This window comes from Rana temporaria, chromosome 6, assembly GCF_905171775.1.
Source record: "Rana temporaria chromosome 6, aRanTem1.1, whole genome shotgun sequence".
NCBI lineage: Eukaryota > Metazoa > Chordata > Amphibia > Anura > Ranidae > Rana > Rana temporaria.
The window spans coordinates 147,209,893-147,281,981 of NC_053494.1; the positions used below are offsets into that span (position 1 = coordinate 147,209,893).

Genomic DNA, 72,089 nt, shown 5'->3' on the forward strand with positions numbered 1-72,089 from the left:
TTTGAATTCTGTGAAGAAGACGGGGTAGCATCCGTATTGGAGGGAAGGCATAGATTAGCGCAAACTGATGCCAAGGGCACACCAAGGCATCCGTCCCGCAGGCCAATGGATCCCTCGTTCGAGAGAGAAACTTTGCTACTTTGGCATTGAATCTGGACGCCATAACGTCCACCTCCGGAGTACCCCACTTCCGGCAGATGTCCTGGAACACTTCGGGATGGAGGGACCACTCCCCTGGGGACATCTGTTGGCGGCTGAGGAAGTCCGCCTGCCAATTGTCCACCCCGGGGATAAAGATAGCTGAGATGCAGGGGACATGGGCTTCTGCCCATGAAAAGACCCGATCTACCTCCCTCTGGGCTGCCTGACTCCTGGTGCCGCCCTGGTGGTTTATATAAGCCACAGCAGTGGCATTGTCGGATTGTACCCTTACTGGGGAGCCCTGCAGAATCTCCGTCCAGCCCAAAAGAGCCAACCGAGCTGCTCGGATCTCTAAGACATTTATGGATAGGGCTGATTCTGCCCTTGACCATTTCCCCTGTAGGGTTAAATCGTCTAGGACTGCACCCCAGCCCGATAGGCTGGCATCCGTGGTTACTATCCTCCATGAGGGGGGACTGAACGATCTTCCTTTCAGAAGATTTTTTGGGACTAGCCACCAGCACAGACTCTGTCTTACCGCATAGGGAAGAGAAAAGGGAAGATCCAAGGCCTGGAGTCTTTTGTCCCAGACCGTGAGAATTGCTCTCTGTAGCCTCCGAGAATGGATCTGGGCATAGGGCACTGCCTCGAAGGTGGCCACTAGCTTTCCCAACAGGCGCATGCAGAGGCGTATAGATGGCCTTGTGCTGCTTAGGATTATCTGGATTAACTCCCTTATCGAGTCTACTCTGGACTGGGGCAGGAAGATCCGTTGTCGTCTTGTATCTAAAATCAAACCTAGATACGCCAACCTTCTTGTGGGCTGTAAGGCCGATTTGTCCCGGTTTAGAACCCAACCCAGGGACTCTAGGCAGTTTACTACTAGCAACACTGCCCGATTTAAGCCGGCCGCTGAGTGGTCGACTACCAGAAGGTCGTCTAAGTAGGCCATGACCAGAATGCCCTGTTCCCTTAGGATGGCTAACACAGGGGCCAGGATAATCGTAAAAACCCGAGGGGCCGTGACTAGTCCGAACGGAAGGGCCACGAACTGAAAATGCCGATAGTTTAGGGCAAAACGCAGGAACCTGTAATGGCCTGGGAAAATCGGAACGTGCAGGTACGCGTCCTTTATATCGATGGAGGACATGAACTCCCTTCCTTGAAGGGCGGCCACCACCGAGCGAATGGACTCCATTCGAAAGGACCGGACTCTTAAAAAGCGGTTTAATGACTTCAGGTCCAGTATAGGCCTGACGTCGCCGTTTGGCTTTGGGACAATGAAGAGGTTTGAGTAAAACCCTTGTCCCTGCTCCCTTGCTGGTACTTCCATAATCACTCCTTGAGATAGGAGTCGCTCTAGGGCGGACAGAAGCGATGCCTGCTTTTGAGGGTCGCCTGGAAGTCTTGACGCTTGAAAGTGAGGAGGGGGGAACTCCCGAAACTCCAGCTTGTATCCCTGAGTCACTGAGGACAGAACCCATTGGTCGGTAACTTTGGCCCCCCACAACTCCGAGAAGAACCGGAGTCTTCCCCCCACCCGAGAGAGTGGGGGCGCCCCTTCACAAGGCTGCCTTAGGGGCAGCTTTAACCGGCTTACGGTTCCATGGTCTCTTGTTCCCTGCAGCTTGCCCCTGTGGCCTGTTTGCAGCTGCGCGTCCAGGAGGCCGTCGATACTGCCTAGAGAATGAGGGCCCTGGGACTGGAGAGGTTGGACGCTTAAAAGAGGGACCCCGGAACCTTTTCTTAACCGGCAAGAGGGTGCTCTTACCACTAGAGATCTTTTGTATATATTTGTCAAGATCTTCTCCAAACAATCTCTCTCCCTGAAAGGAGAATCCTGTAAGGAGCTTCTTGCAGGGGGTTTCTGCAGACCAGTTTTTTAACCAAAGTAATCTTCTCATGTGAACCAGAAACAGGGATAGGCGGGACGCCTGTTGGATTGAATCCTTGATAGCGCCTACCGCGAAACATAAAGCTCTAGGTAGGTCAGCCAAGTCCTGAGCCTGTTGAGCCGGGAGGTCCTTTAGGGCCTGCTTCGCCTGGTCCTTTAAAGCCTGGCAGACGCCAATGGCAGCTACGGCTGGCTGGACCACTGCCCCGCTGTGGCAAAGGATGCCTTCAGTAAGGTCTCAAGTCTTTTATCCACAGGATCTTTGAACATGTGAATATTGTCCACTGGACACGTTAAAGCTTTATTGACACATGATATGGCTGCGTCAACAGTGGGGACAGCCCATTTTTTCGAAAACTCCTCCTCTAAGGGGTACATAACTGCGAACTTTTTAGGAGGCAAAAAAATCCTGTCTGGCTTAACCCAGTCCTGAAATATCAGGTCCTTTAACAAAGGATGAACCGGGAACACCAAGTTGGCTTGGGGCGCCTTTAGGGAGCCCAATGAGGACACCGCGGAAGCCAGAGGCTGAGGCAAAGGCATCTTAAAAGCTGCCCGCACCATATCCGTTAAGGACTGAACCCACAGTTTTTCTGCGCGAGAAGCTGAAAAAGGTTCTTCTATAGTAGAATCCTCAGAACCTAAATGGTCCACGTGATCCTCGGCCTGGTCTCCTGTATCTTCCAATTCCTCAGTGGAAAGGACATCTTCCTCAGGAGATTCAAACCTGGGAGACGGGGACCTAGCCCGCTTCTTCCCGGATAAAGAGGCCGTAATAAAAGCGGCCATCCTTTTTTCAAATCCATCCAAGGTGGAGGCTAACATCTCTTCCGTGACATAGGAAGGAGTTGGTTGAATAGGGCCAGCCGTAGCACCTAGCAACCCCGATGGCTCACCCAGGGCAGCAACCTCCGGATCCTCCGGGGAGGTAGGGGCAGCTGGATTTTGGGGAATATCCTCAGAGCCCGATGGGGAACCCTTTGGCTTTTTAACACCTTTAGCATTTTTAGCGTTCCCTGCACCCTTAGGAGCCATAATAAACAAATCTGAGATACTCCGCTAATATACAACCAACTGTAATAGCTGGAGAAAAACACACATTTAAATAAATGAGGAAAAAATTAGGCTAGGGTAATGTTAGACAAAAACTAAACTTCCCAAAACCTAACAAGAGATAACAATATTGTGCCCCAAGGGCTTAATCACATCCTAATATTGCTTCCCTTAATGCTGGGCTAGGAGAGCACCTAATAATAAAAGTACTCTGACTGCTACTTAGTACACCGGCTTTCTAGAGAAAATATGAGCTTAAACAGCTCTTTAGTAAGGTGTGTACAAAAAAACGGCCACTAGGTGTCACTGTGTCAGCATAATCATAGGCAAACCTATCCTGCTCAGCTCAGCATCGCTGCTCCGTGTCCCTTCACAGCCTACAGCAGACTGACAGGCTAAATAGTTTTCCCCTCTGATGTACAAAGGTGGAGGGGACTCCCCGGGTGTCCCGCGCCCCCTCCACGCAGCGTCGGCGCGCCCCGCCGTCTATAACAGTGCGCACGCGCTCCCGACGCCGCTCTGAGGAAGCAGGAAGCCATGTGAGGAGAGGAGCCCAGGAGCTGCTGGAAGCACACACAGACAACCAGGAAGTCTTATAATCCTGCCCCTTTACAATCTCATGGAGCAAAACCACCTTGTAGCAGCAGCAGCAGTCTACTAGCCCAGCCAGAGGAACAGTATACCTGGGTGTCTGAGCCATCCAGTCATGCAGACTTTGTGGTTTCTCTTTTAGCCCATGCACAGAGGCATAAAAAAAAAGGCTTACCCCAGAGTCCCCTGTGGGGGGGCCTACTGACAAACCAAGTTCCGTAGGCCCCCCGCTTACCTTTTCCACGCCGCAGGGTATTGCTCAAGCAAGAGGCCCAATCTTCCCCCTTCACCGTGGGTATGGTCATAGACCTTCAGGGACCGGGGTCCAAGTCAGGAACACCACACACCTGGACCTATACAGCACTACTGGCAGCAGGTATCCATAGGTTAAAAACCCAGTCCTGGAACCCAGAGTCCAGCCCTCCAAGGAGAGGCATTATAGGCAAAACCCCATCCACGAATTGGGGCCCGGGTACCGTCCACTTTGGCTATGAAGCACCTTGGACGGATCCGGTCGGCTGGCCCTGGTCCCAAGGACAAACTGCAGGCACAACCTTCAACGTGCACCAACACCTAAGACACTGGCGAAAAAACTGAGGTACTCCCACTATGGGTGGGGGTTATATAGGGAGGGAACTTCCTATCGGAGAGTGCCAGTGTCCATCACCTGAAGGTACACTATATAACCCATATGTAATGGCTATGCTGCTCTGTGTCCCGTGATGTACGATAAAGAAAACAAAAATCCACAGTATTTACACTATAATTTTTTTTTTTGATGTGGCTATTTTACTTGGGTGATAGTGTTCTGCTTGTGCCAGGATGTACCGTATTTTTCGCCTTATAAGACGCACTTTTTCTTCCCCAAAACTTGGGGGGAAAAGTTGGTGCGTCTTATAAGGCGAATACACGGTTTCGCCTGACCGCCGTGGCCTTAGGAAAGACCGCAGCTTTGGCCTAGCTCCGGAGCGGTCGGCCATCTTAGTACACCCGGCGCGCTGACGTCATCACTGCTCTGCTCGTGGATCTGTTTATCCCTAGCAGAGCGCGCCGCGATCTTGCCATGCATCTGCAACAGTGAGTTGTGGGGGCAATGTTGCTGGCTATTACTATGTGGGGGCAATGTTACTGGCTGCTATTACTAATGTGGGGGCAATGTTACTGGCTGTTATTACTATGTGGGGGCAATGTTACTGGCTGTTATTACTATGTGGGGGCAATGTTACTGGCTGTTATTACTATGTGGAGGCAATGTTACTGGCTGTTATTACTATGTGGGGGCAATGTTACTGGCTGCTATTACTAATGTGGGGGCAATGTTACTGGCTGTTATTACTATATGGGGGCAATGTTACTGGCTGTTATTACTATGTGGGGGCAATGTTACTGGCTGTTATTACTATGTGGGGGCAATGTTACTGGCTGCTATTACTAATGTGGGGGCAATGTTACTGGCTGCTATTACTAATGTGGGGGCAATGTTACTGGCTATTATTACTAATGTGGGGGCAATGTTACTGGCTATTACTAATGTGGGGGTGGTGTGATGGTGATGACGAGTGGGGGGCAAATATTTTACTACAGTATTTGGTTCAGAATCTTTTTTTTCTATATTTTGCTCCTTTAAAATTGGGTGCGTCTTATATGCCGGAGCATCTTATATGGCGAAAAATACGGTAGTTGTTTTTTTGGGTGGAACTCCACTTTAAGCGTTCGCAAAAAACCTGGAAGGCTGATTAGTTTCTATGCAGAGCGTCACCAGATTTTGCACTCTGCAGTTTTAGTAAATCAATCCCAGTGTGTCCCCCCACAGCTGAAATCATTGCCAACTAATGTGCGCTCTAGATGCAGATTTAGGCTGGGTTCACATTGTTACGACAAACGCTACGACATTGGGAGCTCATGTCGCATGGCGTGTGAAAATCAAATTTCCCTATGAGAGCCGTCTGAACTGGTCCGACTTTGAAAATGCTCCCTGTACTACTTTGGTCCGACTTTGATCCTACTTCAGCCCATTGAATATCATTGAAGTTGGAACGCCGTCTTGCCTGATCCAACTTTGGCATGCGACTTGTGCTCCGATGATCTTGAGGGGGAACTCCACACCAAATAAAAAGAAAAACATCATACCAGGCCCTTCGGTCAGGTATGGATTATAAGGGGAACCCCTACCGTGTGGTGGTCTCCCCAAAATGCATACCATCATGAAAGGGGTGGGGCCTCTGGATGACATCAGCCAGTGACCCCGCCCCATGCCAATATAATTAGTGGCACTCCGCGCACCGGTCATTCGAACGGGAGAGAGCGTTGTGTCAACATCGGGAGAAGAGGGTAGATGACCAGGGAGAAAACCAGGCAAGAACGAGCAAAAGAGCAGAAGATAGCGGAGGAGACCCATGAGAAGAACCAGAGAAGAGATCGGAAGAGACCCCCGGAGCTGCCTGATAAATGACTTTAAAAACCTGTGTAGTGTGTTTTAATTTTTGACACTTTTTTTCAGGTGAATGGGTACCATGTACCCCATACTCACATAGGGTGGGGGGCTGAGATCTGGGGGCCCCCTTATTAAAGGGGGCTCCCGGGTTCTGATAAGCCCCCCACTCGCAGATCCTGACAAACAGCCAAGGTTGTCTGGAAGAGGCCCTTGTCCTCAACAACATGGGGACAAGGTGCTTTGGGGTGGGGAACAGGGCATGGGGAAAATACAGGTGTACATTAAAGCTGAAATCCAGGCAAAAATACAAGGCAAATTAATGTGGTTTTGTATTTCTATGTATTTTCTTAAACCAAGGTGTAACCCCCTAAGAAAGGCACTTGGTTTCATTCTTTTGGAATAACCTGCACAGGGGGACTTAAATTGAGTAAGGATTCAACGGAACTGGGAGCCAATTATGTGTTCTGAGTGCAAATGTGCTGCAGAGTAACATGATTATAGGAGAGAGGCGTAAGCAGAGATGAGTTCATCAGTCTGCTGTTCTTTTCCTGTCCAGTCAGTAAAAAGGGTGAGCCGAAATGACACATTATTCCACATATTTCAAACAGACACATATATGTGTGAGAAGCATTACAGTGTGCAGCTAAACCAGAGTAAGCAATTTTAGTACAGGAGAGGAGCCTGTACAATTATACAATACAAAAAGGCTGGCGTTCAGCTTTAGGACTGAGCATTGCAGGGCTGGATGGACAAAAAGGCAAATACAAATCTCCTTAGGCAGGGGAAACCACATTTCATCTGTAAATTGAACCAAGTCCACGCTAGGATGAAGGTCTCTTCTTGGCAGTTGTGGTCTTCAAAAGGGACCAGAATGAAAGAAAGCTTCCACCATGAACTACAAGATAGGACCACCTGAAGTAATCCATGTCTGATCACCAATGGATGCAGGATGGCTTTGCTGCCTTCGAGTGCAGGGACACCAAACAGAAAATAGAAAGAAGGCGCACTGACCTAATGCATTACCATGATTTTTTTTTTACTGAAGAACGTAAAAATAATTCACTATACTCACAAGGCGAGAATATTCACAAGCATAGAATACAATTCACACCTGACCTGACGGACATGCGTCCAGTGTGGATTGTATTGTATGCTTGTGAATGTGAATATTCTTGCCTTGCAAGTAGAATGGATTATTTTTATGTTATTCATTAAAGCGGATGTGCCACTAAAAAAACATATTAAAAGCCAGCAGCTACAAATACTGCAGCTGCTGACTTTTAATATTAGGACACTTACCTGTCCTGGAGTCCAGCGGTGATCGCAGCAGATGACGAGCCGATCGCTCGTCACCCTGCTGCTCCCCCCTCCATCCACGCTGAGGGAACCAGGAAGTGAAGCGCTCCGGCTTCACTGCCCGGTTCCCTACGGCGCATGCGCGAGTCGCGCTGCGCCCGCCGATTGGCTCCCGCTGTGTGCTGGGAGCCGAGTGTTCCCAGCATACAACGGGGGACGGACGGGAAACGAGGAAAAAACCCGTCTTTTGCCCGTATCGTAGGGCCGGAAGTGGGTGCAGATACCTGTCTGTAGACAGGTATCTGCACCCCCCTCCCCCCTGAAAGGTGTCAAATGTGACACCGGAGGGGGGGAGGGTGCCGATCAGCGGGACTCCACTTTAGAGTGGAGATCCGCTTTAAAAAAAATTATGGTAATGCACTAGCTCAGTAAGCCTTCTTTCTAACTTTCTATATTCTATCTGTGTATTTAGCGGTTAGCCTGGAGCTCAGCTTTAATAAGTATGGTTAATAATATTACAGTAAAATAAAAATTACATGTATATTTGGATTCAAAATGTGGGTGGTCAAGCTTGAAAACACAAAAGGCGTTTAAAAAAATAAATCTGCACAACATTATGCATCTGGATTGCTGTACTGTATCCAGAGCCAGCACAAATCCCTCTCATACCACAAATCACAGGGGGGCTTTAAAGTCTACCACCATTTAGTATATACCTCCCTATAGCAATTCTATAAGATTGGCAGAGACAGAAGAGTGTGGAACATGATTTCAGACATGTTTCAAATTCTGCTTTGAATAAAAAAAAAAAGAAATCAAACATCTACAGTATGTGTAATAAACATATTTTAATGGGTCATTCTTGGAAGATCTTCAAGATCAAAATACAAGTTCACAAAATTAACACCGCTTCGCCTTCCATGCAGTGTCTGGAGGGACCATAAACCTGAAGTGCCATATGCGCCATTTTCTTTGCCGATATTCTTTCAGCTATTAAGACAAATGTACTTGCCATGTTGGGATTAGGATTAATACAGCATTTTTCCTGATGGTAATTCCATGCATCACTAAAAGAGCAGTCTACCCATAACATTTATTTCAGTTTTTGGTTGGACTGGAGAGACTTTTTCCAGAACTAAGAGGACCTGTAAGAATCTAGAGCAAGGGATGGCAGTAAGTTACCCTATCAAAGAATATCTCACCACTAATGTCCTCAAAACAGAGCCAGCAGGTAGATAAACTCACCAGCGCCTATACTTTGCCATGTGTTATGGGTGGAGTGGCCCTTTAAAACCGATGTATAACCAAATACTGCTTGAAAACAGGGAGTGGGTGGTCTTGGCAGGACAGACTGTTGAATAAGCTGAAGGTTCCAGCACCACATCCCGAGCTTTACTTTCCCTGCTGTGACACAAGCAGCAGTCACCGTTTTCCTCTGTATACGATGACAACGTTTTTGCAAAAGATTCCATATACTGACTGACCAGTATATAACCAAACAGAAGAGTTGAGAAATGGCGACGCCTGATTGTCCAAGAACCTTGTGACACATGCGGTGTCACTATGAAAACAGCCAACAGAAAGTTCCACATGTCTGCAATTACTAGGAGGAAATGAGTTGCTAATATATTCCACTACTAGTAAGAAGCCTGGAAAATCTCACTTCGGTAAAACAGCTAGAATAGGACATTTCAATAACAGACTACCCTAAGTCATATTAGACTGAAAAGCAAGTATCTATTGCTAAACTTCTGTAAAATAACTAAAACCGCTTTTCTGCCAGAGAGACTTTTGACAAATTACTGTGTAGATGATTGCAAATTCTTCCTGGCAGCAAAGCGGTTAATGAGCCGAGCCAAGGTTTCGAGTTGGCCCGTTGGTGCCTTCTCCCTCCCACATTAACCCTTTCAGTCCTGAAGCAGCTGAGGTGTTTGCCCAGCCTGTAACGAGTATATCAAATGTGGGGATTTGGAGGTACGGGCAACAAAGTGCAGAGAATCCCCGGCTTGCCGCTCCCTCAGCTTCCTGCATTCTTGATGTCAGGCCTGGAAGGGGATACTAGTTCTCTAGGAAGGCCACGTAGTCAGTGAGTCTCGCCAGCTGCTGTTCGTTGGGGATCAGAGACAGGGGAGCAGAATCTGTGTGGAAAACAGAACAAAACCGTCACTCCGACCTCCCATCCCATCCCAAAATGTACACAGCGTTACCATGCTACACCCCACCACCCCCCTCCACTAAGACCTGTAGCGCTTTAGGAAATTATGAACAGAACATTTAATGCTTTTCTCCCTCCAGCTCAGACAGTGTGTGTGTGAGAGAGAAAACTTGTGGGTTATTTTTAGAAGTGGTTTAAATGAAGGAAAAAGGCGGATGTGACCTCATTCCTCATGATTCTGAGAAGCTGCCTTTCTTTAGAATAAAGAGCAACATTTGCCAAGTTTTTTATTAGCTGCACAAAGCAGACAGTCAAAAGAAAAGCATGCAAAACTAATGATGCCAATTAAGAAAATCCATAACTAAAGTCATCTGTAAAGATGCAGAAAGATAGCAAATCTTGGGAAAGTGAAAGATAAAAAGGATAGAATATTGAGCCCGCAAATGACACACGTTGCGCCTAAATCTCCACCTACCTGGTTTCTTCGGCATTACCATACGTGTGGCAGAATCAGCCTGCCAACCTTGTTCTAGAACTCCTGAGAAAAAAATAGGATAGGCGTTATTGCATGTCACAAATGTTTGACTATGTAAAATATAAAGCCGATTCCTGTGGGTGACCCTATCAATCCCCTCCGAACTGGTGCCCCTTCATTGAAAAACAAGGAGCTAGGCAGAAAATTGTCAGACGAACTGCGGCTGTATTAAATCAGATGCAGTTGCTGTTTGGTATTTTAATAGCCGATGGGGCGGGCTGTCAAAACGCAGCCGCAGATTCATCTATCTGCATAGTATAGCTGTAATAGACTGGGCAGAAAAAATATATATAAATATATATGGCCGGCTTTAGTCAGACTCTGAAATCATCTATTCAGAGACATAGTGAAAAGCCAAGGGAAGGTGCTGTCATGAATACCTTCAATTATACAAGTATCCATGGCAACAGCCTTAAAACACTGGAATCCCGATTGTGGTGTGGTAATGCAGGATAACGCATCTTACACATCGCAGTGCCATTTATTTTGAATGGCACCCCCAATGCAGTTGCACTGTAGCACAACAGTTTAGTGAACTGTAGGAGAAGAAGTGCAGGTATAACTTGAAGCTTATAGAAAGCCTGCTAAAGTCTGCTTAATCTAGTTTAAACTTACAGTCAGTCCATTAAAGCAGATGTGCCATTAAAAAAAAAAATATTAAAAGCCAGCAGCTACAAATACTGCAGCTGCTGAATTTTAATATTAGGACACTTACCTGTCCTGGAGTCCAGCGCCGTCCGCAGCAGAGGACGAGCGATCGCTCATCTCTCTGCTGCCCCCCCCGCCATCCTCAGTGAGGGAACCAGGAAGTGAAGCGCTCAGGCTTCACTACCCGGTTCCCTACGGCTCATGCGCGAGTCGCGCTGCGCCCGCCGATTGGCTCACACGCTGTGTGCTGGGAGCCAAGTGTTCCCAGCACACAACGGGGGACAGACGGGAAGTCGGGAAAAACCCGTCTTTTGCCCGAGACGTGTGGCCGGAAGTGGGTGCAAATACCTGTCTTTAGACCGGTATCTGCTCCCCCCTCCCCCTGAAAGGTGTCAAATGTGACACCAGGGGGTGGGGGGGCAGGTTCCGATCAGCGCGAGTTCCACTTTAGGGTGGAGCTCCGCTTTAAGATCCGTTTTACCATTTACAAACTAGAGCTAAAATGTACATTAAGAGTGTTTTTTCACTCACAGCGCACAGGCGTAGGCAGGGTTTTTTTTAGTGGTGCTTTACCATAGTTTTTGCAGTGCTTTTCGGCCGCTAGCGGGGTTTTTAATCCCCAATATTGGCCGAAAAAGGGTTAAAATCATACGCAGAGCGCCGCTGCCAATCAATTTCATGGGCAGGGGCGCTTTAGGATCGGTCCTAATGCGCTGCAAAGAAGTTGCTGGGAGGACTTTTTCTGATGCCCTGCCTGCCAGTGCACATCTCCTATGTGAAAGCCCTCAGTCTTTCACACTGAAGTGAATGGCGCAGCTTGTTCAGGGCGCTTTGCAGGCACTATATTGGCGCTATAGTGCCTCAGTGTGAAAGGGGTCTTAGGCTCCATTCACACTTGTATGACTCCATGCAACTTTGGAGTGCAACTTTGAATGAGTGAAACTTAAATGTGACTTAATGTGTCCCTCTGCAAAGTCAGACCTGCTGTTGCATGTAAAATATTCAAGTACAACTTTCATGCAACTTTATAGTGCGAACATTGAAGTCCATGGCCCTCAAGTTCCAAAAAAGTCAGACCAAAATAGTGCATGAACTACTTTGAAGTTGCTGCGACTTTAAGTCACACATATATGAATGGTTATAATCAGAAAAGATGGGGTACGACTTGTCATGTGACTTTGATGTCCATGGCATGACAAGTCGCATAGGTGTGAATGTGGTGTAAAGGCTTTGAGAAAGCCGCTTGTGTGAACAAGATTTTGAGAAGCTTTAAAGACTCTAAAGAAGTATAATAATATATATATATATATTAAAAAAAGACACACACACGTGAAACATTTACTTGCGAACTTCGTGCACAGGGCCCATCGAAGGGAATGTTTACACAAATCAAATGCCAGATCTCCAAAATCAGTATTACAATTCAGTTTCTGTGATCCCTGGTTGCTTTTCCTTTGACATTCTTTTGCACGCAAGGAGCACCACTAGCCTTTCATTTTAGGCTTTGTGAAGCACAGATCTCCCTACTGTTGCGTAAAAAAACATAAATAGGAGAATATCTCCTGTTTCCAGCATCATGCAAATGCAAAAACAAAGAAAATCTCATGGGAAAAACGTATGCAGAAACAAGCTTTTAACTTAAACATAACCCGATAAATGTTTATGGGAAATGTTAGCCCTGTCTCTCCATGTAATAAGCAAAGGATCAAGCTAAAAAGAGCATTTGGCATTTAGATTAATGTAATCAGCACAATGTATTTTTTGTACCAAAACATAACTATTAAACAATATGTAAACCCAACATTTTTACATGTATATCTGCTGTCTTCACATTTATATACCGTTTAGAAAATTCAGATCGTGTTAGGAAATTTTCTCTTCCCGTTTAACACAGAGTGTGATGTCTGGGCATACAGCCAAGATAGGTAAAATTGCCGATTGAAAGAAAGGCACACACCCCCTCATCATAAGCAAAGACTCTTGGAGGTGTTTTGTAAGAGGACCAGCTGCCTGCTAATCTATCCCGGACAGAAATTTCAGGCTGCTTTTATCTGATGTGTCCGAGAATTTGTAAGGAGTTATCAGGCTGATAACAGAGGAATGGGTTGGGACTTAGCTATTTGAAGACAGATAACAAAATACTGCAGATATATGTGCCCAGCTCAAATTTAATGAATTGGGCTTTAATGTAAAAGACCGTATGTAATATATGTTTAAAATCCCTTTTTTGTACATACATTTCATAATTTTACAATAATATACACATACACACACACACACACACACACTTGTTATTGACAACCCACCTTTTACAGCTTCCTCAACAGGAAGTCCAACAAATGCTGCCAAATCATCTGCACAAATTGACGTGTATGCTTGTGATACGAGTACAAAGGCTCGCCTTCGTGTTGCATCTGAAGAAGAAAACGAAAAAATGTGTACTGTGGCTAGTTCATTCATTTCTATGCAACAATGCAGCTCTGCTTACAAGACATATTAGAAAACAAACACACCAAGATAAAATATAGAATGTGCGTGATCTCAATGCCTCCATTGCTGCACATGTGAAAGTTAGAGCAAACCTTGGACCAGTGGAGTTATAAATGAGCAGCAGGATCAGACAGCTGACAGCCAATTACTGCTACTTAAACTTACTTCTTGCAGGGCACCCAGAGAACTCCTACAGTTCATCCACTTCCTGGCAATGAAGAGCATTATGTGTTATTTCTCCTACTGCAAAAGTCCAATATGCCCGAGTGACCAGGCTGTGCACGGGCACTGGGAAAGGGTGCATTTCCTTATGAAAATAGCAGCCATCAGAAAGTCACTATTTAATTATTTCAGGGGTGCGCCAGGGACAAATGTGAAAGCAAGTGGTATGCGTCGATGGCTTATGTCATTAGTGGTCTGATCTGGCTCATCTTCCCTGAGGATTGAAAAATTGCTCAGGAATTCAAAACCGAAACAGATAAAGATCTGAATATTGGTTACTAAATGTGACATTAAAGTCTCTTTTTTACACAAACAGGTTATACTTGCCTGCTTTCTGCGATCCTCCTCTTTTGGGGTCCCCTGTCGGCGCTTGTTGCTACTCCTGCCTTCAAGTACCCCCTAGCAAACTTGGGGGGAGAGGATACTCATGCATGCAGTCTGGCTTGGCCCAGCCCCTGTCACTGGATTTGATGGCTCCCACTGAGGGGAGAAAGAGCAGCGCTGAACTGAGATCAGTCTAGGTAAGTATTTGGGGGTTAAAGGGGGAGCTGCACTGAAAGTTTTTTACCTTAATGCAGAGAATGCATTCAAGAGGTATTAAGTCCAAAATTATATTTTACAGCTTACCAATCACAAGATGCGGTGTCTGCATTTGTTTTATTTATTTTATCCTGTATTAGCTTCTTTGGATGAAGAAGATACACTAACAAACTGAAGTCAGACTCCAGCTCACAGTTTATAATCAGTTACAGTAAAAAGTTTTATTATCCTCTTGGAACAAAGGTTTACATGAAGAAAAAAAAAAAAAAAATGTCATTGTAAGCATGCCTGTTACCCAGTGGTAAATGGTTTGTCACATCCCTGTAAACTAATATATCTGGAAGGGATCTTTTGAAGACTTGCTGGTCAAGTCACCGGATGAAAATAGAAAAAAAAAAATGCAGCCATAACTTCTATGGATTGTTAAGCTACAGTATAATGTTTGTTTTTGGATCTAATGCTTTAAAAAAAGGTAAAATAAAAAAAAAAACTTTAGCCTTTACAACACCAGGCAGTGTTAAACGGTTTCCAGCGATAGCCTTTGCCACAGAGTTAGCAGGAAAAATAAGAAGATTGCTTAAAGTAGTGAACTGCCACAATAAACTCCGGCAGAATATAAAGCCACCATGATAACTTATTTATAACTAGATTTTTTTTTTTATTTTAAACAAATTGATTCTATATACAAAAAGATTTCAAACATCTACAGACACTAATCTGCAGTTTGTATTTTATAGTACTTTAAACAAGATCAGATTAGGTTTTCTGTTCAAGTAATATGTAAACCAGGCACTCCCTCTAGTGGCCAAAATTGAGTATACATTTTTAAACTAAAATTAGTGAAGGCAACTACAGTGCCTTGCGAAAGTATTTGGCCCCCTTGAACATTTTGCGACCTTTTGCCACATTTCAGGCTTCAAACAAAGATATAAAACTGTATTTTTTTTTTTAAGAAACAACAAGTGGGACACAATCATGAAGTGGAACGAAATGTATTGAATATTTCAAACTTTTTTTTAACAAATAAAAAACTGAAAAATTGGGCGTGCAAAATTATTTAGCCCCTTTACTTTCAGTGCAGCAAACTCTCTCCAGAAGTTCAGTGAGGATCTCTGAATGATCCAATGTTGACCTAAATGACTAATGATGATAAATAGAATCCACCTGTGTGTAATCAAGTCTCTGTATAAATGCACCTGCACTGTGATAGTCTCAGAGGTCTGTTTAAAGTGCAGAGAGCATCATGAAGAACAAGGAACACACCAGGCAGGTCCGAGATACTGTTGTGGAGAAGTTTAAAGCCGGATTTGGATACAAAAAGATTTTCCAAGCTTTAAACATCCCAAGGAGCACTGTGCGAGCGATATTGAAATGGAAGGAGTATCAGACCACTGCAAATCTACGAAGACCTGGCCGTACCTCTAAACTTTCAGCTCATACAAGGAGAAGACTGATCAGAGATGCAGCCAAGAGGCCCATGATCACTCTGGATGAACTTCAGAGATCTACAGCTGAGGTGGGAGACTCTGTCCATAGGACAACAATCAGTCCCTGTATACTGCACAAATCTGGCCTTTATGGAAGAGTGGCAAGAAGAAAGCAATTTCTTAAAGATATCCATAAAAAGTGTTGTTTAAAGTTTGCCACAAGCCACCTGGGAGACACACCAAACATGTGGAAGAAGGTGCTCTGGTCAGATGAAAACAAAATCAAACTTTTTGGCAACAATGCAAAACGTTATGTTTGGCGTAAAAGCAACACAGCTCATCACCCTGAACACACCATCCCCACTGTCAAACATGGTGGTGGCAGCATCATGGTTTGGGCCTGCTTTTCTTCAGCAGGGACAGGGAAGATGGATGGAGCCAAATACAGGACCATTCTGGAAGAAAACCTGATGGAGTCTGCAAAAGACCCGAGACTGGGATGGAGATTTGTCTTCCAACAAGACAATGATCCAAAACATAAAGCAAAATCTACAATGGAATGGTTCACAAATAAACATATCCAGGTGTTAGAATGGCCAAGTCAAAGTCCAGACCTGAATCCAATCGAGAATCTGTGGAAAGAACTGAAAACTGCTGTTCACAAACGCTCTCCATCCAACCTCACTGAGCTCGAGCTGTTTTGCAAGGAGGAATGGGCAAAAATTTCAGTCTCTCGATGTGCAAAACTGATAGAGACATACCCCAATCGACTTACAGCTGTAATCGCAGCAAAAGGTGGCGCTACAAAGTATTAACTTAAGGGGGCTGAATAATTTTGCACGTCCAATTTTTCAGTTTTTTATTTGTTAAAAAAGTTTGAAATATCCAATAAATTTCGTTCCACTTCATGATTGTGTCCCACTTGTTGTTGATTCTTTAAAAAAAAATTACAGTTTTATATCTTTATGTTTGAAGCCTGAAATGTGGCAAAAAGTCGCAAAGTTCAAGGGGGCCGAATACTTTCGCAAGGCACTGTACATACTGCTCAAGCATGGAGTTTAAGCTTTTGTTTACAACTGCATCACTATTGCTCAAAGCACATATAAAAACAACTGCATTCCGTTACAGTCACCAAAACAATAATTAAATTATAAGTTTCTGAATAATTCTTTTACTTTCTATAATTATTTCAACTCAGAAGTCAAAGTGAGAAGAAGCTAAAAGGATCCAGAAAGTCCCTTTGAGACCATTAGAGCCTTCTTAGAACAGAAGGTATTCACACATCTCATTCCATAACTTATCAAAAATAAAGGAATTATTCCTTATTTCAAGATAGTGAGCAGAGCAATGTTAATTATTTCTTGGCTAAGTGTACATCCAGAGCTGCTGGTGTAAAGCACAGATTTAGCCTAATATTATAGAGCCATTTATTGCAAACCGCACCCAGCTGTTTCAGGCTTGTTGGCCATCAACAGTACAGTGTAGGGAAATTACGGCTTCTATGGGGTAGAGCTTGAGGAACAACAAGACGTATAAATGAGAAAGTTATCTTGGGAAGGCACTAAAGAATCAAAAAAATTGGATTTTTAATTACAGCTTACCTGTAAAATCCTTTTCTTTGAGTAGATCACGGGACACAGAGGGCCAGATTCTGGTAGATTGTGCGTTGGTGTAGCATAAGCCATTTACACTACGCCACCGCAACTTACTGGAGCAAGTGCCGTATTCCTCAAGCACTTGCTCCGTAATTTGCCGCGGCGTAGTGTAAATGGCCCGGCGTATCCCCGCGTAATTCAAAGGGGGCGGCTTGTATTTAAATTAAGCGCGCCACCGCGTCGATTGAACTGCGCATGCGCCGGGCTGAAAAATAGCCCAGTGCGCATGCTCCAGCTCACAACGGAAAACGTCAATGACGCCGACGTGTGCGTCATTGACGTAAAGTCGTATTCAAGAACGACTTAGGAAAACGACGTACCCGACGGGAAAAGACGACGCGGACCCAACGCCATACTTAACATGGCATACGGCGGAACTGGCGTAAGGTTACCCCTCATATAGCAGGGGTAACCCTACGCCTACGGAAACGACGTAAGCGACGACTACGCGGCGCAAATTCGTTCGGGAATCGGCGTATTAGGCTCATTTGCTTGGTCAAATGAGACCTGAACGTAAACGCCACCTAGCGGCCAGCGGCGAATTACATTTAAGATCCGACAGTGTAAGTCACTTACACCTGTCGGATCTTGGCCGTATTTATGCGAAAATGATTCTAGGAATCACGCGCATAGATACCGGGTCAAAAGACAGAGATACGACGGTGTTTCCTGAGATACACCGTCGTAACTCTTCTGAGAATCTGGCCCAGAGTCTTTATTCATTACTATGTGGGTTATATTCCACCATCAGGTGCTGGACACTGGTGTAATTAATTAGAACAGGAAGTTCCCTCCCTATATAACCCCTCCCATACTGGGAGCACATCAGATTGTTCGCAAAGCAATAAGTGTCCCAATATCCCCAAACAAGAGGGGTAGGAACTCTGTGTCCCGTTATGTACTCAAAGAAAAGGATTTTACAGGTAAGCTGTAATTAAAAATCCTATTTTCTTTATCGTACATCACGGGACACAGAGAGTCTTTATTCATTACTATGTGGGACGTCCTAAAGCAATGCCTACTGAGGGGAGGGAGACACCAACAACGCAGACTGCCATCAGACACCAACAACGCAGACTGCCATCAGACACAAGGACCTCTAATGCTGCCTGCAGCATATTGTGCCAACAAAAGGCTGCATCCTCCTGCCGCCTTATGTTCACCTGATAGGATTTAGTGAACGTAAGCACAAACGACCACGTTGCGGCCTGGCAAGTCTGAGTCATGAAGGCTTGGTAATGCACCCCGCATGAAGTGCTTACTATCCTGGTAGGGTGCACCACAACAGAAACAGAGGGAAGCCCTCTCTTTAACCATAAGCCTGAATAATAACCTGATGAATCAACATTTGACAGTAGTTGATTTAGACGCTGCCTGCCCCTTGCTGGGGCCTCCTGGTAGAGCAACATCAGTCTTCCGTATCCGAGCACCTGCTTCAGATAGGTCTTGACCTCTCTTACTCTAACGAGAGAGTGTGTAGCCATTTTAATAGCTGATCTGAACACTGCCTGCCCACATCTAGGGTCTTCTGGCAGCAAAACAAAACATTAGGTTTCTATATCTGAAAACCTTCAGATAGATCTTTAACTGCTCTCATCTCTATTGAGAGAAAAGCAATAACCTTCCTTCCGTGGACCAAGGTCTTGAAAAAAAGGAAGGCAAGAATATCTTGGATTCAAAGCACACTAGATCCTTCTAGTAAATAAGGTTGGGTGAGGATTTAACATCACCCTTCTTGTGAAAATAATTAAGTATGGCTCTATACAAAGAAAATTGCCAATACTTTCTTGCAGATGCAACCAAGAACACCAATTCCCTCTTTAGAAGAATGAAGGAAATATGGTGCATCAGCCCAAGGTGCTGACCCTGTAAGCGGACACAACTAGATCCAATCTTCCGAGCCTAAGGGCGACCAAACTGGCGCACTTATACACGTCACCCCTTGTATAACGGCTCGGATCAAGAGAGACATAAGCGACCCTTGAAAACATTGACAAGATCGGATCCTTGATGGAACTTAAGGCCAGCTCCATCTCCCTTCCAATGTAAAAAGGCAAGAATCTTTCCTACGACAAGTATGCCACCAGGAACATGGGCCTTCCAGATCCTAGGATATCTGGTCCTGGAGGCCAGTTCTCCTGCATGAATCAAGGTAATTGCTGCGGATTCTGAAAACCCTGATCCTCAAGAATGCAGGCTATAACAGCCAGACCATTAATACCCCTGTATGCTAGACAGGATGTAACCCTGCGAAACAGGCCTGGACCAGCCGTAGGGGGACCTGGTTCACCCATGATCACCTCTGCTGTCCCTGCACAGTCAGGTCGTATGGGCTATGCTGTAGGAATTAGGTCAGCTTCTGTTCTCTTCTGATGTAGCATGGAAGCCACGAAAGTTGAGGCCCTGGAGGGAGAAAACACATAAACCAGCGACGACTGGTCCCCCAGGATCATGAACACATTCGTTCCGCATGCGGGTGGATCCTTTGTCCTTGACAAAGTTGTTCAATTTCTTGCTGAACCTGGACGTCAACACCCCGTATGTACAGGGTACCGTTTCTGTGACATTTGGTCAGAAAAAAAAAGTCGGGGTGTAGAGCATTCCCATCATGCCTAGTCATGTCTGTGAATGTCAATGTGTTACAATGCCTCATGGGATGTGTAGTTCTACAACAGCTGGAGGGCCGTAGTTTGAGGATCCCTGGTGTAGAGGATAATCTCCCTGACAGAATTGTAGACGGCTCTAGCGAACCGCCTGCCAATCTAGTATACCATGAAATGACGATTGTCAATAGGCAAGGCACAAGCTCCGCCTTGGTAAACAAAGCAAACCACTAGAGAGGCACTGTCAGATTGTATTCAGACATAGCAACCCTGTAACCTAAATATTCAGGCCCTTAAGCCAGATGCTCCATCCGTAGCTCTAGAAGGCTGACAGATAAGGCTCCCTTGGAGCTTGATCACCTTCCCTGAGCCGTGGTCCCTTCCAGGCCTGGATTCTATCCCTAGAGGCCAGCCCTCGCAACCTGCTCCCAGGTAACGGGTATGAAGGATCTTCCCTTCTGCCAATCACTCAGTTAAGAATCATCAACTGAAATTCCAGCATATCCCTGGGACCAGACTCCTAGGATAATGCTAGGTTAGGATCCACTTGTTCCAGGCCGACTGAATAATGTTTATATCAGCCCTGAATAAAACTGACCCTAGGGAACTGTCTCTGAATGAAGCCAGCATATTCCCTCTAGACTGGGATCCTAACCCAGGAGTTCAGATATTTAATCATGCTGGACTCCCCTAGGCCCAGCCATGCTACTGACTGATCCGTCAGCAGGAGTTTGCTTCGATATGCCATTACTGCTATACCCTGGGCCTTTAGACTTGCTAGAGGTGGGCCCTAGCAGCCTTGTAAATAAACACACCTGCAAATAGCTCCCCATATGTGCATGGGGCATGCTTTAAAAGCCATATGCCTCTATGGAAGCGTGTTATGGAAGCATGAAATCATAAAAATATGTTTTCCGCAAAAGCATAAAAAAGGGGGTGTGCTGTATACACGCATACATATAGCATGTGAGCTATGAACAAGCATCTTGCAAAAAAGTATGCGCTATGAGCGTGTTATGCAGCATTGTGCAACACGTACCCCTGCAGACACGTATTCCTCTATGCAAGGCCAAGGAATCCTGTATAATTAGGGAAACCTAATTATCATGCCTTTTAACGCAAAATTTAGGCAAACATGCATCCTTATGCGATTCCGCAATTTACATGCGATCCAACAACTATGCATCTTAAGCACTCCTGTGCGGACAAGTACCCTTGTGTGACCAAGGATTCTTGTATGATCGAGCACCCCTGTACGATCCAGCATTTTTATGCAATTATGCATTTTAATGCGATTTTTAGCATTTCTGCGGCTCTCTGTGTGACCAACATGCCTGAGTAATCCAGGACTCGGGTGATCAGATAACCATGTGTGATCCCGCATCTTTATGCACTCCAGGATCTTTATGCGATTTCAGGCATTCCTGCGGAAACAAGCCTGTCGGTGTGACCAAATCTCCTTGGGTAATCAAGGACTCTGGTTATCAGGTAACCATGTGTGGTCCCGCATCTTTTATGCACTCCAGCATTTTTATGCGATCTTAGGCATTCCTGTGGAAACAAGCCTCTCTGTATGACCAAATATCTTTGGGTAATCCAGGACTCGGGTCATCAAGTAACCATGTGTGATCCCGCATCCTTATGCACTTAAGCATTTTTATGCGATTTTAGGCATTCCTGTGGAAACAAGCCTCTCCGTGTGACCAAATATCCTTGGATAATCGAGGACTCATGTTATCAGGTAACCATGTGAGATCCCGCATCTTTATGCCTTGGAGCATTTTTATGCGATTTTAGGCATTCCTGTGGAAACAAGCCTCTCCGTATGACCAAATATCCTTGGATAATCGAGGACTCGTGTTATCAGGTAACCATGTTAGATCCCGCATCTTTATGCACTTTAAGCATTTTATGCGATCTTAGGCACTTTGCTGTGATTAAACGCCCTTATGTGACCATGTAAAATCATACCAACAAAAAAAAACATGTATATTTATGTGATCAACAATAAAACATGCTTTGTTACCTGTTTTTACCCCACATGCATTTTGAACATTCCAAACTCATGTATTTCATGGAAACATGCGGACTGGTAAAGAGGCAGTTATGCTCTGCAGCTATGCGACTCCGCAAACCTGCAACGTTAGCCATGTACACAGCAGCAACTGTGCACCCCCCAGTTGTGCATTTGGTTAGCCTGAAGCCAACACCAGGATGAGGACTTTATAGAGACAGAGGCTCTGGCCGTCTAGGCTGAGGGAAGTTATATGCAGCTTGAATCTCTGAAAAAGACTGCAGCTGCAACCAGAGCTTGTGGGGCTTCTGATAGTTTTCTCCTCATTAGGCAGACACCTGTTATCTGTTCTCTGACAGTGAACCTTCATCCTCAGGTCTTTCAATCCCCTGGTTTGAGGATTTAGAGCAGGGAAAGGGACACTGTTTTCTGCTTGTGAGGATGCTTGAATATAGCAGTTAACCTCTTATAGACCCATGAAGCACAAAACATATGTAGAATGACTGCACTGTTGGGGGAGGCTGCCTGACAGGGCTGATAGCTCATTATGTGAGCCATCTTAAGTCTCTACAGGGGAGGATAGTATCATGCAAGCATGATAAAGGGCCACCAGATTCAGGTGGTGATACCCCTTCCTACCCCTGACCCTCTTTTACGGGGAGACAAAAAAAGTCCCAAGCCAAAGCAGAGGAACTTAACCCTGGTGCATCAACAGCTGATCTTAGTCTAGCAAATAATGCCTGCTAATCTGCACAGCCAGATGCTGAGTAGGTGTCTTAGATGAATCTGTATCCAACTTCCACAAGGTGTTTACGTGCCCAAGCTACTGTGTCCCCCCGGGTTAACAGAGCTCTGACGCGCGTGCGCCAGCCACATCGTCCCCCCGCCTACAAAGTGCGCCCGCGCGCGTGGGGGGGAATGGCGGGGGAGAGGGAGATCCCCCAAGGAGCGCCGTGGACCCGGACTATGAGGGACCCCCCCCCCCATCGTGGCAGAGCCCGAAGCGGAGGAAACAAGCTGCACATAGATCAGCTAACCTTAAGCTTCCGTTCCTGGAAAGCATGGTAAGTGAAACACCAGGTATGTGCTTTTACTGCTTTTAGTGGTGGAAAACAGATAAGACATACTCATGACAATCCTTTGTATAGGACTTAGGGGTACCAGCCTCCTGAAGGGGGGTCTATGGGTACTACAGCCATCCTGTCTCAACAGACATAGTGGTTTCTTTGCCCAGGCAACAAGCATTATAGGCAAGACCCAATAGCCCCTTCAGCAGAGGACTAGGACCCACTAGGGGAGGTATATGGGTGCCAGAGCCATCCTGTCTCAGAAGACATAGTGGTTAAGTTGCCCATGCATAGAAGCATAAAAACAGGCGAGACCCATAATCCCCAATGGAGAACCTACTGTCGGACCAAGTCCCGTAGGTACCTCCACTTACCTTTCCACGCTGCAGGGTATTGCAAAGCAAGAGGCCCAGCCTTCACCCCTCACCGTGGGCTTCGTCTCAGACCTTCAGGGACTGGGTCCATAGCAGGTCACCTCTCCCCTGGACCTATACAACACCCTGACAACAGAAAAAAACATTTGGTCTTTGGCATCGACCAATGCTCTGGAACCCAGGGTCCAGCTCTCAGAGAAGCATTATAGGCAAAACCTCGTTCTTCGTACCGAGGCCCGGGTACCGTCCACTTTGGCTATGAAGCACCTTGGACGGATCCGGATTCTATGGAGGCTTTTTAAATCCAGCATGGATCCCTCCAGTGGAGCTCCTTAGAGCACATGTTCATTCGTGACCAACACCTTAGACACTGGAGAAAAAAACTGATGTGCTCCCAGTATGGGAGGGGTTATATAGGGAGGGAACTTCCTGTTCTAATTAATTACACCAGTGTCCAGCACCTGATGGTGGAATATAACCCACATAGTAATGAATAAAGACTCTGTGTCCCGTGAGTTTACAATCAAACAACAATAAATGGATGTATTATTTTAGGCTTCCTCTGTGCTCTATCAGAGGAATGGGATGCACACAGTTGGCCATGGGGCATTAGACTGGATTCTCCACACTTGCATTGCATTTAGCACACGTTGAACACACTTGAGCTGACAAGTGTTTTTTTTCTACATCAGACGTCAAAGCGCTCGTTTGTTTTACTTGACACACTGCAGCATGCTGGGATATCTTGTAGCGTGCAAGTGCGTGCTGCGCTGCATTTAGATATAGCTGGTTCAATTTTCACCCAGTGCACATCAATGCAGTGCGTTGATGTTAACTAGGCCAATTGACGAGGTGTGAATGATGTGCATTGTTCCACCCACTTGTCCGAGATGAGAAATAATTCCTTTATTTTTAGGTGATTCAATTATATAAAATAAATTAAACTCATGCTTAGATCACATACTACTAGCTCATTATGAAATACTTACCTCGGAACGAAGCCCCCATATCGGAGCCTGGTCCACGCCGAGGGGGGGTGACAACTTGCCCTCGGGGGGGCCTTCCGGGAGGTTTCTTCCCGACAAGGTCCGGCAGCGTTAAACCGTATAGGCTTAGGAGATATTAATTTTACCTACAGGTAAGCCTTATTATAAGTGTCAAATTTGGTTATACAACTGCTTTAACCACTAGCCGACCGCCCACCGCCGTTATACGTCGACAAGTTGGCTCGGCTGGGCGAGAGCACGTAGTATGACGTCCTCTCTCCCAGCCGCCACTAGGGGTGCGCGCGCGCCCCCCGCTCGCCCCCGACTCCCGTGCGTGTGCCTGGCGGGCGCGATCGCCGCCGGGCACACGCGATCGCTCGTTACAGAGCGGGGACCGGGAGCTGTGTGTGTAAACACACAGCTCCCGATCCTGTCAGCAGGGGAAATGCTGATCTTCGGTTCATACAATGTATGAACCGAGGATCAGTGTTTCCCCAAGTGAGGCCACCCCCCCCCCCCACAGTAAGAACACACCCAGGCATACTTAACCCCTTCCCCGCCCCCTAGTGTTAACCCCTTCACTGCCAGTGGCATTTTTATAGTAATCCAATGCATTTTATAGCATTGATCGCTATAAAAATGCCAATGTCCCAAAAATGTGTCAAAAGTGTCCGAAGTGTCCGCCATAATGTCGCAATACCGAAAAAAAAAATTGCTGATCGCCGCCATTACTAGTAAAAAAAATATAATAAAAATTACATAAAAATACCCCCTATTTTGTAAACGCTATAACTTTTGCGCAAACCAATCAATAAACGCTTATTGCGATTTTTTTTAACGAAAAATATGTAGAAGAAAACGTATCGGCCTAAACTGAGGAAAAAAAAAAGTTTTTTTATATATTTTTGGGGGATATTTATTATAGCAAAATGTAAAAAATATTCATTTTTTCAAAAGTGTCTCTCTATTTTTGTTTATAGCGCAAAAACTAAAAACCGCAGAGGTGATCAAATACCACCAAAAGAAAGCTCTATTTGTGGGAAAAAAGGACGCCAATTTTGTTTGGGAGCCACGTCGCACGACCGCGCAATTGTCTGTTAAAGCGACGCAGTCCCGAATCGCAAAAAGTACTCTGGTCTTTGGGCAGCAATATGGTCCGGGGGTTAAGTGGTTAAAGTGAAAAGCGCACCTGTCTGTTATTAGTATGTGGTCGAAATTAGACACGTGAATACCTTCTGTCCTAAGAGGGCTCTACGGTGTTGCACATTAATTTAATGGAGCCTTTTTGGTTCCTTTAGTCCTTTCTAACTATAACCTTCAGTATATACTTACTGGTCCCTAAACCCTTCTCTATAGAAGCCACGTTTCCCATACACTGAAATGATGATGGTCAAAAAGCATGAAACGGCTGTGTGCAGCATCTTGGAATAAATCTAAAATATTAGGCTGTATCTGTGCTATACACCAGTAGTTATGGATTTATAGTAGGCCATGGAGTGTAAAGGATTCATTTGCATGGCTCCACCCCGCTGTTCTGAAATGATGATCTATTCCCTTATTTTTGGCATATGTGATGGAATGACATGCTAGTACATTCTGTTCTAAGAAAGTTCTACTATGCAATGCTTCCTGTACTGCTCACCACAGCTGTATTCACTTTAGAAGGAAGGTCATTAATCCAAGCCAAATGGGGCTCTCATGTTTTACACAGTGTTGTCATAATAACGCTGTTCTAGGAGATGAAAGCAGACAGATGACCTCATAAGTGTTCCTGCTCCCTCATTATTGGACCAGCAGGCCATGGGGGGTAAGGGGTGGGGTTTTAAACAAATGTGTATTGCTTCACTACAGTAAATGGAGGTCTTAGACCTGGCTGTGTTGTTTGGCAGGGCTGCCTGAAAAAGAATGTTTAATTCTTTGGCTGGTGAAATAATGTCAAAATATTTATTTTGGTTGTGTATTAAGCCATTTGGCTGAAGCTCATGATTTGGCTCCAATATATTTCAGATACATTGGTATTCACCAAACCAACAGAAGGTAAGTGAACTTAGACTAACTTCAAAATACAGAAATAAGACCAAAGAAATTGGAAACTGAAAAAAAACCTTACCTCTTACTGCCTCCATGACAGGCTGTATGTTTTCAGACCACTGATGGGCAGCTATGGCAGTATATATTCCTGGAAAATCTCTTTGCCAGATCTTCTGACCTACATCCCAAATCCAACCAATCTCTGCATTGGCCTAAAGAGAAAAGGAATGATAAATTAGGTAAACAATGCACTAACAAGCATACAGTATACCCAGTGACACAGACTTAAAGTGTTACTAAACCCAGGACCTGTATTCACTATATCTGGTTTCCCACAGTACATAGAACATGGAAATGCAATTATATTAGTTAATATAAACTGCTAATTTTTAGTCATCAGCAGTTAGAGCAGTGTCTGGTAAAAGCTTGTAGGAGGTGTTTTCATTCTTTCCCGATTGTCCTATAAGAATGCAGGACCCCTGACCCTCTGTCTGGACAATGCCGATTGGCTCTGTGCTGATCACATGCACTCTCCCAGGAAAAAAAAATAACTCTCTAGCAATACATCCCAAACTGAGCATGTGCAGCCTGTCCCTGAGCTCTGTACTATCAAGAAATGATTGGGGGACAACGGGGAGGATCAGAGGAGACAGGATCAGCCTTTTTACACAATGCAGAGGATTAACCTCTTGGGTTTTACAGCGAGTATAACAAGCATGCTTTACTGCATATACAGACTGATTGTACTGCTGTGGGTTTAGTAACACTTTAAAATGTTTTTTTTTTTCACTTTAATATAAATTATGGCCGGGATTCAGAAAGAACTTACGTAGACGTATCTATTGATACGATTGCGCATTCTTGAACTTACGCCGCGTATCTATGCGCTGTATTCAGGAAACAAGATACGCCTAAATTTTGCCAAGATACGACCGGCGCAAGTCTCCTACGCCGTCGTATCTTGGGTGCATATTTACGCTGGCCGCTAGGGGCGCTTCCGTAGATTTACGCGTTGAATATGTAAATGAGCTAGATACGCTGATTCACGAACGTACTTGCGCCCGTCGCAATAAGCTATGCCGTTTACGTAAGGCGTACGTCCGGCGTAACTTTACCCCTCATAAAGCACAGGTAAGTCATGTTAAGGTATGGACGTCGGAAACGTTGGAACAGCCGTCGTATTTTACGTCGTTTACGCAAGTCGTATGTGAATGGGGCTGGGCGTAGGTTATGTTCACGTTGTATGAATGGAGCCGGCGTATCTTAGGGAGTAAATTTGACGTGATTCTGAGCATGCGCCGTTCGTTCGGCCATGCATTTACATGGGGTCACGCTTCATTATAATACTACACGCCCACTGCCTTGCTACTTTGAATTAGGCCGGCTTACGCCGGCCATTTTACGTTACGCCGGCGCAAGAAAGGGAGCAAGTGCTTTGTGAATACAGTACGAGCCTCTCCAAGTTACGTCAGCGTAGCGCATATCAGATGCACTACGCCCATCTAAAGATGCGCCGATCTCTCTGAATCCGGGCCTATGTGTTACCAATCACCTTTTATGTTACACTGAGACCTCCATATACTACAGTGGAGGACCAAGTCCAAATAGAACTGTATTTAATAAATAAATGGATATGCCACCAGTTTTTGCTTGCCGCAGCATTTTTATTGAAATCTTATTTTTGGCTGAAATGGCAATGTTGAGAAATAGTCTTGGATCCACTATTCCATTTAAAAGGGAATCCCTTAACAACCAATCATAGATGGCAAATACAGCAATATGGCTAAAGCAAGCCAAGTGAAGGGCCAGAGTCAATGTTAGGAGCCAGCCATTGCATAATTAAATATAAAGGCCTTATAGAAAATAGCAGAGCTTTGTTTATGCACAGTAACAAGCTTAGAAATACATTCTAATAAGCACCAGATGCTTTATTTCAGGTTGTACGACTCAAATAACAATTACACTAGCCCAGAGCCCCCAAGCAGAGCAACGCATGCTTTGCAGAAACACAAGGAAGAAATGTTATCAAGAAAGCCAAGAACAGAGTCCGGCTGTTATATAGCATAAGCCATCTGTCCCTCATTTATCAAAGGGCTTGCCATGGTGTGTGCGCAACTTCTGTGTTGTAAACTTGGACAGCAAAGTAAGACAGCTTTGTTAATATTTGGGCAAGATTTATGATCTTTTCACAATGTTATGCTCAAATCAGATGAACCTGTAATATGAGGCTATGATCCATACTGGTACAATGCCAATGCTGAGCAGCAGAGGGGGTCACTCAGGAACTACACAGATCTCAGAGTGGTAAATCTGAAAGAAATCATTTCACAATGACGGATCTAAACCCCCAAGGAGAGTAATCAACTAAATCTCTGCATTTTTTAGCTGCCCAAACATATTAGCGCACAACAATAACACAACGCCAAAAAAAAAAAAAAAAGCAGTGAAGGAATCATAATGTAGAGAATCCCTACAGTACTATAGCATATACAAAGCGGCGCCTGTAAAATACACTTTTATTAGATAGTATTTCCCCACAAATATCAGTAGAGTAACCTAGGATAACCATAAAGCTCTGTTCACTGGTGGTGCTGCCTGAAAAGTACAATGGTCACCAGGCTCACAGCCTGCAGATACAGAACACAATGTCATAGGACACAGCACTGTTACTGAGGGATAAAACTGATGAATTAAAGTGTTACTAAACCCAGAACAGTAAATTTAGTCTGTATATACAGTAAAGCATGCTTGTTATACTCACTGTGGAACCTAAGGGGGTTAATTTTCCACATTGTGTAAAAAAAAAGGCTGTTTGATCCTGTCTTCTCTGATCCCCCTTCTTTTACTGTTCCCAATCTATCTGCTGATAATACAGAGCCTTGGAGGCACTCTGCACATGCTAGGTTTGGTGTCTATTGCTAGACAGTTGTGGGTTATTTTTTTTTATTTTTTTGGGAGGGTGCACTTTTTTTATTACATTTTTATTTATTTTTAAAACAGTAAAGTTAGCCCAATTTTTTTTGTATTGTGAAAGATAATGTTACCCCAAGTAAATTGATACCCAACATGTCATGCTTCAAAATTGTGCCCGCTCGTTGAATGGCAACAAACTGACACTTAAAATTCTCCATAGGTGACATTTGAAAATTTCTACAGGTTACCAGTTTTGAGTTACAGAAGAGGTCTCGCTCTAACGATTGCGGCGATACCTTACATGTGTGGTTTGAAGACCGTTTACATATGCGGGTGTGACTTACGTATGCGTTCGCCTCTGTGTGCGGAGAAAGGGCGATTTAAAAAAAAAATCTTATTTATTTTGATTTTTATTTCTACATTTTTACACTGTCCCTTTAAAAAAGAAAAACAAAAAAAACACATGTCAGAACCTCTTTAATGTGAGATCTGGGGTCAAAAAGACCTCAGATCTCACATTTACACCTAAATGCAATCAAAAACGAATAAAAAAATTTGTCCCTTTAAGGCCATTGGGCAGAAGTGACATTTGACATTGCTTCCGTCATCCAACTACATTGAGTTGAGTGGGGTCATCGTTCCCTCACTTAACTCAGTGCCTCTGAGGGGAAAGGATATGTCCGTCTCTGCCTCTACCAACAGCTCCGGTAAGCGGTGGAGAGAACCGGGACATCTCTCCTGCCGCCGATAAAAGTGATCTTGCGGTGAATCTGCCGCGGAGACCACTTTTATCTTAAAGTGTACTGCCCACTGTTGAAGAAAATACCAGGGTTATGGTTATATCTACTGCCATAATAACAGTATTTAACATCAAATTACCAGCGTTTAATGATGGCGAGCAGTCCGAAAGTGGTAAAAAGACACAGATTTAATGACAATCCGAACATCCAGTGCGCCACGACAAAGATACTGTGCAGTGTTCCAAAAAGCTAATTCCAGGAATGTTTCCAGCAGTTGCAGTCATCTAGAAAAGTGCGTTGCTTCACAAGGGGACTACTTGGAAGGTGACAACAGCCGCTAGTGTAAAGGTCAAACATTTTTTTTCTTTTACAGTTTTTTCTGGGAATTTAATTGTCACACCTCGTATATTACACTGTACAAATATAACATTTTGTGCTGATGTTTATATGTGTAGAGATTAAAAAAAACCTATGCTCTGCCCACCCAGCCTAGTGAACTCAGAGCGGACATGTAAACATCACCAATGCGCTGGCAGCACCAGTAACACAGACGCAAAAAGTCTTCAGCCTTGAGTCATCCTGATTGACTGAGAGGTCATTCTGCGCCTGCACTGCATGTAATACTTATTCAAGGGACGATGTAAACATTAGTGTGTAATCATCAGCAGTGCAGAACGTACACATGGAGAAATAAGCAGGTGTAGGCCCCTCTGAGTGCAGATGCAACATGGAAACCTTTTTACAACGGACATTACTGGCAGCAAAAACATTTTTTTTCCCAATTAAATGATTCTCTGTTAAACTCCTCAGTTTACTCTAATCAGCACTAATTAACTCCATATTGTCCTCTACCATTTAATTGTAATTTTCTTGGTGATTTTTTTTTCCATTTTATTAACCACTTAGGACTGAGCTTGTTTTTCAGACTCTGTGTTTACAAGTTTAAAACGTTTTTTTGCTAGAAAATTACTTGGAACCCCGAAACAATATTTTTTTTCTCTAACACCCTAGAGCAAGGGTCTCCAAATATTTCATACAAAAGGGCCAGTCTACTGTCCTTCAGACTTTAGGAGGGCCGGATTGTGGCTAGCAGGGTTAGAAAATGTCCCGAGCCCAGCATCAGTGAGAAAAAATATGGCCTCAGGGTTGGTGGTCAGTAGGAGTAGTGCTCCATTATTAATATTAGTAGGAGGAAAAGTATCTCATCATTGGTATCAGTGGAAAACATAGTGCCATATTGCTGGTGAGGAATAGTGCCCCAAGGGCCGGATAAAGGCTAGCAATGGGCCACATCTGGCCCTCGGGCCGCAGTTTGGAGACCTCTGCCCTAGAGAATAAAATGGTGGTCGTTGCAATACTTTGTCAGCCTGTATTTGCGCAGCGGTCTTACAAGCGCACTTTTTTTGGGGAAGAAATTCACTTTTTTTTAATAAAAAAAAATAAAAAACAGTAAAGTTAGCCCAATATTTTTATATTGTGAATGATAACACCGAGTAAAATGATACCCAACATGTCACGCTTCAAAATTGCGCCCGCTTGTGGAATGGCGTCAAAACTTTTACCCTTAAAAATCACCATAGGCGACAGTTAAAAAATTCTATAGGTTGCATCTTTTGATTCACAGAGGAGGTCTAGGGCTAGAATTATTGCTCTCGATCTAACGATCGCGGTGATACCTCACTTGTGTGGTTTGAACACCGTTTTTATATGCGGCGCTACTCACGTATGCGTTCGCTTCTGCATGCGAGCTCGTTGGGACGGGGCGCTTTAAAACATTTTTTTTTTTTCTTATTTATTTTATTCATTTTTTACACAGTTTTTTATTTTTTTTAAATGGGTCACGTTTATTCCTATTACAATGAATGTAAACATCCCTTGTAATAGAAAAAAAACCTCAAAAAAAGACCTCAGGTCTCATGTCGACTAAAATGCAATAAAGAATAAAAAAAATTGTCATTTGAAAAAGACGCATGGGCGGAAGTGACGTTTTGACGTTGCTTCCGTCCTGCTATGCTATGGAGATGGTTGGGGGCCATCTTGCCCTCACTCGTATCCATGGCAAGCAGCATGAAGGACCCGATCGCCTCCGCCGCTACCGATGGCTCCGGAGAGCGGCGAGAGGGTAGCCCCTCTCCCGCCGCCGATAACAGTGATCTCACGGCGAATCCAACGCGAAGACCAACATTATCGTTTACAGGACCGACCACGGAGAAGATGGAGACCTCGGTTGTGGCAGAAGCTGCTGCCGTTACCTAGATATTCATCTTTAAAGTGCCGACGTATATGTACATGAGCCGGTCCTTAATTTAACTAACCGTTAGGCTGGGTTCACACCTATACAAATTGACATATCTGTGGGGCATTCGCCCTGCTCATTGCCCAAAAAAATGTGTGCGTTTTCTAGGCATTGTGGTGCGAATTGTCTGCACATTATCTTCGCATCAGAACGCATTTGATTCGCAGATGTGTTCGGTTCTGAACACAAATTCTCTCCCTGTGCACTACACCTCCCCCTCCCCTCCCAGGTCAGCTAATCCGGAGCTACAACGGAGAGGAACCGCTGAACAGCTGATTTTTCTCTTCGCAGAGAAAATAGAACTGAAATTCGCACCGCACATGTGTGAACCCAGCCTTAAAAAAAAAATCTGTTTTTGTTTGCTTTATTCATTAATATTTTTACACCGTTTACATATATTTACACGTATCACACTGAAAAGAAAGAGCAAAATTGAAAAAACCCACTTTATTTTATTTGTAAATAACTTTGCAATGCATTGTACTAAAATCATAGTTTTAGAGTTTTAAACAAGATAAATTACAGAATAAAATGCACACTTTTTTTATATGCAATAACACTATATTTAACCGCCTGTCCACCGCCCGCCATCAAATGACGGCGGGAGGAAGACTCTCTTGTTCTGGGTGGACATCATATGACGTTGCGCCTTCACAAGCCACTAGAGGGCGCATGCGCCCGCCGCGTCACTGGGGACCCAATGTGTGTGCCCAGTAACTGAGCAGGACCGTGGAACTGTGTATGTAAACACACAGATCCACGTTCTGTCAGGGAGAGGCGACCGATGGTGTGTGGCTTGTACATAGGGACAACCATCGGTCACCTCCCCCAGTCAGCCCCCTCCCCCCACAGTAAGAAACACTCCCTAGGGAACACATTAACCCCTTGATCGCCCCCTAGTGTTAACCCCTTCCCTGCCAGTCATATTTATACAGTAATCAATGCATTTTTATAGCAGGGATCGCTGTATAAATGCGAATGGTCCCAAAAACGTGTCAAAAGTGTCCACCGCAATATCGCAGTTACGAGAAAAAAAAATAAATAATAAATCGCCGATCGCCACCATTACTAGTAAAAAAATAATAATAATAAAAATACTATAAATCTATCCCCTATTTTGTAGCCGCTATAACTTTTGCACAAAGCAGGAACAAAAATTGTCTCTGGACAGCCGCACTCTGAACAAATTGTAGCCTTTTTTGAAAGAAGGACAGCACTACAAGTCACAGCAAAGTAAAATAAAACCCAACTGCTGACGCATTTCGCACTGAAACTAGTGCTTAGTCATAGCTAAAAAATACAACAAATGAAATCTCTCGTACATGTTCAAGGCGTGCTGTACAGTGAAATGAGGAAAAATTGATTATACAGCTGGAAATGGACAAAGGTTGTGTATGTGTATCATAAGTGATTCAAATATTAGTGTGATATATAACACAAATGTGAAATAAATGTGTACACCGTGTAAAATAAATATGTGAAAAGTAAGGCGAGTCCTGCTAAGTGTATACTATAAACTGGAAATGAAAAGTAAAGATAAATGTGAAAAATAAATAAAAAATGTTTTGGTATATGTCAGGACAAAATTAGGCTCATAGCAGTAATTTTAAAATTGCTCTGGTCCTTTTAAAATGATTGTGTGTGGGCTTTACATTTTTCGGCTTCTGAAAAACGACAATTTATTTTTTTCGAACATGCTGCATTTTTTAACGACGTTTTAAACAATGTCGTTTTTCGGTTGTAAAAAATGATCGTGTGTGGTCTAAAAAGACGTTAAAAACCCGCGCATGCTCAGAAGCAAGTTATGAGACGGGAGCGCTCGTTCTGGTAAAACTATCGTTCATAATGGAGTAAGCATATTCATCACGCTGTAACAGACAGAAAAATGTGAATCGTCTTTTACCAACACGGAATCAGCTAAAGCAACCCCAAGGGTGGCGTCATCCGCATGGAACTTCCCCTTTACAGTGCCGTCGTACGTCACCACGCTTTGCTAGAGCATTTTTAAAAAACGATGGTGTGTGGGCAACGTCGTTTTAATGATGAAGTTGGAAAAACGTCGTTTTTTCTACATGCCGAAAAATGATCGTGTGTACGCGGCATAAGAGCCGAAGTGGTTAAGGCCCCTTTTACACTAGGGCGCGGGCGGCGGTAAAGCGCCGCTATTTTTAGTGGCGCTTTACCGTCATCTTTGCAGAGGTATTCGGCCGCTAGCAGTGCGCTTTTAACCTTCGATAGCGTCCGAAAAAGGATTAAAGCCACCCACACTTTGCCGGCGGTATGGCCACGGTGCCCATTAATTTCAATGTGCAAGACCGGTGAAGGAGAGGTATACACACCGCTCCTTCACCGCTCCAAAGATGCTGCTTGCAGGACATTTTTTTTTAGTCCTGCCAGAGCACCGCTCCAGTGTGAAAGCCCTCGGGATGAATGGAGCGGCTCTTTCAGGGCGCTTTGCAGGCGCTATTTTTAGCGTTACAGCGCCTGCAAAGCACCTCAATGTGAAAGGGATCTTGGATTTTTTTAAAGTTCCAAAGCTAGATGGATTAGGGAAGTGATCCTTTCACATGATAGCACAGGTCTTCGGTCTGTGGCTAAGATAAAGGCACATTCCACAAGATTGTTTGTTACTTTGTGGGCCATAAGTGCAGCATTCTCTTAAGAGATCTCCAAAACTACGATATGGTCTACAAACTGTGCTTTGGTAGAGTGTTACCAAGTGGAATTGATATCTAGCCAAGATTTATCCTTTGTTTGAAAGTTTTACAGACTGTATTCCCTCCCTAAGGTATGCCAAGTTCTTGTTTATATCATTTCAGGTAGCTGTCCTAGAAGACGATTAGTGAAAAAAAACAGTTAAACTTACTGGTTAGATTATTTCTGTATGTCTCCCATGACAGGGTCTAGATTTCCACAATTTTTTTCTGCTTTATATATTTTTCCCTTGTGCATACTGGTAACAATCCTTACCTTTATGAGAAAGTGAGGATGAGGGCCCCCCCCCCCCCTCACTTTCTCATAAAGGTAAGGATTGTCACCAGTATGCACAAGGGAAGACTACTTTATTTTCTGGCGTATAAGACTACCTTTTACACTTGAACAAGCATTCTATCCTTCATATAAAGAGATCAAGGAGAAAGTCCAAAAGTTAGCAAAAAGGTAATATTTCTATTGTCTTAGGTACAGCAGCACCACACAACCCCTCTCTCCCTGACACGACCAGAGGGCCCCACAATAGATTTGTTTTTGTAAATTTGCCATTTATAATAGTTTTCCCCTTGCTGCATTACTTGAAGGGTAAAAAAGGTAATACTTACAGATTTAACAGGCTGTGGGATCCTTTTCCACAGATAACGAGCATTATTCCTATAAAAAAAAAAAAAAAAGGCACAAAGCATTAAATGTCATTTATTATAAAAACTTTTAATATAGAAAATAAAGTGTTAAAGCCACTTACATATCATTGTGTAAAAGATACAAAACCAGCAGCTGGGTGTAGACGTTGGGAGTAGCCACACCTCCAGGAGCCTGGAAAACAGAAACAGATAAAAAAAGCTGAGCAATGTAGAGAAGGCAGTGAGAGATAATCTGAATTAGAGGTCGGCCGATATATCGGCTGATATTTTGGCCGATATTTGCCCATTTTGAAGATATCGGCATCAACCGATTTTTGTGTAAACCAGGCCGATTCACGGCTTTACCCGCTCCTGCATGTGAAATCAATCCTTCAGCCGCACGCTGCTGTTCACTTATAGAAGGGAAACGTTTCACTGGCACCGCCCCGCCCCCTCCCCCGACCGGCTGTAGCAGAGGAATAATACTTCATTAGCATGTCACAAGCCGACTCGTAACTCCTCCCAGCAGGTCATCGCGGCCAGCAGCAGCTAGCACTTTCTTCCCTGATAAGGAGGAGCCTGCTGGCTGCTTCTATTTTATTGTATGTGATTGGCTGATCAGCGTCTATCTGCATGCACCTCCTAGTCCTATCGGGTGCATGCAGATAGATACCAGCATGGATGGAGGGTAAATCACAAAGTGCTACTGTGCCCCCCCCCTGCAGACTTTATTGAATCTCTTTAAAAGGGAAACCTGGCTGAGGCTGAAAAATGGATGAGGATGACTCTGGGTGGATATGATTGTTACATTGTGGAGATCCTCTTCACAATGTAACTCTCATCCACAACGCATCGCCATCCACAACGCATCGCCATCCACCCCTCTCCACAACGCATCGCCAGCGCCATCCACCCCTCTCCACAACGCATCGCCATCCACAACGCATCGCCAGCGCCATCCACCCCTCTCCACAACGCATCGCCATCCACAACGCATCGCCAGCGCCATCCACCTCTCTCCACAACGCATCGCCAGCGCCATTCACCCCTCTCCACAATGCATTCCCCAGCACCATCCACCCCTTATCAGCCTCTAGATCACAGAAAAGTGACTGGTAGATCGCAGCTTGGGCTTGCTGGCCCACCATTCTAGAGCAGGGGTCTCCAAACTGCGGCCCGAGGGCCAGATGTGGCCCTTTGCTAGCTTTTATCCGGCCCTTGGGGCACTATTCCTCCCACTGACACCAACAAGGGGGCACTATTTCTTCTACTGATAACAATGATGGGATACTATTCCTCCTACTGATAGGGGCACTACTCCTCCTCCTACTGACCACCAACCCTGAGGCCATATTTATTCTCGCTGATGCTGGGCCCAGGACATTTTCTGCCCCCCACTGTCCACCATCCGGCCCTTCTAAAGTCTGAAGGAGAATAAACTGGCCCTTTGTTTGAGAAGTTTGGAGACCCTTGTTCTAGAGCATAAAGCAGACGGCAATGCAGAGGGACTACTTGTAAAGTTGGAGCTGTAGTAGGGAGCAAGAGCCGCATTAGCCGATGCCTCCTCTGTAGTGCCGGCTCCTGTCCCATGCGGAGTGATACCAACTGCACTCCAACTCTTATCCCGGTGAGCGGTCTCCAGAGTGGTGCCAGCAGCAGATAAGAAGAGATCTTCAGGTGAGTCTGCAGCAATACACTGGGCATAATAGTATAGGTCTTTTTTCACACTGATACACTGCGGTTTACCCACACCACGGGTGCAGTGCAGAGTACCTGCAGCTTTGCAGTTCCATTATATCCTGCATGTTGGATGCAGGAGTTTTGATGTGCTTTCAGAAAGTGCAAAACATCTGCAGGATAAAATAGAAGCGCTGATAACCCAGAAAACTTGCACATGTACTGCACTGCACTCACGGCGCAGGTAAACCACAGCACATCAGTGTGAAAGCAGCCTTATAAGGGGCTCAGAACAATAAGGGTTCATTTATATTTGCAGTTTGGGTTTGTGTTATCATCCCTTCCCCAACCGCACCCCCTTAAGCTGCAGTGGCCAGAGGTATACACACGCCGCAGCAGAGGTTATACGCCCTGTCATGGTTGATGGGTATAGTACCAGCCAAGCATGACCCGTTCAAGTGAATGAAGCCACTCTGCAAGTGCCCTGCAACGTTCTGCAGTACAAAAACAAGGGGTAAAAGCAGGCAGCCCTGTATTGCTCACAGTGGGAACATTTGTTGGTGAAGAAATAGCCCAAACTGGCCTAAAAGGGACAGAAAGCTGGAGTTAGGCTTTACTTCTAGGCTGTACTTGTCCTATGGATCACAAGAGTGTCTTTAATTTTTCACTCCTATGAACCGTTTTCAGCAGAGAGCGAGCTGAAGTCCGCTCTCTACTGATGTCACAGTTGGTCCAGGCTCGGGCGTTTTAATGATCATAGGGTCGGGGTCTGCCCAGATCCCTGGATCGACACCTGTCTTAGCCTCCCAGCAAGCCGCCTAGAGCCTGAGCCGGACGCTCCCACCCCTCCACTGCCAAGCGTTCCATGGAGCTGTGAGAACCGAGTGATCGGCGGTGTTTGATCGCTCGGCTCTCAGCGTTCGAAGCGCCGGGAGACAGATGCAGCATTAGACACATGCTGCATCCACCTAGGTAAGTATGATTCTTAATAAAAACATATTTAAGATCTTCAGTAGTATACAGAGAGCAAAAAAGATAACTTGGCAGGGGTTTTAAACCTTCCCCATGAAAAGTTTTGGCTTTAAATCTACTTTAAAGTTGAACTTCAGTCTTCATTTCAGTCTACCACAGATGTCCCGACTCCTCTCCTGTACTGAAATAGCTTACTCCGATTTCACTGCACACTGTGAGCTTCTCATGGTGTGCATTAGAACCCGCCTCATTTCCTGGCTCATTCCTCCCCATCCTGACTGTCCCATTCATTCATTAGATTCCAGTTCTTTCATTGAGGTTCAGCATTACATATGGGTGTTAACTAGAATGGTCTGCATGCAAACAAAGCCTAACTAGGAACACCCACTCCTCCAGACATCAAAGCATTTTAAAGAATAAGTTCAACTTTGTAAAAAAAAAATTAATGCACATGATTTTGGAGTAAATGGACTACAAGCTTAATGGTCAGTGCATTTGTACTCCATTGAGAACTACAAGCTGGAGGCCAATGTGGAAGGCGGGACTTGTAGTTTATTCATTCACAGATCTCTATGAATGAATGAATGATTCTGCTATGCAGGTGGAGAGAATCCCCCACCTGCTGTCATGGGGGAGGGGGGCTGCTGCGTAGCAATCGGTTACACCCTAAATTAAGGTGAACCTATCCTTTAAATTTTACATAACTTCTCAAGAGTCAGCTAGTAGCTCCATCAGCCATGATCTGCCTGTATTGCACATATAGGTGTACAGAGATCCTGTGAGGACATTAGATTATTTATAATAAGGTGTGTAATAAAATTAGAAGGGAAGAAGGAAGGCAAAACATTAAACTTCAACCACTTGCCAACCTTGCTACAGCTAAATGACAGCTACAGCATGGCCGGCCAGTTCTGGGAGGGCACCATATTCAGTGTGGCACTCTGTGATCGCTGTGTCCTTAGGTCATAGCTGATCACAGATGGGGTAAAGGGCCAATAACAGTGGCCCTTTACCACATGATCAGCCGTGTCCAATCTCAGCTGATCATGATGTAAACACAAGCCAGTTATCGGCATTCCTTTCCTCATGCTTACAGTGTGAGGAGAGCCGATAACTGGCTTGTGTGAAATGGACATCTACACTGATTATCAGTGCAGTCCCAACAGTGCTGCCAATCAGTGCCCACCAGTACCTGCCAATCAGTGCCCACCAGTACCTGCCAATCAGTGCCCACCAGTACCTGCCAATCAGTGCCCACCAGTACCTGCCAATCAGTGCCGCCTACCAGTGCAGACTCAGCAGCGCACATCAGTGAAGGAGAAAAATTATCTGTTTATAACAAACTATGAATTTTTTTTTTTTTTTGTCAGTTTTGGAAAAAAAACAGTGATGATTAACCACTTCCCATCCCGCCTATAGACATAAGACGTCCACAAGGTGGCTTTTCCATCCTGGGTGGACGTCATATGATGTCCTCTGGCCTCCCGGACGCTAAGGGACACGCGTGCCGCGTCACTCGGGTGCCCCCTATCGATATATAGAAGAATACGTATCGGCCGAAACTGAGAAAAAAAAATGGGATATTTATTATAGCAAAGAGTAAAAAATTTTGTTTTTTTTTTCAAAATTGTCGCTCTATTTTTGTTTAAAGTGCAAAAAATAAAAACCGCAGAGATGATCAAATACCACCAAAAGAAAGCTCTATTTGTGGGGGGAAAAAGGACGTCAATTTTGTTTGGGAGCCACATCGCACGACCGCGCAATTGTCATTCAAAGCGATGCAGTGCTGAAAGCTGAAAATTGGCCTGGGCAGGAAGGAGGTGAAAATGCCCGGTATTGAAGTGGTTAAATACCATCAAAAGAAAGCCCTATTTGTGCGCCAAAAAAATAAAAATAATTCATATGGGTCTGGTGTTGCATGACCGCGCAATTGTCATTTAAAGTGTGAGAGCACTGAAAATGGGCCTGGGCATAAAGGGGGTAAAAGTGCTCAGTAAGCAAGTGGTTAAAGGATAACACACAGTACAGACCTATCACCGCTCAGTGTCCTGTAGTCACACAATGACAGATCCATTCTTACAGGCTGCTATGGATCTCTGCTATTACTCATCATTCTATTACAGATGTGTCTCCATAGTGTGAGCTCCCACAGCCTGTCCCCTTCCCCTCCCTGTACAGAGGAGAATGCACCCCCCTCCCCCTCTCTATGAGCACACATCTGTGGACACATCACACACCTCCAGCTCCTGTTCCTCGCACTGTTCTAGAAGCCTCTGGTAGCACACCGGATTTTCCGCCATCACGGCAACTGGCATCTTCCCCGCGGGCCCCCAGGGCCTCCGTCCTGCACAACCACTGTACACTTCCGCTTCCGGGTGAGGGCACGTCAGCAGAGTCGCCTGTAGATTGGGTGACAGCGAGTGGGCTCTGATTGGAGGAGAGCGTGGAACGCACCCGCTTCCGCTTCAGACGGGTTATCTGGTGTTTGGGCGACCTCGTGTACAAGGAGGAAGTGCTAAATTGTTTCCTTTTCTAAAACACAAATACATATTTCATTATAACACGGGAGGATACATAACACAATGTAAATTTATTTAGGAGATATTACAAGGTGGAGGGTGTTGTAGAGATACAGCGTGTTACATCTCTATATTTTATAGATTTGTAATTAGCAGTCACCCTGGAGCTGCTTCTGAGAGAGAATGTGGATTCTCATGACATGTGCTCATTTCAGCCCAATTGTTTTCCAATCCTTTTATATCCTTAACCACTTCAGCCCCGGAGGGGTTTGCCCCCATAAAGCGGTTGTATAGTCCCCAAATGTTTAATTTTTTAGTCACCTGTAAGGTAAAATGCATAATGAGCTAGTATGCACCACATACTAGCTTATTATGAAATACCTTAGAATGAGGCATCAGTAACTTACCTGGTCCACGTCGAGGGAGATGACATCTTGCCTCAGCGTGCAGTCAGCGGCTCATTGCGAGGGGAATATCGCCCAAACCGTAAAGGCCTTATTATAGGCTTACCTGTAGGTAAAAGTCCAAAAAAAGACTATACAACCACTTTAATGACCAGAGCATTTTTTTGTGATACGACACTGCGCTATTTTAAAGAGGAAGTAAACCCTGCGATGTCACCGCTGTCCCCACTAGCAGCAAGCGTCCATCTTCACCCCTCTTCCTTCCGGGGCCTTGAAATGCGGCTGTGGCACTGGCCGGAGTCATGTTCATCTAGCCCTGCAAAAGCCAAGCACAAGTCACAGGACACATCCGATCCAGCCCTGGAGGTGACATGGCAGGCTCCCTGGATGACACCAGGGAGCTACAGGACTCCATATCTGAGTTCCCTACAGCGAACCAACCGGTGCTTGACACCACTTTGAAAGATATATTGGTCTCCCTAAGAAGCACACTCCATGCTGACATCCTGAAGCTTGCCCAGCAATTTAGATCAGATGTTACTGAAATAGGCAATAGAGTCACACATATTTAAGATAAAGTGGGTGAATTTGCCTCCACATTTAACAACCTGATAGATGCCCATAATTCACAGGAATATGACATCATATGGATGAAATCAAAAATCGCAGACCTGGAGAACCGCTCCAAGCGCAATAATGTTAAAATTAGAGGGGTCCCAGAATCCATCAAACACCCTGACTTGATGACCTACTTTACGGATGTTATGAAGGCCGCACTGCCAGACCTCCCGCTAGAGCAGGAGTCTCCAAACTGCAGCCCGAGGGCCAGATGTGGCCCTTTGCTAGCCTTTATCCGGCCCTCAGGGCTTTATTCCTCTCACTGATATGAGGCACTATTCTTCCCACTGACTCCAACAAGGGGGCACTTTTTCTTCCACTGATACCAATGATGAGATACAATTACTCCTACTAATAGGGGCACTACTCCTTATCCTACTGATCGCAAACTATGAGACCATATTTATTCTCACCAATGCTGGGCCCAGGGCTTTTTCTGCCCCCGCTGGCCACAATCCGGCCCTCCTAAAGGCTGAAGAACTATAAACTGGCCCTTTGTTTGAAAAGTTTGGAAACCCCTGCGCTAGAGGATCTTCTAATAGATCGTATACATAGATTACCGAAACGAAACCAAAGCATATTCCTGCTCACCTGCCAAGAGATACTATCGCCTGCATCCACTTTTTCCACACTAAGGAAAAACTATGGCAGCCTTCCGACAACCTGGCCAGCTCCCAGAACATATACAGTCTATCTCGCTATTCATTGACCGGTCCGCGCACACCACCCAGAAGCGCAGACAATTGGCCACTATAATAAATGCCTATTGCATGTTTTTCTTTTTACCAAAAATATGTAGAATAAATATCGGCCTAAACTGATGAATACATTTTTTTATATATATATATTTTTGGATGTGTATTATAGCAGGAATTTAGTTGGTCTTTTTTTTGTTTATATCGCAAAAAATTAAAAATATCGCAAAGATGATCAAATACCATCAAAATACAGCTCTGTAGGAAAAAAAGGTCATCAATTGTATTTGGGTACATCACACGACCATGCAATTGTCAGTTAAAGTGGTTGTACACCCTGTACAACTGCTTTTACCTACAGGTAAGCCTAGATTAAGGCTTACCTGTAGGGACTGAAAATATCTCCTAAACCTTCACAGCTTAGGAGATATTTACAATAGAGCCTGTGCGCCGATGTCTACGGCGCATATGCTGTAGACAATGGCGGAGGCGCACTTTAGAAAAGGCGATCGTCCTGTTTCTGAAAGGGGGTCATGCTGTGACTGGCGGCTCCCAAGTTGGAGTGACGTCAGGCGACTCCGGCCAGTCCCACAGCCGCATTTCGCGGCCCCGGAAGGAAGAGGGGTGAAGATGGACGCTTGCTGCTAGTGGGAACAGCGGTAACATCGCAGGGTTTACTTCCTCTTTAAAATAGCGCAGTGCCGTATCACAAAAAAATGCTCTGGTCATTAAAGTGGTCTATTTTTGGACTTTTACCTACAGATAAGCCTATAATAAGGCCTTTACGGTTTGGGCGATATTCCCCTCGCAATGAGCCGCTGACTGCACGCTGAGGCAAGATGTCATCTCCCTCGGCGTGGACCAGGTAAGTTACTGATGCCTCATTCTAAGGTATTTCATAATGAGCTAGTATGTGGTGCATACTAGCTCATTATGCCTTTTACCTTACAGGTGAGTAAAAAATTAAACATTTGGGGACTATCTATGGGGATTAGAGCGGTGCAGGAGAGAGGGAGCGGCGCTCTTGCGCCCTTTAAGGACGCACCCCTGCTGGTCTAAATGCAAATGATCAATATTGGTTGGCAACCCTCCTTGACCACCATTACAAGGTGAAAGTCTCAGCACTCATCCCATCCCCACAGAGAGCGCAGAAGATTAAACCTCTTGAGGACACCTTAAAGAGGTGTTTATCTGATGCTTTTCCCAACTCTGGTAGGTTACAGTGTTGTGAAAACATAGTTTTGAGGCTTCTGTTGCTCAATAGAGGAGCGGTGGAGAAGGCGGCTGCCTAAGGCCCCGTACACACGAGAGGATCTATCCGCTGGAATTGATCTGCGGATCAGTTCCAGCGGATAGATCCGCTGGTGTGTACATCCCAGCAGATCTTTTTCTGCGGATTTTTTTCGGGCCGACCGAATTCCAGCAGATAAAAATTTCTTAGCATGCTAAGAAATCTATCCGCTGGAATCGGCTTCAGCGGATCGATCCTGTGGTCTGTACAGACTCACCGGATCGATCCGTCCGATTCCCTCCCTCGCATGCGTCGTAATGATTCGACGCATGCGTGGGTATCCTTATATGACAGCGTCGCCGCGTCATCATCGCGGCGACGGCGCGACACGTCATCGCGATGGGATTTCGGCGCGGATTTCGATCCGATGGTGAGTACACTCCATCGGATCCAAATCCGCGGAAATCCTCGAGAGGATTTATCCGTGGATACGGTCCGGCGGACCGTATCCGCGGATCAATCCTCTCGTCTGTACCCGGCATTAGTAATGCATTTCACATTTTTTTTAGTCCTCGCCGCCAGGGCTGTCAGCTTCCACATCCCATCGGCAGCATCTGCATCATATGGTGGACTATAATCTAAGGGGCGAAAACAGAGATGGAGAGCTTTCCAGTCGATGATCTACTGGCTTACTGGGTCATGAGAATAGACCACTGGCCAAAACTTGCCCAGTATGCAATTGAGCTGCTGGGCTGCCCTGCATTCAGTGTGCTTTCCGAACGGGCATTCAGTGCTGCTGGAGGTTTTGTTACTAATAATAGCTTGTGTCTGTCCACAGACTCGGTGGACAGTCTGACATTTATCAAAATGAATATCAAAATGAATCACTCCTGGATTACCAGCAGCTATGAAAGCCCCTAAAGCCGATGTCGCTGATTAAGTGCTTTTGGGATGTGGAATCTCTGTATGTTGATTTCATCTGTAAGAATTTATCCAAAAAATCTCTAATCTTGTTCCCAAAGCACTACATTGTAGCCTCATCATACAGACTGTCTCCGCAAGTCATTGCTTACAAAATAAAGAAAGCTTGCAGGGAAAATGTAATAATTATTGCTGCAGCAGCTTCTATATACAGTACAGGGGCCAGTTTCACGTAGATCGGCGTAATTTTAAGCAGGCTTAGCGTACCATAGTTACGCTACGCCGCCGCTACTTTGAGAGACAAGTGCTGTATTCACAAAGCACTTGCGTCTAAATTTATGGCGGCGTATCGTAAATGTGTCTGCGCAAGGACGCGGAATTCAAATGACAAAGATGTGGGCGTGTTTTATGTTAATTCAACTTGACCCCACGTAAATTACGTTTTTTTTATGGCGCATGCGCCGTCCGTGGGGGTATCCCAGTGCGCATGCTCGAAATCACGTCGCAAATAGTCAATGCTTTCGCCATGAACGTAATTTACGTAAAGCCCTATTCGCGAAAGTTTTACGCAAACAACGTACACAACGGAAAATTTGACGCTGGCCCGACGTCCATACTTAACATTGCATATGCCTCATAGACCCAGGGGTAACGTTACGCCGAAAAAAGCCTTACGTAAACAACGTAAAAAAATGCGCCGGCCGGACGTACGTTCTGAGAATCGGTGTATCTAGCTAATTTGCATACTGTACGTGGAAATCAACGGAAGCGCCACCTAGCGGCCAGCGTAAATATGCACCTAAGATCAGACGGCGTACTAAGACGTACATCAGTCGGATCTAGCCCCCATTCAGTCGTATCTTGTTTTGTGGATACAAAACAAAGATACGACGGGGCATCCTAGAAGTTACACGGCGTATAAATAGATACGCCAACGTAACTTCTTTGTGGATCTGGCCCTAGATGTGCAACTTTACAGGTAGACTAAGTGGACTCCCGAGGCACTATATTGAAATGAATAAATCGCTGCTCATTTAAAAATTATTATTTTTTACAAACTTTTTTTCCTCGATACAGGCCCCCCAGGGTTGTACCCCCCATAACCACTGTATGCCCAATTAATTGCATATAATTCTTCAAAATGAGCACTTTTGATTTTTCACATTCGGGTCCCACTTCAATGGGGTTTGTTATTCGGTTCCGAACTTTCGTAATGTTCAAAAGTTCTGGTATGAACCGAACAGGGTCGTCGGACCATCCCTACTTGTAGGTACTGTAAATATGTCCTAAACGTACACTGTGCATACTAGCACATTATAACATTGCCTGACAGGGGAAAAGGTTTATTTTATTTTTTATTTGGCTACTACTTTAATCCAAAAACTTTGGCAGATCATAACAGATGAACATCAGATAGGTAAAACAATTATAGTGCGTCTAGCTCAAGCAGAATGCAGTACATGTGATGAATGGAGGCTAAAGCATGAACAAGAAGGGTGGGACTAACTATATAGAGCATCCCCCAGCTACGGAGTGAGGTAGGGACAAAATTATTAAAGGCAAACAGATAATGCAAGTGTAACATAATAGGTCCCATTATGGAAATTTAAAGGTTAATTAATTTTCATGGGAAAAAAAAAAAAACATAACATAAATAATTGCTACACAAGTCATATTGTAATTGAATGTTATTACAAATTACCTTTCCTTTTCAAATTGCAGCACTGTAATTTTCTATACGATTCAATGCAATATGGCAACCTGGGACCGTTCTGTACAAGCTGTCTTGGACAATGTACAAGACCTCTTAAAGGCTATCTATGACACCTTAGAAATTGAGGATAAGGTGCAATTATCCAATCATGATCTCATGTATCAGGGAATGCATGCCAAAAAAACAAGAGTTTTTCCTGTGCATGACTCCCTCTTGGAAGCGATTAAGCTGAAATGGGAGAACCCTCAGAGGAAACCTTTTTTTTTCTGGCAATTTGAAATCTAGATTTATTTTTGATAAGATTTCAGTTCAGCCTTGGAATAAGTGCCCAAAACTGGATGTACCACTCTCTAAAATTTCCAAAAAAGATGGACCAAGCTTTTGATGACATGTGGGTGCTAAAATATCCCACCAAAAGGGAAAGGAAATATTTTCTTACATAGAGCCTAGGATTCTACTGTGGGTAGTCTCCTTTTCCTGCTGAGAGCATGGGATGGGTCCAAAGACACTCTGGATTAGTCTGTTTGCTTGCCTTCCAGAGTGAACAGAACTCTCTGGTGGTGGAGAGATCATCTTCACCTATGCCAGGGCTTAGAGTGGACCACTCCGGTCTCTGTGGGAATCACGACCAACACAAGTTCCTTTGGTTGGGGAGAACATTTGGGCAGCAATATAGCTCAGGGAACATGGTTCCCTAATGTGGATCGGTCTTCCTTCAATCAAAGGGAATTGTTGGTAGTCCAGGGGACTCTAGAGGCCTTTCACCTCATTATCTGCAGATTCAGTCAGACAACACTACCACTCTGTCTTACCTCAACAAGCAAGAGGGCATGAGGAGTCCAGCTCTCCAGGCTATATCACAGAACATTTTAGGAGCAGAGGGCAGAGGTAAATCTGGCCTCCTTTTCTGCCATTCATCTAAGGCCCCGTACACACGACTGAACATGTCTGCTGAAACTGGTCCGACGGACCAGTTTCAGCAGACATGTTCGGTCGTGTGTACGGCCGACCGGACAATTGTCTGGCGGATCGGACAGTTTCCAGCGGACAAATGTTTCTTAGCATGCTAAGAAACATGTCCGCTGGAAGCCTGTCCATCGGACATGTTTGTTCGTCTGTACAGACTCACCGGTCATGTCCGATCGGCCGCCATCCCTCGCAAGCCTCAAAGTGATTCGACGCATTCGTGGAAGCATTGAACTTCCAGGGCCGCGCACGTCACCGCGTCATCGTCGCCGCGGCCACGTCACCGCGTATCATGTACGCGCAGATTTCTGTCTGATGGTGTGTACAACCATCAGACAGAAATCTCCGGGCGGACATGTCCGCTGAAAATGGTCCGGCGGACAGTCCGTCCGTGTGTACGAGGCCTAAGGGAACTCAGAATTTTCTGGCAGACTATCTCAGCCATCACCAAGTGAGGCAGGACAACTGGTCACCTAATCCAGAGGTGTTTTCGGCAAAAACTCTTGTTTGGGGAGTGCCTGAGTCAGATCCCCATCACCTGATCCAAAGGGTTTAGGGAAAATAATAACATGTTTGTTATTAAAAAATTAAATAAAAATTTACTTTACAACCCTTTTAAACCCACAGCAGTAAAATCAGTCTGTATATGTAGTAAGGCATGCTTGTTAGGCCCCTTTCACACAATCGGAGCATTCAGGTCTGCCTGTCAGTTTTGACAGCGAATCTGAATGGCCCCTCCATGCAAGCCTATGGAGCGTCAGATGTCAGCGGAGTCATGTCCGCTGACATCCGACCAGATCCGATCTGCCAAAATTGGACGGATGGCGATACATTCCCATCCATCCATGGCGGATCGGATCGGGTGAGATCTGATGAAAACGGACATGCTGTCCGTTTTCATCAGATCTCCCCATAGGAGACAGCGGCGCTGCACAAGCCCCTCCCCGCTCAGTGAGTGGAGAGGGACTTGTCATCCGCCGGCTCAGCGGAGATCAGCGGAGAGATCTCCCGCTGAGTCGGCGGGAGCATGTGGACTCCGTAGCAATGGATCCGCCTAATGTGGAAGAGGCCTTATACTCACCGTGGAACCTAGGGGGTTAATCCTCTGCATTATGTAAAAAGGGTGTTTGATCCTGTCTTTTCTGATTCTCCCCTTCTACTGTCCCCAGTCTATCTGCTGATAGAGCAGAGCCACGAGGCAAGCTGCACAAGCTCAGTTTGGTGTGTATTTCTAGAGAGTTTTTTTTTTTTCTTGGTAGAGTGCTGTGATCAGCACAGGACCAGAACTATCCAGACAGAGGTTCAGGGGTCCTGCAGCCTTAAAGGACAATCAGGGTTGAATGAAAACTCATCCTACAAGCTTTAACCAGCAACTAAAAGAAGTCACAAGATTGCTATATGCTATAATAAACTTGTTGTTAGAGGGCAATACTTGACTCTGCTCAGCGTTGATTTTGGACCCGGTAAGATCCAAAAGTACGAAAAGATGGCTTTTTTTTCTGCTTCTAAATGCCCCTGCATGTTAGCCTATGTGTCCATGGCATTTCGAGGAGTTTAGAGGCAGTAATAAAATCCACTGCGTTTTTGTAAAAAAAATAAAAATGATTAAAGCGTGTCAACGCATCTAAATGCGTTCCAACCCTAGGTGCACTTAGCAATTGAGCGTTAATTTATTTCATGGGGCCGGAATAAATTAATATTTTTGCCAATTAATTATTTAACACCCAAGAGCTTGACTCACTTAACCGCGTTTTAAGCATCAAGCTCTTTTCTCTACCAAAACACTGCTGCCAGGAGGAAAGGCATCTAGGAGTGGTAGCAAAAAAAGTCCAGTGTGCATGAAGCCTAAATGTAAACTTCACTTTCAAATTTTTACTGAAGTTCAGCACAAAAAAAAGTTGATACATTGGTGTTCTTTGTGTCATTCTGTTGCACAAATTACTTATTTTTGTGACATAATATGGACATAACGCGGCCATCTCCCTCTTTATAGCACAACATCAAGGTCCTGCTTTGTGGATTGTCTAAATCACTGAGCTCGCTGTCTCCAGTCCTCCCCATGGTGATAACAATTAGTTACTAGCAAATCAAAGGCCACCACTATTTCTACAAATAAGTATATTGGGTCTTTAGTGACTGTAAAGGCTTGAGAAGTGTGTGCTTTATAGAAATATTGAATTTGACTTAAAACTGTGTCTAATATGAAATAACTATTTAAGTGAAATTGTCTATAGATATTTTCTAATGTTGGATCTCTTTAGCAACATGATATCAAGGGATAGAGGTGCCAGATCATTTAAGTGGCAATTATATTTTTTTCAAGCTGGCTGCAAAGCATTCTGTGAGTGGGATACATATGCTTGATCTGACCAAGGGCTGACATTGATGTCCTAGTTGAAAGGATGCGTAGCAAATTACATGCCCACTCTTTTGTTCTGCAGCACTGGACATGTACAACGTGGGCAGTGATTGTGGCAATTGTAATGTAGGTGGTGTGTAAGTTACAAAGTCTTTTTCCTGGAGGGTATTTCATCCTTTGGTAATTGACATATGTAAGGGAGGTTAGTCTGTGTTTGGTGCCGCCATGAAATTCTTTCAGTTTGTGGGGTGCATGTTTAACTGTATAAGAGGATTACAGGGTGGATTTAATAAATTGGTAAATGTTGGAAACTTTCAAATAAATAGACTTAGCTGTTGGTAACATTTTCTACAAAAATAGAAAAAATTGTGCGCTAGTCTAAGAACAAACAGAATAAACAAAAAGCTGCTACAAAAAATGTGACTAAGATTCAAAATGTGACTGTAATTGGAAATGTAGAGCTAAATATTAAGAGGGACCAAATCACACAAAGTAAGATAAGCCCCAAGGTGAAAAAAATGTGTATATAAATTAAGAAGTCCACATAAATGTCCATTCAAATGGCAATGGAGTAAATGATGAAACCAGACGTGTAACGGTATAGGTCATCACTAGGGATGAGCTTCATATTCGAGTCAAACTCATGTTCGACTCGAACATCGTATGTTTAATCGTTCGTAATTCGTTTTGGGCCATTCGCGCCAAATTTGGGTGGCGTTTCACGGCCCATAATTCACTGCGGCATCGCAGTGCATTGCTGGCTGATGATTAGCCAAGCATGCACTATGACCCGCATGCTTGGCCAATCACAGCTTGCAAAAAACGGAGAGCCATAATTGGCCAAAGCCAGGGTGGCTTTGGCCAATTATGGCTCAGGGGGTTTAGTACACACCCCACACTATAAAAGGCCGCCTGCAGGTCGGCCTTGTGTAGTGTGTTGCGGTGGTTAAAAGAGAGAAGACAGAGAGAGAGAGAGAGAGAGAGTGTGTCATTTTTAGTAGGTAGATAGAGCAGGCAGGCAAGCTAGTCAGTTAAAGTTAGAGTGTGTAGAGGATATATATGCATCCCAGGTGTTGTATATATATTTATACACTGTTTAGTTTAGCTAGATCTGCACTTCCTAATTTACTGGCAGGCAGGTGATTGTGCTAGCTGCAGTATTCTCACGTGGTGTACTGCCTGTGTCCTCTGCAGTGTGCACCTAAAGCTACGTGGTGTGTACTGCCTGTGTCCTCTGCAGTGTGCACCTAAAGCTACGTGGTGTGTACTGCCTGTGTCCTCTGCAGTGTGCACCTAAAGCTATGTGGTGTGTGTACTGCCCGTGTCCTCTGCAGTGTGCACCTAAAGCTACGTGGTGTGTACTGCCTGTGTCCTCTGCAGTGTGCACCTAAAGCTACGTGGTTTGTACTACCTGTGTCCTCTGCAGTGTGCACCTAAGGCTACGTGGTGTGTGTACTGCCCGTGTCCTCTGTAGTGTGCACCTAAAGCTACGTGGTGTGTACTGCCTGTGTCCTCTGCAGTGTGCACCTAAAGCTACGTAGTGTGTACTGCCTGTGTCCTCTGCAGTGTGCACCTAAAGCTACATGGTGTGTACTGCCTGTGTCCTCTGCAGTGTGCACCCAAAGCTACATGGTGTGTGTACTGCCCGTGTCCTCTGCAGTGTGCACCTAAAGCTACATGGTGTGTACTGCCTGTGTCCTCTGCAGTTTGCACCTAAAGCTACGTGGTGTGTACTGCCTGTGTCCTCTGCAGTGTGCACCTAAAGCTACGTGGTGTGTACTGCCTGTGTCCTCTGCAGTGTGCACCTAAAGCTACGTGATGTGTGTACTGCCCGTGTCCTCTGCAGTGTGCACCTAAAGCTACGTGGTGTGTACTGCCTGTGTCCTCTGCAGTGTGCACCTAAAGCTACGTGGTGTGTGTACTGCCCCTGTCCTCTACAGTGTGCACCTAAAGCTACGTGGTGTGTGTACTGTCTGTGTCTGTGCTATTTTTCTCAATGAATTACGATATTTAAAGAAATTTTTCATTTTTTTTTTTACTTTAAGCAGACCGACCATGGCTAGAGGCCCTTATAAGGAGATATCTCAAATTCACTGGGTATCCATGCGGTCCTCAAGCGATGTAACAACGACCTCCAATGTTGGAATCCCTTTCAGGATTTACAGATAGCACAATGGGGAAAACTTCAGAAAAAACTCAGTCCGCCACAGCATGGAAGAAAGAAGAAAAAAAGGGAAGGGTGCAGGTAAATGTGGGTTTATTTGGATAACAAACAACAATGCTTAAAAAGTAATCACATTACAAGATTAAAAGGGCAATAAGTGGAGTGGTGTACCAAGCCCAACGTGTTTCGTACACAAGTACTTCAACAGGGGCATCTAATTTCATGAATTAAAAAATAACAAAACAGTAAAGTTAGCCCAATTTTTTGTATAATGTGAAAGATGATGTTACGCCAAGTAAATAGATACCTAACATGTCACGCTTTAAAATATCGCACACTCATGGAATGGCGCCAAACTTCGGTACTTAAAAATCTCCATAGGCGAGGCTTTACATTTTTTCACAGGTTACTATTTTTGAGTTACAGATTTCTAGTGCTAGAATTGTTGCACATGCTCTAGCGCATGCGACGATACCTCACATGTGGGGTTTGAACGACGTTTACATATGTGGGTGGGACTTGCTACCGGGGATAGGGGCGTTTTAAAAAAAATAAATTTTCATTTTATTTTTATTTTACTAAAACAAATTATTTTTACACTTTATTTTTTATTTTGATTTTTTTTATCACTTTTATTCCTATTACAAGGAATGTAAACATCCCTTGTAATATGAATCAGTGTGACAGGTCATCTTTATGGAGAGATGTGGGGTCAATAAGACCCCACATCTCTCCTCCAGGCTTACAAGCATGAAATCGGTGAAAAAACATTCACCGATCTCACACCGACAGCTGCGATTGCAGCTTTGTTTACTTCCGGGTACCGGGCGTGACGTCATAACGTCGCGCCCGGGCCTCCGACGGTCATAGAGTTGACTGGTGACCATCTGGTCACCAGTCATCTCTATGCTTCCCCAGGCAGCGCCGGCCGATTCGCTCTCCGGGCCCCCGATGGCACGGGAGAGCCTGGAGAAGTACCGGATGGTGGCGGGAGGGGGGGACGTCCCCTCCCGCTGCCTATAAGAACGATCAAGTGGTGGAACTGCCGCTTTGATCGTTCTTATTGTGCACATAATCGCTGGCTGAAGACGGTGATATCTGAATGATGCCTGTAGCTGCAGGCATCATTCAGATATCACAGCACAAAGTCAAGGACGTAATTTGACGTTCGGCGGTTGTAAAGTGGTTAATAAAGGCTACAATTTGTTCAGAGTGGGGCTGTCCAGAGACAATTTTTGTTCCTGCTTTGCTAAGTGCATTGCCTGCACCTGAGTTGTCTGCAGCGGTGGATGTTCGTTTGGGTTCCCACCTGGAGTGGCTATTCCCTTTCCCCTTACAAGTGTTTTACCAAGCCTCTTAGATATAAATGAGCAGCTCATCCTTGCAGTGAGGCAAACCCACTGCAAGACAGGATTCTGCACACAATAAATTGTATAAATACATACCTTCCAACTTTTGAATTTCAGAATAAGGGACACTTGGGGAAGAAACTGAATGTGGCAAAATGTGGGCGTGGTCAAATGCTTAAAAGTGGGAGGGGCTTAAGGAATGTCCTAAACAAAACTTGGCCTTACTTGTACCTATAAAATATGCTTTGATTGCTACACTTTGGTGGGAAGCAGGGCCAGAGCTAACCTTTCTGAAGTGGGAGGTGCAGTAAAAAAATTCAGGGGGGCAGAGGATGCAAAGTCAGCAGTGCAGTGTATAGGAGTCAGTTGGGCAGGGTACAGGAGTCAGTAGGGCAGAAGACAGGCAGTTAGTAGGGTAGTGTATAGGGGTCAGCAAGACAAGGACAGGTAGTCAGTAGGGCTGTGTACAGGGGTCAGCAGGATGGAGGACAGGGAGTCAGTAGAGCAGTGCACAGGAGACAGCAGGATGGAGGACAGGCTCAGTAGGTCAGTGTACAGGGGTCAGCAGGACAGAAGACAGAGAATCAGTAGGGCAGTGTACAGGGGTCAGCAGGATGGAGGACAGGGAGTCAGTAGGGCACTGTACAGGTGTCATACCGGGGCTCCTCCCCCCGGGCGGCCGCGGCCATCGGTGGAGGAAGCAGAGGCTCCCTTGGTGTTGGCGGCGGTGCCGGAGTGGCATCTGTCAGTCATCAGAGCGCTCAGTGGGGGAGAGGTGCAGGAGCCGGCTGCGGTGTTCGGAGGTCGTGGGCTGATTACGTCATGTACGGGCAACTGCGGCCTTCCACATCCACGGCGTCCCCTGGTGGATAGGGGGACCAATGATCTAAGGGTGAACTTTCGGATTCGGATGTGCCTGGTGCGGTGCCAGTGTGGGCGGGATCTCTGCAGGGATCTGGAGCGGCGGCTGGTCGGTCGGTTTCCCCTGGACAGCCTGTAAGTCTTTATCTATTCCTTTAACTGGGCCTGTACTGCCTGTGTCCCCCCTCCCCCTGTTAGTTCCTCCCCTGGGTTGTTGGTTGGGGGTGGTGCGGCCCTGGCGCCTGTTGGCTTGCGGAGTTCGGTCCTGTGGGTGTTAGCGGGGTGTCTTCTTTGGGCGTCCTGGCCATTTTTTGGCTTTTGCAGCATTTGCTGGTAGCGAGTGGCAGGGACATGGTTTTCAGGTGTTCTGAGGCAGCTTGGCTGGAGGGGGGAGGGTCGGGCGGACACTGTGGTACCGCCTGGGGTCCTGCCGGTGGTAGTAGCGGCTCCCCCCCAACTCCTGCAGTGGTGTCCGCGCCGCTGGCACCTGTGGCTCCGCTGGCACCTGCTGTGGTGGTGGCTCCATCACCTCTGGCCATGGTGGCGGCGAAGGCTGCGGTTCCTGCGCCGGTGGCGGGATCTGACCAGGTGAGTACGAGTACAGGGGACGCAAGGGGGGTTGGTGGTGGATGGTGTGAGACTGGCGGATGCGGCGCGGTGTGAGGTCTCTATGTTTGCTATGAAGGCCCTTGCTTTCTGACCATACTTAAAGCTCCAGTCTGGGGAAAATAAGTATATAGTATTTGTAGCTGCCAACTTTTAATATAAGGACACTTACCTGTCTAGGGATCCAGCAATGTTGGCACCCGAGACAATCCTGCAATCAGCTTCGGGTGCAGGTGCCAGCATCTTAGGTAAGGGTAACCGGCAGTGAAACCTTTTCGGCTTCACAGCCGGTTTCCTACTGTACATGCGCAATTCACACTGTGCTTTGTGAATGGTCCTTTAGTCTTCTGGGACCTGTGTGTGTCCCATAAAGCTGCGGGGGGCGGACATACTCATAGATCGATATGGCCATCTGACCTAGAAATGGGAGCAGATATCTGTTAAAACCAGGTAGCTGCTCCCCCTCCCCCCAAAATGTGACAAATGTGGCAGTGGAGGGTGAAAACAAGCAGAGCTCCCCCTTTTGGGTGAAGCTCTGCTTTACCTGTAAGGTAACATTATTTCAAGTGCAAGAACATCTGGTGGAGGGTGAGCACATTGATTATTGGAATATGAGTACTGCATGGTAACATTAAAATAAGATATATGCTTAATGAAGAATTTCGCAATTTGGACAGCTATATTGGACTCTATATTCAATAACAGACTGAATCTACAGAGTTTAATATCTGCAAATAGGATTTTAAGCACCGTTTTGTGGTTTCAGTACTGAAGATTGAAGGACTGATGTTTCCAAGCCAAGGAGGAGTGTATAAATATATATATATATATTTTTAAGGTGCAATAAAGATAAAGTGTGGTGCATTATTGTTTATTTTAAGGGGAATCAGTCTGCCTGGAAGCCTAAGGAACCACACCTCATGCAACCTCCTGTTTATAAGCCCTGCATCCAGTCTCTACAACGTGGTGTTCATTATACGTGCCTTGTTTTCAGGAAAGGATCTGAATAGGAATACTGTGTTATTGTAACGGCTGCTTACGCCTACGGGGCCAGATTCAGAAAGAATTACGTTGCGCAGCGGCAGCGTAACGTATCCCATTTACGTTACACCGCCGCAGGTTTCCAGCGTAAGTGCCTGATTCACAAAGCACTTACCTGTAAACTTGCGGCGGTGTAACGTAAATCCGCTCGGCGCAAGCCCGCCTAATTCAAATGGGGCGGGCACCATTTAAATTAGGCGCGTTCCTGCGCCGAGCGTACTGCGCATGCTCCGTCCGTCAAATTACCCGACGTGCATTGTGCTAAATGACGTCGCAAGGACATCATTGGTTTGACGTTAACGTAAATGGCGTCCAGCGCCATTCACGGACGACTTACGCAAACGACGTGAAATTTTACATTTCGACGCGGGAACGACGGCCATACTTAACATTGCTTAGACCACCTAGGAGGCAGCCTTAACTTTACGACGCGTATCGCTACGGAAATGACGTAAATTTAGATCGACGGGCATCGCGGACGTTCGTGAATCGCCGTAACTAGTCATTTGCATATTCTACGCCGACCGCAATGGCCTCGCCACCTAGCGGCCGGCCTAGAATTGCATCCTAAGATCCGACGGTGTAAGTCAATTACACCTGTCGGAGCTTAGGGCTATCTATGCGTAACTGATTCTATGAATCAGCCGCATAGTTAGGACGGGCGGATCACAGAGATACGACGGCGTATCAGGAGATACGCCGTCGTATCTCTTTTGTGAATCTGGCCCCCTGTATATAAAAAACTTAAAGAAGAAATAGTATTGACTTTTCTCTCCTAAACTCTGCATGCAGTATTCACCAGATAAATGTGACTTAGGGCAAAGGAAGTGAGATGAATGATAAAAGCAAACAGACATAGGTCATCTAGCAAAAAAAGCCAGTGGGATTAGAAAATGCCATTGTTTCTGTGACAGCAAACAGTGTCCCATCATCAGTTTTAGTGGAAGGAATAGTGCCCTATTGTTGGTATCAGTAGAAGGAATGGTGCCCCATTGTTGGTATTCAAGGTAGAAATGGTGCTCCATCGTTGGTGTCTATAGAATGTTGCCCCATCATTGGTGTTTGTGGAAGAAATGGCATCCCATCATTGGTATCTGTGAGAGGAATGGTGCCCCATCATTGGTATCTGTGAGAGGAATGTTGCCCCATCATTGGTGTTTGTGGAAGAAATGGCATCCCATCATTGGTATCTGTGAGAGAAATTGTACCCCAATATTAGTGTCTGTGAGAGGAATGGTGCCCCATCATTGGTGTCTGTGAGAGGAATGGTGCCCCATCATTGGTGTCTGTGGGAGGAATAGTGCTATCATTGGTATGTAAAATTATAAAATTATCACCTCAAAAACACATATAATATATAATAAAGGTGATCAGCAGCGCTTAAATAACAGCAAATAAAGTACAAGGGATGGAAAAGAAATTGAGTAACACAAATCCATACAATCCAAGTGCTAGAGAATGTACATAAAATAGTCATCCAAAGGGTGATAGTCCTCACACTACACTACACCACACTACACAAGTGTCTTGTAGCCCACTCTCCATCAGCATTAGACTCACCCAATTTTTTTTTCACACTCTCGTGTTCAGCAGTAGTACATTACCCAAAGGGTTAAGCCAACGTTCTGTTCCTCTCCACACCTAATTGACAATTAGGTGCAATCACATGGGGAGAGATAACAAAGAAAAGGCTAGTGTGATAACGTCAAACACACCGGGCAGATCCACAGAGATCTGCACCCGTGGAGCGTATCAGAGATACGCTACGCCGCCGTATCTTACCTGGCTTTAGTTCGAATCCTGGAAGAATTTGCGGCGTAAGTTACGGCAGGGTAGTCTATCTCTGGCGGCGAAATTCAAATCGGCGATTAGGGGGCGTGTTTCATTTAAATGAAGCGCGTCCCCGCGCCAAATGAACTGCGCATGTTCCGTTTCTAAATTTCCCGCCGTGCATTGCGCTAAATGACGTCGCAACAACGTCTTTTTTTTATAACTTAGACGTGAATTACGTCCATCCCGATTCACGAACGACTTACGCAAAAAAAAAAAATAATAAAAAAAAAAAACGCGGGAACGACGGCCATACTTAACATGGCAGGTCTAACTATACGCGACGAAATACCAGCTTTAACTATACGCCGGAAAAAGCCGACTAGAGACGCCGTAAAAAAATGCGCCGGCCGCTCGTACGTTCGCGGATCGTCGGAAATAGCTAATTTGCATACCCGACGCGGAAAACAACGTGAACGCCACCCAGCGGACGCCGAAGTATTGCATCTTAGATCCGAAGGCGTACGAGGACGTACACCTGTCGGATCTAACCCAGATGCCATCGTATCTTGGTTTGAGGATTCAAACTAAAGATACGACGCGGGTAATTTGAAAGTACGCCGGCGTATCAGTAGATACGCTGGCGTACTCGCTCTTAGGATCTGCCCCACCAATGTTTATTCAAAAACAACCTTCATACATTGCACTCACAATATATGTAAGTAAAATCGGCTTAAAATATCACCCAGAGCTCTAGGGATTGGGGGTGACATGTCAAGCCAGCAATATCTCACCACACTGTCACTGCACCTGTCAAATCAGCCTAGTCGTCTCTTGTTGTAATGAAATGTTCTTACTAGTTGCCACACAACCACGTCCGACGCATTTTGTCATCTTGACTTCATCCTGGGATTCCCTGGGAGTCCCATCATTGGTGTCTGTGGGTGGAATGGTGCCCCAAGGGCAGGATAAAGGCAAGCAAAAGACCACCTCCAGCCTGGAGACCAATGGAATACTCATTTTCATCTTGTGTTTTGCTAGAGTTGTTATTCTTTACACAATATAACTATTGCATATGATGCTTAATTCTGTTGCTTTGATTGGAAAACTGTCCCTTCTGTTGCTGCCTTGAAGCAGATAAAACCGTAACATGCTAATTTGCTTTTAACTGGATTTTTATTTAGTCCATTTAATGCTTTTTAAATCAATAGTTATTGTTGAGACACAGTACTTTAATATAAATATGGCATCATTCAAAAACAGTCGATTGCAATATGTGTAAACCATGCTGTAAATTAAAAATAAAATAGTCTGACATTTAAAAGAGCAAGTCGTGATTTTACCAATTTTATTGCAATTCTGAAACTTTAACATAAGATGGCGCAAGATAGCAAGATCTGAGTTTGAATTGCATCTGATTTGATGATGTGGGTTCTCAGCTTTCAGAGGAAGGTCGCTTTTCTCTACTGACAATCTAATACACGTTTTGTTAAAAGGATCACACAGATACTATGGCCCGGATTCACAAAGCACTTGTGCCAACGTATCTCGAGATACGCCGCGTAAGTGCAAATATGCGCCGTCGTATCTGTGCGCCGTGCCCATAAAACAAAGATACGCCAGAAAATAGGCTTCATCCGTCCGACGTAACTTGCCTACGCCGGTGTAGAGTGGGCGCATATTTACGCTGGACATATTTGGCGCACCCATTGATTTTCTATTCACATATGAAAATTAGGGAAATACAGCGATTCACGAACGTACTTGCGTCCGGTGTCTAATATAGGTGGTTTGCGCTAGTCGTACGTCCGGCGTAAAGTTATTCCCCATATATGAGGTGCAACCCATGCAAAGGTATGGACCAGGGAACATAAGCTGGCGTATTTACGTAGTTTACGTTGGACGTGAATATGGCTGGGCGTAGGTTACGTTCACGCCGTAGGCAGTGATTCGACGTATCTTAGGCAGTTGTTCCGACGTGATTGTGAGCATGCGCACTGATATGCCCCCACGGGACGGCGCATGCGCAGTTGGCGATACGTATCTGTCTGGCACTTGGCCCATCATTTGCATGGGGTCACGCCTCATTAGCATGGCTCACGCACACTTCCACTTACGCTGACCTGTACGCCTTGGAAACCCAGCACAGATTTGGAAGCACAGGCTTTGTGAATTCAGTGCTTGCCTCTCTGCGTCGGCGTAGCGTAAAGGAGATACGCTATGGCGGCATAAATATGCGCCAGTGTCTGTGAATCCGGGCCCTTACATATATGTGAACAGCAAGTGTTTTCATGGACTTTGAAGGTTTACAGACTTTGCTTTTTATTAATGTTTGTTTAAAACGCCATCATATTCTTTGGAACTTTACAACTAGAAATGTTGTTCACATACATGATCTGTGCTGTAATTTTCTTTCATTGTCTATAAAGCAATAGATGCACCATACAAGACATTTGCAATTATAACCACGGTTTTCTTCTATAAAAAATTTGCAATTCAAAAGCTGTCTTTAATTGCTTTCAGTGTCATTAGAGAATGCAAAACCATTCAGCGTGATAATAATGTCTTACAAGTCTAATGTACTAAAGCTTAATTGGTAGATATATCTGGAAAAGATGAATGGGAGGAGCCCTGGGATCCAATGTGATTCACATCCCATTTGTCACCCTGATAATCTTTAATATAGTTTGTTGATTAAAGACACTTTTTTTTACTTTCAATCGTTTTTTTTATTAAGGTATCGACAAAGGTGTCAGAACAAGGTATAAGTAGGACAATCTCTTTACATCAGGTGTAAAAATACAAAATATGATACAATGCCTACATAAGCTAAAAAGGTCTTGTGTGCCCTCAGAGTGCCTTCTATAACATTTACCAGCTCCAGATGGGGGAGAAGACTCCTCATTTCCGACACCCCTTAAGGGATCTAGCTGTGTCGAGAAGCGAGGGGTATCTCCCCTTGGGAAGAGACTGCTGTCTAGTCATGTGTGGTTTGGTGGATAGGCAATGTAAGCTAGACTAGGGAAGACAAAGGGCTAGATTCAGCAACAACATGGATATACGCCGCCGTAATTTCAAATCTGCACCGTCGTATCTTTACGCTGATTCTCAAAGGCAGAAAAAGTTGGAAAAATAGGCTTCCTCCGCCGACGTAACTTGAATACGCCGGCGTATAATTGTGTGCAATTTTACGCTGGCCGCTAGGGGCGCTTCCGTAGATTTCAGCATAGAATATGCAAATGACCTAGATACGCCGATTCACAAACGTACGCGCACCCGGCGGAATTTTTTTACGTCGTTTGCGTAAGGCTTTTCCGGTGTAACGTTGCTCCTGCTTCTATGAGGCGTACGCAATGTTAAGTATGGACGTCGTTCCCGCCTCGAATTTTGAATTTTTTACCTCGTTTGCGTAAGTCGTTCGCGAATAGGGCTGGACGTAATTTACGTTCATGTCGAAACCAATACGTCCTTGCGGCGTACTTTAGAGCATTGCACACTGGGATATGTACACGGACGGCGCATGCCAATCACGTTGGGTCACCACCCATTTACATAAAACACGCCCCCCTCATACTCATTTGAATTAGGCGCGCTTACGTCGGCCCCATTTACGCTACGCCGCCGTAACTTAGGAGGCAAGTGCTTTGTGAATACAGCACTTGCCTCTCTGATTTATGGCGGCGTAGCATAAATACGATACGCTACGCCGTCGTAACTTTGCGCCCTGCTACCTGAATCTAGCCCTTGGAGGGTGGATGTTCATCCGTAGGACTGCTCATTATGTCGTGCCAAACCTGAGATATGTAACTTGTAAAAGACTTGTCGTAACATATAACCGTGGGAACAGAGGCATTCAAAAAGGAAAAATAAACACAACTAAAAAAAGTGAAAGCGTTTTTGGAACACATTGTATGCCTACATTGCCTAGACACTTGTATTCGTTATCGTAAGACAAAAGGTCGCGTACATGTGGAAGTCTGCTAAACAGGAGATATCGAGCTGAAGGTCGAGGTGACGACCGAACTGCTGTCATGGTGAACTATAAACGCCTCCCTGTCGCCGACTATGAAGAGAGTAAAATTGTGTCCCAAGTTCCCATCGGTATAGTGCTGTGGCTGTAAAGACACTTTTTTTTAACTCTTTGCAGTATTGGTCTCTCTACAACTTCTTCATTCTTCTTCATGGATGAGCAAGAAAAGAGTTACATCAGTTTTTCTTAAAGCTTAAGCCTTGTAAAATGACGTTTTCCATCGGAAATTCCAACCGTGTGTATGCCCCATCAAATTTTTTCCATCGGAAATTCAGAGGAATTCTGTCAGAGTTTAGATAGAGAACATGTTTCTCTTTTACTTCGATGGGATTCCGTCAGATATCTGATGTGATTTTCGCCGGACAAAAGTCTGACCGTGTGTACGGGGCTTTAATCATTTTTCTAAAACCATTGTCAAGTACGGTAGCATTCAAGAAACAGATAGGACAAATGGGTCCTTGTGGTGTAAACTACACAAGAAGCATGTAGTAGCAACCAGTTGCAACAACTGGAGTACTGTGTAATCATGGGAATCAATACTACATGACGATTGTGAAGTCTGTGCAATAGGGAACCATTTATCCTATCTGTTTAGTGATTGATCACTACTGCTTAGAGATTTTAGCAGCACAAGTGAGTGTTAGGCTAGCTATGCGTGTATACATTTCTCTTGTTCAGCCTGCATTCCATGCAGGGATGCCCCTTGTTTCCCTGACAACTTTTGTCCACAGCATGGTCCCTGGTAGAATACTGACTATGCTGACAGCTCTCCTGCTACCTGTCCCTGATATAGACATATTTTATAATAAAGAATTCACATTTTGGAACATGTTACACTTTTATTTAGGGTTTAACATGCTTCAGACCTGCCCCCCACCCGCCCCCCTTCCAATCCCTGGGACAGCAGGCTGGGGATCCTGTCCAGGCACATGATTGTTTGGGGCTCCGCTTGCACAGCCACATCATTCATTCACAGTAATCTGTAAATTAAAAAACTACATGTCCCGTCTTTCACCACAGCAGATGGACTTGTAATTTCATAGGTCCGCAAGCATACTGTAATGCCTTGTTTCCACTGAGCGGATCGGTTCGGGTTGGTTTGGTACGGTACGCTATAATGAGTGTTTCCATTATGAAAGCGACCCATACAACCGAACCATACCACACCATTCTGGGTCCTTTTTCAGATGTGGGGCCATAGAAAATGTTACGGTTTGGTTAGGGCGGAGCTACAATACATTCCACTGATTGATGGACAAGCTATTTTTTTTCCCTAAACCCTGTATGGCCCCTGACGGTCTGACTTGCAATGGAAACGCTCACCTGAATAGGCCGGACCATTCTAACCCTTCCAAACTGTACCGACCCGAACTGTTCCGTTTAGTGGAAACAAAGCATAACAGGAATCCCACACAGAGGTATGGGAGGTACAGGAGCCTGGCATTGAACCCACGATCCACTGATCCTGGATGCAATGCTCTGCAGGTTCCTGTGAGAAGAAATTCATTTTTTTTATTCCTGCCAAAATATGTGCACTTTTTAATTATTTTTTTTCAAAAAGGTGAAATTAGCCTTTAACGTGTGTCTAAACCTACATCACAAAAAACTCTACAATATATGCTGCATTACATGCTGTTCATACTCACTATGGGGTTAGTTTTATGTATTCTGCAAAAAATCTGGTTGATCTTGCTGCTCTCTATCTCCCCCTTTTGTCCAAGTCCCCAATTCAGCTAGGGATTTTGCAGAGCAGTGTTGGCAGATCTGCACATTCTCAGTTTTCAGTGAGTTTTTATGCTGAGCATTTCCTCCCTGATCACATCTGATCAGCCAATACTGTAGAGTCACACATGTGGGTGTATACACCATAGTAAATGACAGCCCACTCCCTAGCTCCTCTATGCCCACTAACCAGCAAAACACAGTGGAGGTGGGTTATTACATGCAGATTGCTGGAGGATTCACCTCCCTCTTACTATTCTAAGACACAGGTGTCATGGATATGCAGTAATGTCTGGCAGCTTACCTTCCTCTCCATGTGTTCACCTTAGAGGCCAGACACTCTCACCTGGCTGCTTTAATCATCTCTCCTCCCTATATGGCTCCACCCCAGGCCATATCAGGAACTCTATATTAACCAGTGCACTGCAGGTCTGCCTTGCTGATCAACGTTGTTTGTTAAGCATTGTGTGTTTGGGTTTCTACTTGCCGTGTGCTACGTTTATCTCTGTGTACCGATCTTGGCTTGTCCCTGACTATTCCTGTTTGCTTGTAACCCTGACCTTTGGCCTGTCCTTTGTTTATCCTTGTCTGCTTGTTGCCCTGACCTTGGCTTAACCCATCACTATCTCTTGTATCCTGAGTGGGTGCTTCCCCTCTCTCCTCTATGCCCTACGGAGCGTGACCTATGGGACTCTGGGGGCCACAACATGGATTCAGTTGCAGCTAAGGCCTTCTCACCACTAGAGGCCCTGGTGAATACCTGCTGGATCTTAGACTCCGCTCCCTGGGGAATCTTGGGCTCATGCTTCCTGTGGGATTCCTGTTTGTGCTTCGCATATCTAGGCTGCATTCTTGCGATGACCGCTAGGGGGCGTTCCCATTGTGGTCAGCGTATAGTATGCAAATTGCATACTAACACCGATTCACAATGTTGCGCGAGCCCTGCGTACGCAATTTACATAGTTTCCGTACGGCGTGTTTAGCGTAAGGCTGCCCCTTCTAATAGCAGGGGCAGCCAATGCTAAAGTATACCTGTTGTTCCCGCGTCGCGACGTTCGAATTTTACGTAATTTGCGTAAGTGATTCGTGAATGGCGCTGGACGCCATTCACATTCACTTTGAAGCAAATGACGTCCTTGCGACGTCATTTGCCGCAATGCACGTCGGGAAAGTTTCCCGACGGAGCATGCGCTCTACGCTCGGCGCCGGAGCGCGCCTAATTTAAATGATTCCCGCCCCCTACGGGATCATTTACATTAGGCGCCCTTACGCAGGGCAAGTTTACACAGCGCACACGCAATTTACGGAGCTACTGCTCCGTGAATCGCGGGTAGCGCAGTAGATTTGCGGGGGCGCAGGGCAAAAACGCTGCCCTGCGCCTCCGTAAATAAGGGGCAAATCTACCTGAATCCGGGCCAATGTTAATTAACAGTATGTGTTTTGTATCACTTTAAGATCAGTGACAGTTGGGAGGTGGCCAGGAGGTCCCATCAAATGTTGCTATGGGTCCCAATACCCTGTCCATGCAGTAGACACAAACATACTAGAATATTTTCACATTAGCTTGGTGTAAAAATATTTATAAAGATATAAGTGGAAAAAAATATTGTAGCATAGTTATCACTGTTCATAATTCATAAATACCTAATTAAGACCCCATTAACACTTCTGTGTGGTGTATTTTATTGGATTCCTCTGCATGTTATGGTATATGTAATGGATATGTACATTTAAACCACTCACTGTATAAGGACACTAGCTGTGTGCTGACAGCTGTCCCCAATTTACTGGCGTTTGCCCCTTGCTGTCACATATTTAAAAACATTTCGGTCTAGGAATTTTTATGCTATAAATTGCTTGTATGGTTTAAGCTCACCAAGTGCACGGTAGAACAAAACTCATCTACTTATTCTGTTGACTTCATAAGTCAATATTTATTGAAGATGAGTATTTCATATATAAACATTTACATTAACCGCAAGTGAAGAAAACGCATTATTATGGGATCGTATTTCTCGAAGATCCAGCTAGTCAGTGCGTTTTATTTGAACAGACAGCTGACCAAGTCTTCTTTAGTTCTAACCTGTCCTTCTCAAATTTTTACTGCCGATTCCCACTGAAAAATAAGTAGAGTCTCAAATGTAAAATCCTAAAAACTTCATAAGCAGGAATAACCGGGGGCAGTAATGCTTAAGACACATTCTTGACTATAAGCCTCAAATAGCTGCCCTAGGGTCGGTTTAAATCCCAACTTTGGCACTACTTGCATGTTCTCTATGTGGGTTTTCTCCCATACTCCATACTGTCCGTGTGTATGCTCCATGGCCTGTGTGGTTTTTCTCCCATACTCCATACTGTCCATGTGTATGCTCCAGGAAAACTGCCGGGAATCCCGGCGGGAAAAATGGGAACATGTTTTCTTTTTTCCTGCTGGGATTCCTGGCGGTCTTTTTTCCGGCAGTTTTCCTATGGGAAAACACTGCGGTGGAGCATACACACGGCCGGAATTTCTGGTCAAAGCTCTCATTGCAGTTTTCCTGCCAGGAAAACCGGCCGTGTGTAGGGGGAAAAATCTGCAGAGTAGGTTTTTCGGCTTTCCCCTTGGTTTTCCCAGCGGTCTTTTTACCGCCGGGAAAACCGATCGTGTGTACGGGGCATTAGAGGATGGTAAAAGCATTCGCTCCAGTGGTGGACTGTCCCTGGGCAACACCATGTCCAGTGCAGGGCTATGGATCCTACTTCACTTTGATGATGTCCTAGACCGCCAGGGTGTAGGGGAGAAAAAGCTGAAGGAGAGGAGGAATTAGTTAGATGCCCGGTGACTTGGTCTTGGACATTGTGTACCTGATGCCCAGGTTGTGAGGTTGTGAGAAAAAGCACAGCATTATGATATTGGATGTTATTGAAAGTTTGTTTTGGGCTTTGGAGCCTAACTATGGGAAGTGAGGTTGGGCTCCCATGCACCCACTTCATGTTGAGGTCTCACATGGCTTGGAAGTAACCGGTGTCTTTAAACTGGGATAAAAAAAGGACCACATATAAGGCTTTTATAGAATAAATTCATAAATATTCAGTGACAGGCTCGCCTTTCTTTTTTGGAAGGTACTCTCCTACCAAATAGCATATGATCTGAAAAAGCTTCTAGTCCATATACCATTCCTTTTTTATTTTGGGGTCTTTTAAATGGAAACTCCTTGTTTAGAGGGAGAGTTTGCGGTGAAGTATGATTGTATTCTGTGAGTTCAGAGCTAGCCAGACAATGTAAAGTTCAACTAAAGGCAAAACCCTTTCTTTTATTTTAGATTACAGAGAACACCTGTCAGGTTTATATTGCTGTCTGTGTTCCCATTGGGGAGATGCACTCTCTCTCTCTATTTGCCCTGTTTACCATTAGCATTGAAAGTAAAAGTAAAAGCAAAAGAAAATCCCATATTTTGGGTTGCCCCCACACATGGTAGATCTGGGAGTTCCAAGGGATTCCCTAAATTTGCAGGGATTTCCTCTCACTTCCTGTTTTGTCTATGGGACAGGACATGAAGGTAAATCTCCCCAATGGGGTACAGATGGCAAAAAATAAACCAACAAGAGTCATAACCCTAGCTTACTCTATCCAAAATGAAAACAAAAGTTTTGCCTATAGTTCTACTTAAAATTCTCGTTTGGCGTGTAAACCTCCCTCTGTGGGAAGAACCATATACAATTCCTAAAAATAAAAGTGGGTAAGATAAGCTAAAATGAAAATGGTGTTTACTTGCCATTATGGTGTAGTTCTAGCTGGGCACTGTATGTGGCTTTGAAATCGTGTGACTTCACTTGTAATCGCACAATTTCAAAGTTGTATGTCAGTGCAACATCAGGTTTTGACTTTAGTCGCACCTGAAATCGGAAAAAAGTAATGCAGGAACTACTTCTTCAAATTGGTGCGGCACTGCAAATTTGGCATCTCGCAGATTTGAACGGTTCCATTGGCGACAATAGGGTGCGACAAGTCGCACTGATGTGAATGGGAATAAATGCTTTCAATTTTGTGGCTAACCTCTAAGGGTGGGGGGGTCACCAAATTCTTCACCAAGTACACATCTGCACTAAGCCATCAATTTACTGTAAATGTGAACTGTGACACTACAGCTGGGGTGACATATCACATCTGGACTCATTCTGATCTGAACATATTCCTCTATAAAACATGTTCAAGATATGAAATTGTTGCTTTCAGAGGTGTGGCAAAGTTTACAGTATATAAAAATGTAATCCTTTTAGGAAAGCCCAAAATTCTTTTAAGCATATAACTCTTTGGCAGCCTGTGGTTGTCTGATGTTACGATTTGCTCATGGGTGATCACAATGAGATTTTTAGTTAGTTAGTTAGTTTTGCATATGATATGGGGGGTGGAGGGAGGAATGAATATATACAAGCCTTGGAGTTTACTGAAATAGTGCCTAAAGGCCTCCTTTCTTGGCAAAAACAATATCGGAATGACAACATCAGACATATACAGCATCCATGGGCCTCATTTTTTGTTTTGGAGCCAATTTAGTAAAGCGCATTTGGAATCAAATCTGAATAACGTGTAAAAGCTTGTAGCGGTGATGTACTCCCCACAATGACTTTAAAAGTAGGTGTGACCTAAAATAGGCTGACAGGAGATTATCCACGCCAAAATACACAAATGCTGTGTAGACAGTATACATTTTTAAATGCAGGTGGCCATAAATAATTAATAAATAAAGTTCCATGGTCACAGCCTATGGCCCAGATTCACGTAGGGCGGCGTAACTTTGTGTGGGCGTAGCGTATCTTGTTTACGCTACGCCGCCGCAACTTAGAGAGGCAAGTGCAGTATTCACAAAGCACTTGCGTCCTAAGCTACGAGGGCGTAGCGTAAATGGGCCGGAATAAGCACGCACAATTCAAAGTAGGCTGGTAGGGGGCGTGTTGTATGTAAATGATTTGTGACCCCACATAAATGACGCGCTTAACGAACGGCGCATTCGCACGCATGCTTAGTATCACGTCGAATTTTCAAAGTAAATTACGCCCGCTCAATGCTTAGTCGACGTGAACGTAACCTACGCCCAGCCCCATTCACGGACGACTTACGCAAACAACGTAAAAAACAATGCTGTTCGTACGTTTCCGACGTCCATACCTAACATGACTTACCCCTGCTTTATGAGGGGTAACTTTGCGCCGGTCAGACGCCTTACGTAAACGACGTATCTTGATACGCTGTGCGCACGTACGTTCGTGAATCGGCGTATCTAGCTCATTTGCATATTCTACGCAGAAATATACGGAAGCGCCCCTAGCGGCCAGCGTAAATATGCACCCCAAGATACGACGGTAGTCTCTTACGCCGCTCGTATCTAGGCAAAATTCATGCGTAACTGATTCTAAGAATCAGGCGCATAAATACGACGGCGCACATTCGGACTTACGACAGCGTACGTGGAGTTACGCCGTCGTAAGTCGTTTGTGAATCTGGGCCTTTGTTTTCATTTTATGTCAGCATTGTAATAGTAATTCAAACAATGGTTACTTTTGATGAACCAATATAAGCTCATTTGAAAAATCTCCTTTCATGTTGCGAGGACTGCCTGTCTGCTGGCCATCTCTGTCCACATCTTCTTGCATTTCCTGCATGCTCTGCAGCATCTCCTCTGCTGTTTACTTTCAATTTATAAGGACTACATATCCCATGGCACCTTGCTACCTGCATGCAGTAAAACCTATGCTGACTCCGCCTCCTGAAACTGCTGCCCTTCAGCACCTCTGTAGATCAGAAGGCAACCTGTGTGAAATGTGTGACCCAGCAGTGCCTACTCACAAGGCATAGCGAATACATGCCAAAAAATCCAGGAAGTGAATGTGTGGGGATTTCAAGATCATTCCGATTAAAAGGAGTAGACATAGTTGAAATACAATGAGTCCAGAACTAAATCCCATAGAGCACCTGTGGAGAGATTTTAAAAACAGCAGCTGGGAAAAGGAACCCTTCCAATCTGAGAGACCTGGAGCAGTTGGCGAAAGAAGAGCAAAATTTCAGTAGAGAGGTGAAAGAAACTCCTTGATGGTTACAGGAAGTGATTGATTTCAGTTATTTTTTCCAAGATGTGTGCTATCAAATATATAAATTATTTTGTCCAGTCCATTTTTGGAGTTTTGGCTATATAAAAATTTGTCAAAGTGTTGTTTTGTTTCTTTGCCATCTCTTTGACACATCATTGATTGTATAGAGCAGTCAATCTTTGTGTTGCCCCCATCCACTGTATGCTATGCAGTAAACTTTCAGACATCGTGTAAGAAGAAAACCTAGGGTTCCAGTTCCAGAGTACAGTGGAACCTCGGATTGCGAGTAACGCGATTAACGAGCATTTCGCAATACGAGCACTGCATTTAAAAAAAACCTGATTCAGTTTGCAAGTGTTGTCTCGCAAAACGAGCAGGATTCAAGCCAAAGCGGTGTGCAATACCGCATTTGGCCTGAGATGGGGGGCGTCGGAGCCGAGCAGAGCCGTTCGGAAATGCTTGGAAAATCGCGCTCAGCCGAGGTGTCCTCGGCCCTTTCCGAGTGTTTACGAGGCTCTCCGGCGCCCACCCGCCTCTCACCGCATGCGGTATTATTGCATGCCATTGAAGTCAATGCGGAACTAATTATTTTCGTTTACATTGCCTTCAATGGGGAAACTCACTTTGATATGCAAGTACTTTAGATTACGAGCATTCTCCTGGAGCAGACTATGCTTGTAATCCAAGGTTCCATAAATGATATACAGTATGTAATGGTAGTTGAGGAACTAAAATAGTCTGCCCTTCTTCCAATTCATTATTACATAAAGTTACAAACCTACATTCACACCTTTTATGTTGTAGGTATCATGTGTTTTAAATCCCTATGGAAGATGTATTTTGATAGAAACTGCACCAAATGTATACTGTACCCACAATGCACCAAAATATATGGGTAAGTAATCACCCTAAAACTGTTTTCCAGGATAGATGACTATCTCTTTATGCAAGCTCTAAGATGCAATCACATAATTAGGCAAACCACAAAGTATACCTATTATGATATAAGAATTTCCAACCTATTAACCACTTAAGCCCCGGACCATTTGGCTGGCCAAAGACCAGGCCACTTTTTGCGATTCTTCACTGTGCCGCTTTAATTGACAATTGTGCGGTCGTGCGACGTGGCTCCCAAACAAAATTGACGTCCTTTTTTCCCCAGAAATAGAGCTTTCTTTTGGTGGTATTTGATCACCTCTGCTTTTTTATTTTTGTTGCGCTATAATCAAAACTAGAGTGACAATTTTGAAAAAAAGGCAACGTTCTTTACTTTTTGCTATAATAAATATCCCCAAAAAATATATTAAAAAACAATTTTTTTCCCTCAGTTTAGGCCGATACGTATTCTTTTACATATTTTTGGTAAAAAAAATCGCAACAAGCGTTTGATTGGTTTGCGCAAACGTTATAGCGTCTACAAAATAGGGGTTTTATGGCATTTTTATTAATATTTTTTTTTTCACTAGTAATGGCGGCGATCAGCGACTTTTATCGTGACTGCAACATTATGGCGGACACATCGGACACTTTTGACACCATTGTAATTTTTACAGCGATCAGTGCTATAAAAATACACTGCTTACTGTAACAATGACACTGGTAGTGAAGGGTTTAACCTGTAGGGGGCGCTGAAGGGGTTAGGTGTGTCCTAGGGAGTGATTCTAACTGTTAGGGGCGTGGCTACGAGTGACACGTCACTGATCGCTGTTCCCGATGACAGGGAACAGACGATCAGTGACATGTCACTAGGAAGAACGGGGAGATGTTGTGTTTACACTAAAATCTCCCCGTTTTTCAGCTCCATGACACGATCGGGGGAAACACCGGCGAACATTGAGTCCGCGGGCACGGTCACAGAGCTCGCGACTCTAGTCACGAGCATGCAGGCGCACGACCACACAGCATCAAATAAAAGGGGTCGTACCTGTACGCCCATTTGCCTGTCCGTGCCATTCTGTCTACGTATATATGTGTGCGCCGGTCCTTAAAGGGGTTGTAAAGGAAGCATTTTTTTTTCATAATAAGCATCCTTTACCTGCAGACATTCCTCTTTTTACTTCCTCATTGTTAGTTTTTGCAAAGAAGTTGCTCTATTTCTTCTCTGTTCTGTTCACTTCCTGCCTGTCTGATTTTACTCACCCCCTCCTGGGAACTACATCTGTGCGTAAGGACGCTCTCTACATGTTAGAGACTTCAAGGAGGTGTGAATTACTGGGTGTGCCGCAATTCATACTGGGAATGTAGTTCTTACATGAACAAACGATGCAAACCAGGAAGTGAATGAGAGAACAGAAACTAGAACGCCGGTGATCTGCCGAGCTGGTTCCAGCTATCGTGGAAGTTCCAGCGCAGGCGCTATCTGATGTGCCGAGATGGTTCCGGCTAATGGGAAAGTTCCTTCAAGGACTGCGCAGGCGCAAACTTGCTGACGTAAATCTCCGAACCTCGGCCGGCTTCCAGGGAGACGTGGATTTCGAGGTAAGTGGCCAGTCGGCCTCACGTCCTCGCTTCGCTCGGACGGCTCGCTCCGCTCGCTCCGCCTCCTGGCTCTTTTTTTAACATCCTCCAATCCACGGGGATGTTAAAGAATGAGCCTGGATGCCGGGCGAGGTTCGGAGATTTCTGTCGGCAAGTTTGCGCCTGCGCAGTCATTGAAGGAACTTCCCTGTTAGGGGAACATTAAGGACAAGTCACCGTAGGTGATATAGATGAAGGAATTTTATAGATATTTACTTGTTTTTTAACAGAATCATTACACTATTCTGTCTGTCTACCTTGCGGACATTAATTTTAGGCAAAACATTTTTTTCCTTTACAACTCCTTTAAGCTGTTAAAGGACGTAGACAGAACAAGGCACTTGAAAATCAAATTTTACCAAATCTTTGAATCCTTTTGTTATTAGAAAATGTTCTCATTCGTGTCCAAGGAGGCCCTGATAATTTTCCCTAGCACGCCAGAAT

General features: G+C 44.9%; 1 protein-coding gene across 1 annotated transcript; it reads right to left on the reverse strand.

The window, feature by feature from the left end:
* Positions 1-8,238: 8,238 nt before the first annotated feature.
* Positions 8,239-40,483, reverse strand: COPS8 (COP9 signalosome subunit 8). Its single transcript, XM_040357532.1, has 7 exons — positions 40,327-40,483; positions 35,563-35,633; positions 35,423-35,471; positions 26,236-26,368; positions 13,054-13,161; positions 10,040-10,102; positions 8,239-9,547 (listed from the first exon to the last, which is right to left on the reverse strand). The coding sequence occupies exons 1-7, from the start codon at positions 40,402-40,404 to the stop codon at positions 9,468-9,470; spliced, it is 582 nt and encodes a 193-aa protein (XP_040213466.1). The 5' UTR covers positions 40,405-40,483; the 3' UTR covers positions 8,239-9,467.
* Positions 40,484-72,089: the final 31,606 nt, after the last annotated feature.

Bases quoted from the DNA above. Each gene is read 5' to 3' on its own strand.
- COPS8 (XM_040357532.1), bottom strand. From the start codon at position 40,404: ATGCCAGTTGCCGTGATGGCGGAAAATCCGGTGTGCTACCAGAGGCTT. The intron at 35,634-40,326 runs GTGTGTGATGTG...TCTGTTTTCCAG, and splicing joins GCGAGGAACAGGAGCTGGAG to GCTCCTGGAGGTGTGGCTAC. The intron at 13,162-26,235 runs GTAAGGTTTTTT...TTTCTTCTTCAG, and splicing joins TGTCATGGAGGCAGTAAGAG to ATGCAACACGAAGGCGAGCC.